The sequence below is a fragment of the Silurus meridionalis genome, chromosome 14, assembly GCF_014805685.1.
Source record: "Silurus meridionalis isolate SWU-2019-XX chromosome 14, ASM1480568v1, whole genome shotgun sequence".
Lineage (NCBI taxonomy): Eukaryota > Metazoa > Chordata > Actinopteri > Siluriformes > Siluridae > Silurus > Silurus meridionalis.
The window spans coordinates 17893419-17955487 of NC_060897.1; the positions used below are offsets into that span (position 1 = coordinate 17893419).

At 40.8% G+C, this 62069-nt stretch overlaps 1 protein-coding gene across 3 annotated transcripts; it reads left to right on the forward strand.

The window, feature by feature from the left end:
* Positions 1 to 3516: 3516 nt before the first annotated feature.
* On the forward strand, positions 3517 to 59915 carry tnrc6c1 (trinucleotide repeat containing adaptor 6C1). Of its 3 annotated transcripts, none has more exons than XM_046866888.1 (22): positions 3517 to 3911; positions 14513 to 14615; positions 16013 to 16034; positions 27328 to 27627; positions 38915 to 41254; positions 42989 to 43174; positions 44718 to 44881; positions 45333 to 45419; positions 45585 to 45642; positions 45740 to 45888; positions 45970 to 46101; positions 46211 to 46351; positions 46851 to 46970; positions 47103 to 47186; positions 47483 to 47732; positions 48217 to 48381; positions 48490 to 48663; positions 48803 to 48952; positions 50637 to 50852; positions 51694 to 51764; positions 51861 to 52000; positions 52458 to 59915. In XM_046866888.1, exons 2-22 carry the CDS (start codon positions 14553 to 14555, stop codon positions 52825 to 52827), a joined length of 5382 nt encoding a protein of 1793 aa, XP_046722844.1. In that variant the 5' UTR covers positions 3517 to 3911; positions 14513 to 14552; the 3' UTR covers positions 52828 to 59915. The 3 variants fall into 3 exon arrangements, with proteins under 3 accessions (XP_046722844.1, XP_046722845.1, XP_046722846.1); XM_046866889.1 differs by having other exon boundaries at positions 45342 to 45419; XM_046866890.1 differs by lacking the exons at positions 3517 to 3911; positions 14513 to 14615; positions 16013 to 16034; positions 27328 to 27627 and adding an exon at positions 33321 to 36104.
* The last annotated feature ends 2154 nt before the right edge of the window (positions 59916 to 62069 follow it).

Consider the following 62069-nt stretch of genomic DNA (forward strand, 5'->3'; position numbering starts at 1 on the left):
GGCAGTGATGCAGCTGCTCAAGATGCTCTCAATAGTCCATCTGTAGAACGTGGTCAGGATGGAGGGAGGGAGATGGGCTTTCCTCAGCCTTCTCAGGAAGTAGAGACGCTGCTGGGCTTTTTTGGTGATGGAGCTGGTGTTGAGTGACCAGGTGAGTTTATCCACAAAGTGAACACTAAGGAATTTGGTGCTCTTGACGATCTCCACGGAGGATCCATCGATGATCAGCAGAGAATGGCCACTCTCTGCTCTCCTAAAGTCAACAACCATCTCTTTAGTTTTGTCGACATTAAGAGACAGGTTGTTGGCTCCACACCAGGCTGTTAACCATTGCATCTCCTCTCTGTATGCTGACTCATCGTTCTTGCTGATGACACCACCACGGTCGTGTCATCAGCGAGCTTGATGATGTGATTGGAGCTGTGCATTGCTACACAGTCGTAAGTCAGCAGAGTGAACAGCAGTGGGCGGAGCACGCAGCTCTGAGGGGCCCCAGTGCTCAGTGTGGTGGTGCTGGAGATGCTGTTTACGATCCGGACTGACTGCGGTCTCCCAGTCAGGAAGTCCAGGATCCAGTTGCAGAGGGAGATGTTTAGGCCCAGTAGGCTCAGCTTCTCAATCAGGTGCTGAGGGATGATCATGTTGAATGCTGAGCTGAAATCTATGAACAGCATTCGTACATAAGAGTCCTTGTTGTCTAGGTGGGTGAGGGCCAGATGAAGGGTCGTGAAGATGGCATGGTCCGTGGAGCGGTTTGGATGATACGCGAACTGCATGGGGTCCAGTGAGGGTGGAAGCTGGGTCTTGACGTGCCTCATGACGAGCCTCTCGAAGCACTTCATCATGATGGGTGTGAGCGCGACGGGAAGATAGTCATTGAGGCAGGAGACAGTAGAATTCTTCGGCACAGGAACGATGGTCGTCGTCTTGAGGAGCGTAGTAACAATAGCGCTGCTCAGGAAGATGTTGAAGATGTCGGTGAAGATATCCACTATTTGTTGTGCACATTCCCTGAGCACTCTGCCAGGAACGTTGTCTGGTCCAGCAGAGTTCTATGGGTTAACTCTGCATAGAGTTTTCCTTACTTCAGCTGTGGTTAGACAGAGCACCTGGTCACTGGGAGGAGGGTGGTCTTCCTTGCCGCCATGTTGTTCTGCACCGTAGGAAGTAGCAGTCATTCAGCGCATCTGGGAAGGAGGCATCACGGTCACAAGCAGGTGATGTCATCTTGTAGTTTGTGATCACTTGGATGCCCTGCCACATGCGCCGGATGTCTCCGCTGTCCTGGAAGTGGCCTTGAATTCTCTTGGCGTGTGTGCGCGCTTCGCCTCTCTAATGGCATGTGGCAGTTTGGCCCTTGCTGTATTTAAGGCCGTCTTGTCCCGTGCTCTGAAGGTGGAGTCTCTTGATTTTAGCAGCGCACGCACCTTGGCGGATCAGCATAACAAAGATGTGGTCTGAGTACCCGAGGTGGGGGCGAGGCTTCGCCCGGTATGCGCCCCAGATGTTTGTGTAAACAACATCCAGCTTGTTTTCTCCTCTCGATGCAAAGTCCACATGATCAGCGGTCCACCAAATAATGCCCTCTTTCCCACACCCCAAAATAGTTTCTGTACCATTTAAGCTGTAGCAGGCAAAGACTGCTGATATCGAATAGCTTTCATTGTGTAATTAGGATTGGTTTATGTTATGCTTGATGTAACAACGTTATGATGCAACCTTACTGCTCTAAGTTCTCTAGTTTGGTCCTGAGCTTGGTTTAATGATAGAACATGGTTCATGTGTATGTTCAGAGAGTTTGAGTTCTGGCTTTTTTCCGGATGCTGCAAATCTGGGTAAATGGGTAAAGAATAATCGATTGCTGGGTGTGTGTTAAACCATTTTAACACATGCCGTGGCCTTCGCATTCACCAGTGTAAACACACACCTTCGAGTATTCTGGTAGACCAATGTATGATATGACCTGATTTGAACTGCTCCTAAGCGAGGATGAGTATTGAAGGCTGAAGATTTGCCCAGTGCTCGCCAATCAACTGTCTCTCCCGAGGTGTCTCCCAGCTCAGGAATTGCACCCAGACATGTCAAGTCAAGTCAAGTTTACATTCACACGTTCACTCGGGTTTGTTGACGGTGGTGTGGTGGGTCGTCTCTTATCCCAGAGATCCCTCATGTCTGTGTTACCTTCTGGTTCTCCCTTTTAGTTATGCTGCCATAGCGAGTCTTGCCGGAGTCCAAACTGCACAGTGACATTAACTTTCATACACCAATAGGGACACTTAAAAATCCATATCCTTCTCTCTCTCTCTCTCTCTCTCTCTCTCTCTCTCTCTCGGTCGAGTTAAACATGCTCCTGAGGTTCCAGTGACCACTGTTCCTGCCCCTCTCCCCTCTGTGGATCTTCACACTTCTGTGCAGCTTGGGACGGTATCTCATCAACACCTTGGGTGGTTCCATGTAATTCCGGAGTAGAACGGGTGCTTTTGAGGACGGGTTGGACTGTAGTTGGTTTTGGCGGTCTGCTGCACTGACTCGGGAGTGCAGTTTGCTTCTGATCGTCATCACTGTACCCCGCAACTTTGTATATCTGCTTCAAATAGACATTTGGTGCAACCCAGATGAGGATGGGTTCCCTTTTGAGTCTGGTTCCTCTCAAGGTTTCTTCCTTATGCCATCTCGGGGAGTTTTTCCTTGCCACAGTTGCTCATCAGGGACAAACTTACTTACAAAGAACATATTTACGTTTAATCACTACATTATCTGTGTAAAGCTGCTTTGAGACAATGTTCATTGTTAAAAGCGCTATACAAATAAAAATGAATTGAATTGAATTGAATTATTTCTATAGCGCTTTTCACAACAGACATTGTCTCAAAGCAGCTTCACAGAATTTAACGGTTAATGTGAACGATGAGCAAACCATTACCAATTGAATAATGAGTGAGTGAAATGACGGAAAATAGTGCCAGTGGGCCTATTTATAGTTGGAAAGTGCGCCCCCTGCTGGTAAAAGAGTTTGGGTCATAACATGAATATGGGGCAAATAGAAGCTCCAGCTGTTTTGTAGTTTTGTTTTTTTGCGAGAAAAAAAGCAGGAAGTCCAAAACCTATGAGAGAGAGAAAGAGAGAGATAGAAGTGCACCGACATGGGCTCACCAGGAGCTCGTAAATCCTGTTACTATAGCAACGAGTAGGCGGATCTCCTTTTTTTTTTTTTTTTTTTTTTTTTGCACAGCGTTGGAACGGGGGGCGCGCGCCACTTCCTGTTTGCACCGCGCTCCCGTTGTCAGTTTCGACAAAATGGCTGCTGCTGGAAGGAGTGCGAACGAAATCCCAACGAATGCCTCGTATCATTGGCGTGCATTGTAAATGGACATCTCCGTGCTCGCGTGGACACGCTTTTGCATACGCGTGTGCATGCGTGTTTTTCGTTTCGTTAGTTTTTTAGCGTGATAAATGCACGCTGAATGCACACTCCTTCCCCCTCCTCCTTCTCGTCGTTTTGCACACACGTTTTTTTTTTTTTTTTTTTTTAAATCGGCGTGTCGATATGAACACGTCATTGGAGAAAAGGCGCAGCGCGCGCGGAGTGGCCGTGTGAGCTGCTGCACGCGCCCGACGCGAACGCTCGCGACGCCGCGCTGAGACGTCCTTTTCGTTCGCGTGCTCGAAAGCAACCGCGTCTTCTGTGTTTTTTTTTTAATTGTTTTGTTTCTTGCAAAAAAAAATAAACAAAACAAAACAACTCCTGAACCTCTGGGAAGCTCTGATCCCGATCTGACTGCAGTGGTCCGTTTGGAGCGTAACTGCAAGCTGCGCCAGAGTGGCTAAAGTGTCAGTGCGGGGACCGAGCAAGAGGGGACAAAAATCCTCTTTCAGCAGCAAAGCGCCATTACTGGAGTGTGAGAGATAAGGTAAAGTTTTGGGGGAGGGTTTGAAAAACATACCATTGAATATGCAGATCACTGGAGATGCATGATCTCGTATTTAATGTGCGTTTAGTGAACGCTTTTGTGTGTGCGTGCGCGCGCGTGCTGGATTATTTGTTGTCGTTACAGTAGTTTTGGGGGTGATGATGGACAATGTTTCACGGTGTATTTAGGGGCATCCTTAGTGCCTCTTTTGCTTTTTGTTCACTTGAAGTCTCGGACCGGGTTTGGGAAGGAAGCATGCTTGGTTGTTTTTGCAGTCTCATTCCTCGTCCTGTTCAAATGCACGCGCTCAGGATTATTTACTTCTCTCTCTCTCTCTCACACACACACACACACACACACACACGTCCACGTTGCAGATTCCACTCTTCTACTTCTTGGACCGTTGCTATCTTCAAGAAAACATTTACACACTTATAATAATAAATAAAAATAATAAACCTGCACGCTGAATTGAGTGTTTAAATCCCTTTGAATATCAGTCGTAGTCACGTCATTATTTCTCCTCCTACGTCACAACGATCCGCTCGTTATTTGTGTCGCCTTGTTGTTTTTCTTTTTTCTTCTGAAGGTACTGTTAGATTTGCTAAAATCTTATTTAATTTTTTCTTATTTTAGTCTTCAGCATATGTCAGGATTATATTGACATAAGATCATTTATTTCAAAGAATTAAAATGTTTTAATTGCATGAAAATACAGCATGTATTTGTTTTATTATTGTTTTTTTGACAAAATATGACCTATTTGTGGTTAGTTGCAGAATTTTACACAAGTTTTTGGTCATTTTATCCTGATTATGAATAAAATATGCCTTAATATATTAATAAATAAATATGCATTACAGATAGAGTTCCTCTAAAAACATTATGAAATTTTCATTCTGGATGAAGAAATAAGCCAATTTTTTTTTGGAGGAGGAGGAAAAAAATATCAAATTTGAGTCCTGTTTACACTGTAAAGTGCATTTATGGTTTTAATCAGGTCTATAAATTAAATATCAGCATGTTCAGTGGTGTTACAACTCTTATGCTCATGCAAAGAAATGCTGTAAAGCAAATAACCCAATTCGACGAAAGTAATACTAAAGTAGTATATTAAGGAATAGCGAAATGGAAAATAAATACAAATGAAAGAAACAAGTTGGTAGTTGATGTGACATTAGGCTCAGGTTCTCTGTGAAGTTTGGTAAGAAAATGAGCTTGTACGTTCCACTGAGCGTTGCAGAGTTCTTCTGGAGATGGTGACCTTCACACTCTTGTAATATTTGCATGCAAAACTCGGCAGCCATCATCCTGATGTTTTCGTCTGGGTTTTTTACGTAATGTTTGGAAATTGAAGTCAATATTACAGAAATGAGCTTTGACCAAATTCACAGCGTTGTATTCTAGATACGGGAGCTACCACTTATTTTGCTTTTCAATGCGATACCAAGCACATTCAAGACCAGTATTATCAATATGTGCAGCAATGGCAGTATTTTTGAAAGCCGTCGTTATTATTAAATAGACTACAGTGTATTAAACACGAGATAAATCGTTACACAATTCGTACTCCATGAGGTTACTGTAGAGGGTTTAACGCAGGAACCATGAGGATGGATCTGAACTGTAATTAATATAAACCACGGATTAGACTGCAAACACCTTAAACAGTTTTACACTTAATCCCCATCAGTGAACAGTTTATAACCTCAACAATGATGGAACTATAATAAATAGACATTTGGTGTTGAGGACGAGGATGTGTTTTGTTTTGAGTCTGGCTCCTTTCAAGGTTTCTTCCTCAGGAAGTTTTACCCTCACCACTGTCTCCACTGGCTCACTCATTAGGGATACATTTATCAGGGAAAATTTGACGATGTTAAAATGTTTATTTTTAATCTATATATTTCTGGAAAGCTGCTTTAGGACAGTGTTTGTAGTTTTTTGTGAAGAAACAAGAGAATTTTGAGGTTTTTCCCTATTGAACCTGTTTCTTCTTTGATTGATAAACTCTCCTGCTTTTGAACAAGATTCTCTAGAATATTTGATGCGGCGTTCCCAAGATATCTAACCAAGTGACAGAAAACTGACTTGTTTGTACGAGAGGAATCGCAGGAGATAATTCGTAATAGTATTTGGATTATACAAGCTGATGAGTGGAGAAAAAACAATGGAGTGAACATAGTTCTATTGAGTTTTGGCTTTTTTACAGATACAGTTTGAGAGAAGACATGTTAGGAAGACATTTGTACCTGTAACCGCTTACCTAAGATAGTCCTATGGGGCAGTGTTTCTCTAAGTTGTGTCATTCACAACCGGTTTATTCAATTAATTGTATTTAGCATTGATTTGTTATGTAAACTGAAAATCAAGGTTCCTTAACAGCTCCTTGTATGGTCCTGTGAAGAACCCTTAACATCCATTACTGCAAACCACAAAAAAGATGCGCAGAGAGATCATGAATAATCAACAGAAAAACAACAATAAGAGTGTTCTTTATAGTTCATTCATTATATAATACAGACTCATCGAGCTTGGAGATTTTCTTTGTGTTGGGCTCCAATAACAGTTCCTCTACTGCATCGCTGTGAGAACCACTTTTCCACGGTCCCTCCTGGCACCTTTATTTTTAAGAGTGCAGTAATAACAACGGCTTTCATGTAAATATCTCAATAGCAAAATGTCAGCTTATATATAATGGCAGTCAGGACTATTTTATCCAATTGACAAGAAATTCAGTAATAAACGCTCTTATAAATATATAAAATATTAGTGTTCGAATCCATATGTACTGAAGGTGTAGTAACGTGGAGTGGTTTTCAGCTACAATGGGTTTAAGAGTTGTTGTTATGGTGGTTAGATAAATGTTTGGATACGTTTTGGAATTAAATGACTTACAGACACAGTAGTGGTTGTTCACAAACACACACCACTAGATAGAGTGCGGTATAGTAATGCTGACAGGATCAGATGGTTTGAGATGTAAGATTTTATCTGTACTGATGGTTTCCCTTTTGAGGTTATTTACTCCTGACTTGTGTGGGATTTACAGATGCCTTGTGGGAAACGTGTACGAATCTGTACAAGCCGCTGACGTGCTTGTTCCCTGCGCGAACCCCCTCAAACCCCTGGCCTCACGGTCAGCCAGCATGGTGCAGTAGTTGCTAAATTTGGAGAGCAAATTCGGCCCCCTTGCAGTACCCGGGCCCCCTGTCAGCATGCAGGCGTATTAAAGAAGCCATGTATTCTCTGGCAGTGAAAGAGGCTATTGGGAGAATCGGACAAAAAGAGGCCACATAATGCTCAGATTACCATACAACACGCTTTCAGTGCATGCTCTTACACAGCCTTAATGGCATTGTTGTGGCCATGTGCAACTGTGCTTGGCTTCATGCATCTGAATGTTGCTGTTTTAAAAAGAAGAAGAAGAGGAAAAAAAAGTGTTGCTGCCAATGCAAGGACAGCTGGGAAGGACAGTCACTTGCAGACTCATCTTTAGACATCTTTGGGGTGGTATAATTTAGACATGGAAATCTGAGGGTATGCACAATACGCAGCCAAATACATAGTTTATACAGTTTTTTAAGTATGTTGATTTCAACACTATGTATGAACTACGTAGTGGTCAGTTCTTTTTAGTTGTTATTTAATTAGTGAGGGATATTTTTTTTGTTTTTGTTTTTTTGTTTCTGGAAAATTTGTTTTTGACTTCACACTGTATTAACAAGGACATCAACACAATAAAAAAATATATATATTTAGTGTTATGTAATGATTGTATTATAAATAATGTAGTAGTATAATATTATTATGCATTTACATATATCGTCAAATAAAGACATTCTATACAATTGTCTCCAACTGTCTGGTAAAAGTAGGGTGTCCCAATACTTTTATCCATACATTTGTAGTTTACTTTTACGTTTACTGACATTTTCATTGTTCAATATTTTTTACACACACACAAAAAAAACACACATATATATGTATATGTATATGTACATAAATTAAATATGAAGTTATATATATGTGACCTTTTGTTTATATAAAAAGAAAAAAACAAGTTGTTCACACAGTTGCTTCAGCGTGTGTAGCCAAACATGTTCTCAGAAAGACCAACACACAAACCAGATGCAACACACTGGGCAGCTCCAACGCTGCACGTTTCCTGTTTATGAATAGGCATAATTGCTAGGCATACTGTTTAGTATAATATACATATTCAAAAATTGCAGATTATTTTGTTTAAATTTCATTATTGTCCCAGTAATAAGTTAGCTTGCATTAGCTTCTGTGAATGCGTTGTGACAGTCTTGACATTTAAATACGCGAATTTGATTACCGAGCCGCTGATGACGCCACTCGATGACTTGAATGGTTTTCTGCCAAGGAGCGAGCTTTTGTTCTCTGTATTGTAGCTCTGTGTAACACCTCGATAATGGATAATAACATTCTTTTCTTTTTTCTACGTTCAGGCTGTTGCTCTGTCGTGTCATTTTCTGTGTGGATTAGAAGTAATGTTCAAAATCTCCAATACCGATATATATCAATATATTCGCTAGAACATAAAGCTGAACATGCACCTCAGTTTGTGATCACATTTCTGTTGGCTTGAAAAGGATTCCTGTTTCTTTTAGCTCGACATACTGGTCAAGCAACACACAGATTTTTTTTTTCCGGTGTACCATTCAAGACATGCCATCAAATCCTGTTGTTGACTATGCGAATTGTTTAGCATATGGAAATCACGTCGAAATTTTCATGGATGGTGCTAAACCATTGTGTTGGAAACAGAAGGGAAGAATAAAAAATCTGCCCGAAGTCTTGACAAAACTCCAAAACAAAAGTCTTACTAGTAGAATCGAACCAGATGCACCACTGAGTAGTGAGATGTGTAAAATCAACCCTTACATTTTAGAGACAGTGTCCGGAATCTATTAACCTTCTGAGAAAAAAAACACTTTTTCATTTTTATATTCAGTAAAGTTAACATTTCACCTTCTTGACCGTGGAACAAAACGTGTTTTATTCAGAACATCGTTTTCACTTTATCCTTTGTGTCCTTCAGGTTTTACCTGCATTGTAAATCATGTCAGGAAGTAAAGTCTTTACAGCTCTACAGTGCAGTAGTACAATAAAAAAAAAATCTGAATGTCTGGAATGTTCAAAGACCCTCCTTGTTGCCAATGAGTGGGTTCAAGAAATCTAATGCTGTTTGGAAAGCTTATTTATTTTACTGTAGTTAAGGTAAATGTGAGGTTGAGGCAAATGAACCCCCCCCCACCCTTAAATGACTATTTTGCATTATAAGTGAAAGACAAAAGTGAAAGTGTTAATTTTTTTGAAAAATATTTGGTGGTTGACTCACCCTCATACATGGAGAAAAAAAAATCAAGACGGATGGAAAAACCACATGAAAACAGCCCGATGTTGAGTGTATTCTGTAGCAAACGTGCCTGGTACAGCACCACAACACACCAGTACAAACATGCTGGTGTGAAACATCTCAGTTAAAGGTTAATTGAGGATAAAAAAAATATACATAACATATTGACGATCAATCTGCTGTTTAACGCTCTCTAGAAAAGCTAGCTGTCATGAATAATTGACATGTATTTCAATTCCCACTTCGTGCCACTTACTGTAAGTGTTGTACTTCCCCATGTTTAACACCAGTCTCTTGTTTGAAAAAGTGAAAATTTTGATATAACCTTTCGAACTAGCAACAAGGACTGTGCTGTGAGTTTCAACACAAAGGAGCCGATTCCCTGAGGTAACAGAACGCATTTATAATTGCAGATCTTCACAACGTGTAACTGTTATTACCTTATTAGTGATAAATTTTTCAGCATTATGAAGAGCGCACACTGCTGGTTGGAAAGACACTTAGCTACTCAAACCTACCGATCAAATACACACTTACTGTTTGGTATGGATAAATATTAAATGTAAAGCATTGGTGTTGAGCTTTTCATGTCAGTGCATGCGATCATACTGAAGGTAGAACTGATTTTTCACACAAAAACAAAAAGTATCCAATGCGAAGCCGTCATGTAACTCTTCTGCAAACCCAATACACCCTGTACGGTATAGAAGATAGTCAGTCTGATGTAATATTTTTACTTATGATGTGAGGAAGTCACTGCAAGTCACCGATAAGGTATTTAAGGTCATAGCCTAAACGAGACCCTAAAAATGTTACCAGGAGAGTATGAGAGAATTTTTTCAAATCAAAATTTCCTCACATACACATTCATATAGAGTACAATGTAGTGACATGCGTTTGACCATTGTCCAACATGTAAATAGAAAGAGTATTAAAAAAATATATATATAAAAATAAAAGTATAACTATGTATAAAAAAAAATTTTTGTATAATATATTTTTTTTGTTTCATACATTGTTCATCATGATGATGCAGTCACATTAGCAAACACTTTTTTCACCTGGTTAGTTAGATTTTAGTGCAGTAGAAACATCTGACATGTGACCTGACTTTTCAACACTTACCCATTGGTCTTGCTTATGATTTGTCTACCACTGTTTTTGCAACACTTGGGTACACAGTATGGCCAAATGTTTATAGATGCCTGACTATCAAATCTGTATGTGACTTTACCTCAAACACTAGCTGCAAATTTAGAACTGTATAGTTTCCTTTTAGCATATTGAAGATCATTGGGATAAACCGGATTACAGACTGCACCCCAGATCTCCTCACTCTACATCAGTACGTGATCTCTGTAACGTAACCGAATGAGCACAACTCCCTCCAAAATATATTGGAAAACTCTCAGAAGAGTGAAAGACATTATAACATCAAAAAAGGGACAGCATCTGGAATGGGATGTTCAACAAGTACATATGGGTGTGATCATGTCCACAAACTTTGGCCATATTTGCCAAGCTCAAAGACCTGCCTTTTTTGGTTTGTATTGTGCACTGTTTGAAATTGAACGTCATCGGCCAGAGCATATATGAATTTCCTGAGTGGTTTCTCATTTGCTTTTGATTTTAGCGCCTTGTTGTCTAACCCACAGTCACGTCTAAGCTGAAGCCTAATTGTAGCTAAATGGCCTCCTAGGAGTTTCATGCTACATGTTTTTATTAGTTCAGCCATTAAACTCCCTGTGAGCAATGAGTGGAACTCCTGAGCCCTGTGCAAAGGATGTTTTTGTGCTGTTTGAAGGCAGTAAATTGGTAAAAGCTCGTGAAAGCACTTTTATTAGCGGCTACATGAAAATTAAAGTCAGCAGGGCCGCAAACAGCTGTCATTCAGTCAACATAAAACATACAGTAAAACAGTCCTGTTGATTGTTCTACAGTGGTTCTTCTAGACACAAAAAAAGCTTTAAAATCAGCTGTATTTAAAAAAAAAAAGTCAGTTCAGGCTGTCCTTACTTGACCACACAGCTGTTTTACTTTCACTCTTGGCACTGTCCTGTCCTCTGCCTTTGTTCATTTTCACATGTGAGAGAGAGGATTTGGGTTCCCTGAGGTTGGATGGTGCGTCAGCTTTGCTCTTCAGAAATGACGTGGAAATCTACACGATGTGCCTCTCAGACCATTTATTTCTCAGATCGCCGCCGTTGCTAGTCACTGCGCTCCCCGGGGTTAGCTGCACTCTTGTTTGTGTTGTAGCGCTGGCATTTTTGGCTTTGTGCCCAGAGAGAATCCACCTCCCCCACCCACTACCACCACCATCCCTTTCCATCTCCTCCATCTTGTGCGTTGCACCGTGATCTTCATCTTCGCTCTTCTTACCACCCTTGTTTTCAGTGCTGTTTTATAATCCAGCTACATGGAAAAGAGGAAAATAGTGTAAGGTAAAAAGTAGCTTTGCTTTTAATCGGTCCTTAGTGCTGATTGTGGCTTCTGGAAGTACCATTACACTTGCAGACTAATTCTGGACAACCAGGGCACCGGTGCTATGAGCTTCCACGCGAATCAAATCAGGATATTACCTTCTGTAGTTATTTAATTGTGAAAGCCTATTTAATGTGAATATAAAGTGACCTCCTGCTGTAACGCAATCAAGAGCTGCATGTTCTTTCTTGAGCATTAAACACAGGGGGGAAAATGAGATGAAACTTGCACTGCTCAATCAAAAGGTCAAGCAGTCATTTACTGATTTTATTTAAGAACAGGGTTTTCAGCCACTTGTGTATCTATGAATTCATTGTGTTGTCCAGTAATGAGAGATTACTTGGTTAATGAGATCATTTGCTACTTGCTAGCCCAGAGAAAGCTACACACAAAAGTGCAAGACACCTGACCTGTCTAGCCAATATACTCGGTGTTTACCTGAGTGACTGATTATATAGACGGGCTAAACGAGAAGAGCCAGAGAGAAAGCTATTCTCTGAAATGTGCCGAAGCTTTTATGTTACTGAGTGCTGAGGCAGCTGCATCGTTATAAAAGAGTGGACGCACAGCTGTGATGGTCAGGCCCTTGTTTCACCTCCAACTCCACCGTGGAGTTACGGTATTCCAATCTGTACCGTAAATAAGTGACCACTCCCTTTCTGTCAGTGAAGGCCACTGAGCAGCTGGTTGCTTGTTCAGTATTGACTGCTTACCACCAGATGAATCAGAAATTTAGAGCAGCATTTTTACAATAATTTTTTTCTGAAGAAATTGAAACACTACTCCATTACTGTTACATTTGCACTAATAGTTTCTCAGGTTCTACCTTATATACACATTCTGTTGCCAACAGTTTTGTCTGGTGTATGTTCCTTTTGAACGTCCCATTCCACATTTAGTGCCCATTTGTTTTTATAATGAATTCTATTCTTCTGGGAAGATGTTCCACTAGATTTTGTAGTGTGCTTATGGAGATTTGTGCTCATTCAGCTGCAGAAATATGTTAGTAATGTCTAGTAATGATGTAAGTGAGATGGGGAGGCCAGCATATCTTCATGGAGCTGACTTTGTGCACAGGGCTAAGAGAGGTGGTAGCTCAGTGTTTACGGCTCTGGGTTGCTGATCAGAAAGCCCCTGTATTGCCAAGCTTGCCAACCCTTGAGCAAGGCCCTTTACCCTTCAGGGGTGCTGTATAATGGCTGACCCTGTGCTCTGACCCCAGCTTCCTAACACCGCTGGGATATGTGAAGAAAGAATTTCACTGTGCTGTAAAAAAAAAGTAACAAGTAAAAAGCACCTTTTTTTCTTTTATTGTTATGCTGGAACAGGTTTGGGTCTCCTAGTTAAGGAAAGGAAAAATGTCATGCTTTGACATCTATTCAATGGTGTACTTAGAAACTTGGTGATAAAATTTGATAGAAGAACCACATGTGACTTGAAAAGTCAGGTGTCCTATTGATTTAGTCTGTATAGTTATTTTGGAAATTTTCATTTTAAACAGTCTGAATGGATTTAGTTTTAAAAATATAATTAAACACAACAATTTATGTCTATTTTTTTATTTAATATTTATTTTTTGCACTGGAGCACGTGTAAATGTTTTATTGAGTTTTGACTTCACATACTACCAGTTTCCTGAATTATTTAATATCAACTCCTTAGCTATGACATGTACATGATGATTTAGGCTGACCCAAATCATCAGCTCATCACAGAACATGACCGTACACTGAATCTGTTGTTTTAGAAGAGGGAAAATGTGTTCCCCTATAGAGCAATAAAAAATAAGGTCAGTTTATCTTATCTAGATCTCTAATGAGCTATAATGAATGGATATTCGGTGCCTCCAAGATGAGGATGGGTTTTCATTTTAAGTCTGGTTCTTCAGGAAGGTTTTCCTTGCCACTGCCTCACTCATAAGAGATAAACTTATAGGCACTAAACTTATACATTCCCACTTAACAATCTCGTTATCTCTGTAAAGCCGCTTTGGGACAATGTCTATTTTTAAAAGCGCTATACAAATAATTAAATTAATGAGGTGTATAAGAACATTGACTTCAGTGCCTTTTAATAACAATAGAACATACAGACTGGCTGCAGTAAGTGCTTCAAAGCAAAATGGTTCAGATATCGTTGCCTCATTCAGCGATGTGCATCAAAACATTGATGGAAGCTGTATGTGAATTGTTTCAGTGCTAAAAACAAGAACATGATTCATTTTAATTTACATTTTGCTCTTTGACTGATCTGCGGAGCCAGAAATGTGTCCTGGTGTACTTCTGAACAGTCAAGTTTGTTTTCAAGGTCCCTTTTATTATGGAAAAATCCCCCCCTCCCCATGTTTTTAAGTTCTGTCCCTGGTTCAGGGTGAAACAAATTCTACAAGATTTAATATTTCTAATCTGTTTTATGGTGAGATTATGATAAACCTGTGTAGAACGAAGCTGAGATTAGAGATTTGTGTAATTCACTCACCTATCTACTCCTTTACCTGACATGGTAAAAGTATTGGGACACCTGACTTTTCCAGCCATATTAGGTTCTACTCCAAACTGGTAGCATGTAGTTGGAGGCACACAATTGTATAGAATGTGGGTTTTCATGTTGTTTTTTCTGTTGAATTTGCTCCAAGTGAGTCCTCTGCGCTCGGTTGGTGCTAAAAGCGGGTTAACGATGTATGTGAGCGACTACAGTCAACATTTGCATCCTCTGCCTGTTTTTTTTTCCGCAGTTGGGAGACAAGGCGAGAACCACAAGAAGAGATTCATTTGATGGAAGAAAAGAAAAAGAAAAGGCAAGACGAAAAGAAGAAAAAGGAAGCTGCTCAGAAAAAGGTGAGGTCTATATCGTGTTCTTTTCTTTATTCATTCTTGCTTTTTTTTTTTCTTTTTCTTCAACGTGGGATCCGAGTGAAACATGTTTATTAAGCACCTCCTACATCCTCTCGCCTCGTATGCTGGAGGGGGATTTCCAGCCGCCATCTTTTCAGTTGGTCCATGTTACATACCCAAAAGAGGTGAACCATGTAGGCTTAATTCTCAGTTGGGTGTGAATGAGGTGAGGGTTCCAATGAGTAGAGATTAAACCCAATCAGGTTTTTGGGTTCGTCATAGTCTTAACATCCTCCAAGCTTAGGTGAGGAAAAAAAATTATAATAATAAAATTGGTACACGGTCACCTACATGGTGCTAAATGTGCAAATTATAAAAAGAAATTCTAGTCAGTGTTTTCATTATTTAAAAACAAAAAGCTAACAAATTGATCTACATGTTGTTACGTCTTTTTTTCTTTCTTTCTTTTTTTTTTAATTACTGTAGTGTAGAACATGCCGTCTCAGCAGTGCTGCTCCTGTTGAACATTCCTGAAAGTTTTGCTGTGTTTGAAATGAGGCATGATACATTACAGAGTGTTTAGGCACAAACAGCCTGCGATGTTCTGCTCACGCTGAAGTTATTCAGCACCATGGAAACGTGCATTATGTCCAAGTTCGCCTTGCTGAAGGCCACTTGAGCTTTGCGCCTCCGTGTACAGTCATTAGTAAGGTAGTTCCATATATCCTTCAGTGTATTAGTTAATGATGAACATACCATGAACACTTGTACTGATTGTTTATTATGATGGATGTAAGTCAGAAATCCAGCATGTGCATTGACAAGTGATGCTTAATATGTGACTAATTGGGTTTAATATGCATTCAATAAGGAATAACACACGTCAATTCAATTCAGCTTAATTCATTTTTATTTATAGAGCGCTTTTAAGAAGACAAGGAGAAATTAGCTGAAATGGCATGAGGAAGAAGCCTTGAGATTCTATGCAGATGTGTTAATGAAGAACTGGAGGTTATCATTGCTCTTAGCTTATTTGGACCATCTACTATACAGCACTGGTGTATAAGATGTTACTATAGAAATCTTTTAGCTCAAGTGCATTCATTCTCATTATTGCTCATGTTGTAGTCAAAACAAGTCTCTAATCCATGCTGGTATACAAAATGAATGTGCACCTTCTGTGCAATCTTATGGTCATGGGGTGGTAGCCCAGTGGTTAAGGTGTTGGACTTCTGATCAAAAGTTCATGAGTTCAAATCCCAGCACCACGAATGCTGCCACTGGAGAGTCTGCCAAATGCTGTAAATGTATTTGTTTTTGTCACACGCTGTAAATAAATTGGATTTGGATTTGATGGCCATTCTCCTAACCCATATCTGATCTTTTTTTTTTTTTTATAGGCTGCTGAACAGGAAACCAAAGGTCAGCTCTATATACCATTTTTTCATGTATTTATTGTAAACTGTTTTTTTTTTTTTTTAATCTGTTTTTATTCTTCTTAAAAGAAGTCGAAGGATTCAACTTCAGTATTGCCTAAAGTTCTAATTTATGAAACCATTCCCTTCTGCATCCCAGTTCTGATTTGTATGCGATATTACAGCAGTGTTACCCAGGCATCAGCTCCATCGTCTTCCTCCCTGAATACCACAAGTTTAGTCCTTAACTTCTCTCATTTAGGAGGAGAATGTAGAAATTACATAGCCATAGAAACTATAGTCAAGCGAACGTGAGAACATGTCCTTATGGGGAACTTTGTGGTTAAGGCATTGGACTTTGGATCCGAATATTGCAAGTTCAAATCCCAGCCACACCCAGCTGCCACTCCTGGGCCCCTGAGCAAGGCCCTTAACCCCATAGCTGCTTTAGGTGTATGAATGAGATAATGTAAGTCACACTTAATAAGGGCTTCTGCTAAATGGCATCAATGTGAAATGTAAACGTGAGAGGGCATGTTGTAATTCAACTTATCAGATAGGTACAGCTGATTCAGACATTCTCTAATCTCAAAGAGTAGATATCGTTTCTGTGCTGATGTAAATAGTACACAAAGGCATAACGTCACCTGCTGTGTTCTTCTTCGTTCTGTTTCATTTCAGTGTTTTATTTTATTTGATCTATATTAACAATCAAGTCTTGTGCCTCTATAAATGTTTTTTGCCATCCATGAACATTGCCTTATATGCTGGATTTAAAATCAGTGCAACTACTACTGGCTGAAACAAGTTTCCAGGCTGTGCTTTTATACAGAAGTAATGCACATCATCTGACCAATCAAAGTCCAGCATTCAACCAGTAGAGTCGTTCCAGAGTCTGTCCATACAACTAATAAATGTCAGTAAACTTACCACCTATTACAAAGCACTGACACTGGAGACTCCTTCTATAACAGTAAAGTGAAAGTCTTACAGAGAGCTTCACTATATATTACAATTCTGCCCCATCAAATTAATTTTTTTTAACTAACATACAGTAATTCACATTAGTGAGTACACCCCTCACATATCAGCAGCCCTTTTTTTAAATATGTTTTTAATGGACAATACTATAGAAATGAAACTTGGATATATTTTAGAGTAGTCAATGTGCAGCTTGTATAGCAGTACAGATTTACTGTCCTCTAAAAAATAATTCAACCTACAGCCATTATTGTCTAAATAGCTGGCAACAAAAGTGAGTACACCCTAAGTAATAACAGCTGTACATCGTGCAACCATGCAAAGCCACATGTCCTATTCATCATCATGTTTTTATCTGCTTGACAGGACCATACATATCACTTACGGTGCACTCACTTTTGCTACTGTTATCACCTAGGGTGCACTAGTTTCCTTTATAAAATTCCCTATTGAAGTCTGTGAGACCGCATGAAGGCAGACTATTATAAATCATTGCTCTTCTATCTCTGTATAATGTTTTAGTTTAGGATTATTGTAATAGAATTTGTTCATTGTGTGTGTACTTGCACAGTTGGACTGAACATGTGCCAGTGTTTCGGCTCTATTAGCAGAAGAGATGAGGCATTTTTAAACATACTGAGTGGCCATGAACTGTAAGTTCTTTTTAGGACTTTCAGCTTTGGTCACGGCAAAATGTCTTTTACTATAGTGAAGGCTGAAACTGGGTTCCACCAGGACACTATGCACTTTATAACACAAATAGAAATATGTGGCATTAAAACCTCACTGAGCCCGCCCCAGGATCTGTTCCTAGGCAGATGGAATAGGGTTTATGACACGTGAGAAGTAGCCGCTCATAAATCTCATTAGAGCATCTGCTAAAGCTGGAAGTCTCCAACACTAGACTGTCCACAAGGGGAAGCTTGTGCCTGTGTGCATTTTTGTCGCTAATGGTGTTGCGTGTGGGCCTGTGGTCATGGCTGAACCCTCAGTTGCCTTTGGTCTGTACTAATTAAGGCTTCGTGAAGCAATAGCTCTCTTATTTCTGTCCGCATCTGTCTTCGTTGGCATTACGTGTCCTTTCGGAGAATTCTCAGAGACTCGGTGTGGGGATACATCTGGGGAATTGGCACAGTTCCACTAATGAGGTCTAATCTGATTCAACTTTGTTTTGCATCTCTCCGTTTTCTGTGGCCGGATCAGCCGGACGTCACACAGGAGCTTTACGTCTAACTTGGTTTTGCTTGGATAGTGTGTGGGGAAACGACCTGCTACCAGTACACACTAAACAATTTAAAGAATTTAGTAATATTCTTCTCCACTTATGTGTGTAGTACAGGAACTGGTTGCATAGAAGGCCATGGGCAGCCAAGATGCTGTTTTTGAAGGAAAAATATAAAATACAATGTTCAAAAGTGAGACCGGGCATTTTTTAGCTTTGAGTCATTCACAAATCTCAGACAGTAGATTTTGTTGCTTTGCTAATGTAAATATTATATAATGGTAAAACATGTCATGCTATGTGGGTTATGTTCTAATTCCTGCAAGCAATCAGCTCTTGTACCTTCATAACTCTTTTTGCTGTCTATGAAGACAGCCTTATATGCTGACCTGGCATTAAAATCATTACTTTTACTACTACTAGCTAAAACAACTCTCCAAGCCACGCTGTTATACGAAGTAATATCCATCATCTGACCAATCAGAGTCCAGCATTTAGCCTATCTTTCCTATCAAATGAGGTCTAATTTGATTTACCTTTGTAGAATATTATACAATACAAGTACAGATACAGTACAAATACAGTATAAAATACAATGTTCAAAACAGCAAAGAGGCATTTTAAACTTTAATGGAAGACCTAAAGCATAAAAGAATGAGAAAAAACCTAGTAAAGAGTCAAAGTGTTTAATATTTTAGGAAATTTTTGTTATAATTTTCAAACTTATTTTGTAGGATTTATATACCTGTTTTTATATTGCAACCAGCGAATGAACTGATTTGATTTTGGAAACTTCCAGTTTCCAAGGTCACAGCAAGGTCGAATATATGAAAGATTGAGCCCATGCTAAGGGCTTTTCTCTGGCACTTAAATTGGTGACAAGAAGTATTTCCATTTCCATTGACATAATGGCCCTGAGTTGTTTTCTTTCTCTTATTGTTGCACAGTCATAGAGAAAATAAAGTGCGGTAGGAAGTCAGAAGCCAGTGAAGGTCGTGTTGGAAAAACGAGGAAAAACCCTGACATGGCTGACAGAGACGGTCTGTAGGTGTTCGTTGTCCTGTGAATGCTGGCAGAGAAGATTTGTAAGGACGGAATGGTGTGAAAGAGTGAGAACACACTTTGCTTTCCTGTCTCCTCTCTCTCTCTTTTTATTTTTTTGCTCTTTGGGTTTTGGCAGGTATGCTGCACAAGGGACCTCCCGTTTCTCCTCCCAAAAAAAAAAAAAAAAGACCTCCGTTATCTCCTCCACGCTTGCACTCTCTCACCCTTTCGCTCTCTCTCCACCTCTTTTTTTAAACTCTTAAACCTTCTTCGTTTTGAGAACGGCAGATTAATATGTGCAGTCTTTTTGAAAGTTTTTGCGTTTTGCACATTGTGTGTGTAGGTGTGACGAGTGCATTGGAACTCTATTGAATGCTGAAGTGGCTGCAATGACCACATAACTACCAGCCTCTTTCAGTCAGTGCTCCATTTTTACCATTTCTATTTTAGAGATGACCGAGGCAACGCATGCCAACTGCGTCCCTTTTGGCAGCCCTTCGTTTATTTCTAAGCCAAACTGAAAGAGACTCGCAGCACGCCACGTGTTTTTTTGTATATCTTCGCTACTACACATTACAGTAACTACAGCAGGCCTCTCGAAATCTTCCACTCCAAAATATCTTCATGGAGCTGGCTTTGTGCAAAGAGGGATTATCATGCTGGAACTGGTTTGGGTCTCCTAGTTCAAGTGAAGGGAATATTTCATGCTACTGCATCCATAGACATCCTGTACAATTTTGTGCTAAAAGTTCAGGGAAGAACTGCATACAGTGCTGTGAAAAAGTATTTAGCCCCTTACGGATTTTTTTTTCTACATGTGGTCACACTCAATACATTGAGTGATTGATTCATATCATCAAGCTAATTTTAATATAACACAAAGGTAACCAGAGTAAATTTAAAATGCAGGTTTATTTGATGATTTCATTTATTAAGTGAAAAATGCTGTCCAGACATGTCTTGCCTTATGTGAAATGTAATTGCCCCCTTAACCTTATTGTGACAACTTGACTCAAGCGATTTAAGGTCATGCCACTCCAAAACTTTTTTTTTTGTGAGCCATTTAGAGGTGGACTTGCTGGTGTGTTTCCGATCATTGTCCTGCTGCATAACCCAAGTGAGCTTGAGCTTGAGGGCATGAACTGATGGCTGGACATTCTCCTTTAGGATTTTTTTGGCAGAGCGTAGAATTATGGCAACGTCTTGAATTACTTTTATTTGTGTGAAATTACTTTTTCACATTGGGCCAGGCAGATTTGGACAACAATTTTCCCTTAATAAATAAAATAATCATAAAAATACAATTACTCTGGTTATTTTTGTGAAATATTTGCTCATGTAATATGAGAAATATGCAATAAAAAAAAGAAATCCGGCACTGTATGGTTTGAATATAGCATTAGTGTATGCATAATCCGCTTATTGCTATGATACTTTAAGACTCTGGTTGCTACAAGACTGGTGTACATTGTGTCGTATTGTCTTTAGGCTGTGATCTACATATCAACGTGTTTTATAGCACGTTTAAAAGCGCCGTAAAAAGATGACACTCCATACGCTAATTACTATATGGTAATTTTTTCTGCCCGAGCAAATTGCATTTCCTGCTTAGTTAATTACTTTTAAGTGTTTGTTGAATGTTGATAATTGCAGCACAATCATGCAGGATTGATTTGTCTGCCTTAGTAGGGATCGGTTCTTTCTGTCAGCACTTTCTGTCACTTCAGAATAATTGACGCCACTGAATTCCAAGAATTAGTCCATTTAAGGGGCTGATAATACGTGCCATGGATATTTAAGATGATGGTGTTCACATGTATTGGCATTAATTATTTGCGTCTTTATATAATGGAGTAAGATTTCACGCTTTAGTATAAAACCTACAGCGACATGTCTGGCAGTTTTTGAGTAAATTAGTAGCTCAGTGGTTCGGGCTCTGGTTTACTGATCGTCAGGTCTGGGTTCAAGCCCCAGTATCGCCAAGTTGCCACTCTTGGGGCCCCTAAACAAGGTCCTTAACTCTTAAGTGCTGCAGAGGCTCTGTATCATGGCTGAACCTGCGCTCTGACTACGGCTCCTAACATTGCTGGGGTATGTGAATAAAGAATTTCACAGTACTGTAATGTACATGTGTGTGGTATAAAGCACCATTTTTTACATTGGAGCAGTGGTTGAGATGACAGCTGGGAGGGAGTCGAATGCTGGTCCAGGGGTTTGGCTTTGTAGGAAGGTGATGTAAATCTGACATAGCAGCTGCAGGAAGCCAGTGGAGGGAATGTAGCAATAAGCTGGTGTGGTAGAGCTTAGGAAGGCTGAAAACAAGCCGTGCAGCTGCATTCAGGATCAGTTAAAGAGGTCGAATGTCGCTCAGAAGCACACCTGCCTGAGCGAGCCTTGATGTGAAGTTATACTGTACAAGTCTAGAAGGCTTTAAGTCATTGAATTATAAATGATGGCATTTTAGGATGCTGGTTGTGTATATGCCAAATGCTAACGGATGACGCAATGTTCCTGTCCCTTTCTTTTCTTCGGATTCACCGGTTTCCTCCGGTGGAAGTTCTTTTAAATTGGAGAACACTACAGCTGAGGATCGTTTCAGATAAATGTAAGCCTATATAAGCAACTCAAGAACTAGGATGGATTTGGACTGTAATTAATATTTATTACAATGGCTTAGGACTGCAGTTTACATGAACAGATCTGCTTTTAAGCACCTATCACTGTGCAGCACCCCGATGAATGGACATTTGTCCAGAATGTTTAGGATGAGAATGGGCGCCTTTTTGAGTTCAGCTTCTCTCAGGTTTCTTTCTCAGCTCCCTATTGTTAAGCTTCTAAGGAATAAACTTGTCACCACAACATAAATTCATTCAATCCACTTAATAAATTATTTAGAAATCACAACAGCCAAAGGCCGCTATTTTATGCTGATTTTTTGGGGAGGATATGTTTCCCCCCCTTCAGTTGATCAAATCTAATGCTTAATGACGTGATACAGAAAATTGTTTTGATTAAACATTTATTGAACAGCACAAGCCTCTCCAATTAGTGCACTTCTTAGCAGGTTCTTAGCAGATATTGTCCCCAAGCTAACAATACAGTTCCAAAACCTCTTATTCTCTCTTCAGATGTTATTCTCATTCTCTCTTCAAGAGCAGCATCATATTTAACCAATGAAATATATAAGGCTAAACTAAAAACAAATGATAAGAACTTAAAGCCCGGGACACACCAAGCTGACGGTGGGCCATCAGTGAATGTGAAGTGTCTTTTGAGTGCCAGTCTGGGTTATTTTTTTTTTTTTCCCCTCTCATCGCTGGCTTGAGTTGGACATCAGCTGTTTTTCTGACATTCTGCATTTTAAACAGCGGCGGAGCTCGTCGGCGGGAAAAGAGAACTCCGATTAGCCTTTTTTAAACCAATTTAGCTTAGAGAATCAGCACAGGAGAAAGAAAAAAACTGAAGAGGCTTGTTGTCATTCTTGCTCTTGTCTTTGCATCTTAACATACATGATTAAAGAGGAACTACATAATTTCGGCAGCAATTATCGCGGCAAGTGTAAACACTGCTTGCTTTATATATTTACAGTTTTAGCTCTTCCGGTTTTCTTGTTTGGATGTGGAATACAGATGACTGCCACCTGTTGGTATGGGAAAGTTATGTTCTTTCAAGTAAGTACAGAACGTACACACAGTGTGGTGTGTCAGAAGCGCCTGCCTTATAATCGGCCTAATTTGCAGCACAATTGGCCGATGCTGATCAATTTAAAAAAAAAATGGCAAAAATCCTCAGGATTAATCGACTGGCGATCAACCTCGAAACTCTTTATCTTAAAGCTGCAAGAAAAAAATGTAAAGCTGCACTGGGGCAATGTCTATTGTAAAATGGACCATGAAAATGGCCATAATAGCGCTATACAAATACAATTTATTTTCATTTTAACCAGTCATTCACTTGCCTAGTCTTGCTTTTGAAGTCAAAATGTAAAATGATTGTAGCTGTCATGTACCCAAAATACCCCAAAGGTTCTTGGGCTTTAAAATAAAACTGGACACTAATTCCAAAAATGTCCCCAAATGTCTCCTTGATGTAAATTAACAATTCTACTTGTATTTTCAAATTGTTTTTGGGCCACACAGGTCTCTCTGCGAGTTACTGTAGAACTGAAACTGGTTTAGAACATCCCCTCAGTCCAATTTATTACTGCAGTATTTTTGAAAGTGTTATCTGATTAGGAGAAGAGTACAGGAGAATGATGCAGTCGCACGGCACGGCATCGCGTTAATTGCACACGACTGCAGTGAAAATATCTTGGAGCCATCCCACGAGGCTCGTCCCTTTTCACTCCGGCTTCTTGTTGCAAGCTGTACCCAGCGTAATGCAGCTCAGAGCTTTTTCATCTCCTCTTTCATCTATTAACTCTCTCTCTCTCTCTCTCTCTCTCTCTGTGACTCATTTGCATGTCTCAAAAGAAAACATCGGCTTTAAATACAGCTGCGTATTTAAGCTTGGCTAATTAAGATCCTTGGACTCGGCTCGGCCCTCCGAGGTTAAAAGACAAACAATATAAGGGCTGTGTGGAAGGAAAGGAATCGTCCGTACTCGTGCGCTTTATGATGGCGATAACAACGAGTCATAAAACAGGTTTGGAAAGTCTTTCAGTTTTGGAATACATTTTAAAGCACTCTGGGACTTTCTTGTCATTGTTTATCTGAACATAGGGTTTATACATGTTTAGAGGAAAAATACTCTTACTTGTCCTATATATAGGATATATTATTAAAATGTAATGTAACCTTAAGTGCCTTTGGCATTTTTATCACATTTTTACAAGACCCCTGCAAGGCCACCATCGAGAGAGTGACGAAGCAACATTTTATAATTATAATTATATAATTTAAATAAATTCTACAATTAATAAATTAAAAAGAAATCTAATGTAGCTCTCTCCGCACAGCGCGCAGTGTCAAAACAAACAGCACGTGGCGTCAGTGATTCGCCTCTAGACAGCGGACCGGAAAAACTATCTATATGGTGCCGATTAATTATCAATCTCTGCTTCAGAATCATATTTGATTTGTGCCATTCATGCCATTCTAATGAACTCCCTACCCCTCCTCTTTATCTTTTTTATCACAAAAAGAAAACAAACTTTCATTATATCAACCAGAACACTCAAGACCAGTGATATTGTTGTATTTGCAGTACTGTAGAAATCATGCATTATTTTACTGATGCGTTTCTGTTTCAATCCACTGTTTTAGCCTGCGTTTCGGTGTTATAGAAAGAAAAACGAGCAGAATGTGTTTGCCTTCGAATTCAATGGCATATGATCAGCTCTGAAGATCTATGCCAGGTCTGTTCACTGAAGAAAGGGGGGGGTAAGGTTGTGTGCATCGCTATAGCAACGCGAATATCATGGGACCGAGGGATGCACAAGGCTTCAGAAGGTTGTCAGGTTAAGTGGCACCCCAAGGAACGTGCTCTCTCACATACACACACTGTGCTGTAGACACGGCATGCATGGAGCAGATGTTTCACACCGGTGCACTGGTGCTCAGATGTGTCTGCATCCCTAATATCTTTCTCATTCCATGTCGGAAAAAAACGGCTAGAATTCATTTGCTGTGTGTTTCTTTATACGGACCATTTTTTCTCAAGAGATAATCATTCGTTCTTTGTAATTTGCCCCCACCTAACCAGATCGGACCTTGTTGCTATCTGTGGCTTTGGTCTGATCTGACTGTTAATTTTAAGATGAAGGGATTTGCACTAGAACTGTGAGATGTGATTCTTGCTGTGAGGAGCAGCGTAGCCCCAGGCCACCATTCAACATGAAGCTCGGATGAAGTGCTACTTAATTTGTTGGGTATTCGGTGCTCATTTTGAGCAAGGAACTGTGCCTTTAGGGAAAATATTTTTACCCTGACTATTTTTTTTTCGTATTTATTTTGTCTCTGTCCATGTCTCCAACTTGAGGAATAGATACTATAGAGCAGGGGGTATTAAAAACGTAGCTTTTTTTTTTTTGGGGTGTGTGTGTGTGTGTGTGTGTGTGTGTGTAGAACAGCAGTTGACTGTTCTTTGCCATGGAGACTTGTTAGTGTGTGCATTTGCTTTCAGGGGTGTGTGCAGTGTCGACCCTACGTAGCGTGTTGAGCACAGCATTCTTACTGATCTCATGTCCTCACTCCTCCTCCCTCTCTCTCTCCTCTCACGTTTTCCCTTCCCAGCCAAGTCTTTTGATGCCAGCAGTTGCAGATATGAACCGGTTTATCACAGAAACAGTGCTTAAAAATAAGCTGCAGCAGTGGAGAGTAATTAAAGCATTTCTACTGACTTGCTTCTAATAATAGCCGAGTTGGTGGGGTGATTTGTTGTGTGTATGTGTGTGTTTTTGTACAGCCAGTGAGGTTAGCACACTCTCTCCCTCCCCTTCGAGCATTTTTGGCTCCCTCCTTCTTTCCTCCCCTTCCCAACGCTTCGTTGTCATTGGCTGAGCACATCAGAGCTTCTAGAAGCCTCCTGAGTAGGAAGATTGGGTTTGGACCCGTGTAGAAAATCCTAAAAGCCAGCGATCCTGTAGACGTACAGAGGATCATTGAGGACCTGTTTAATTCCTGCGTCCAAATCTAGAACCAGCAGGAAAAATAAGGAACAGCTCAGCCACACAGAATTGAGGAAAGCGGAAGAGGGGAGGCGTTGAGTGCAAAAGAGAGATAAATGATGCGTGCAGGAGGATGCTCCCCCCCACTGCTTTCCCCCTGCTCGTGGCAGGCAGACCAAACTGGAATTAATCAGTGGCTGGCATCACTGCCTCCGGACAAAAATAGCATGTTGTATGTTGTGTTTGTGGCGTATATATTCGATATAGCTGCGATGGGCTCACAATGCATTTTTTATTTTTTTATTTCTTTTATATTTTTCCAAAAAGGCACGCACAATAAACCTAGTAAAACATCTGTCGTTTGACAGACAGTCCACAGGTTAATCGTGCTTGTATCACCGCTTGTATCATCATTTCTACTGCTTTTACATTTACACCATTTTGGAAGACAGCCTTATCCAGGGAGATTGACTTTTGCTCAGGGGCACAGGAATGGCAGCATGGTGTGGCTGGGATTTGAACTCGCGACCTTCTGATCCCAAGGATCCAAAGTCACTAAGCTACCACCTTCCCGTCTGAGATTCATCTAAAATGCACAAACACTTCACGCTTCATCATATTAAAACAGTTATTGTTATCACCTTTTAAAGTTTATTTCTGGGTCATTTCTATATTGAGCACAGCTGTTGATTTTATTACATGGTACACAGTAATAGATCTAATATAAAAGCTGGACCGCACAACAACATTTAACAAAAGCATACCAGAGGCGGCTTCTGTGGTGTGTTGATAAGTTCACAGAAGTCCAAATGAAGGGCCTCGTGCTTGACCCGTGTGCCAGAAAGCTTTTTTCTTATTAACTTTAATATTTATGCTATTAAGTAAGGATTCTTCAAGGCAGTTCATTTTGTCTCATGTTTAATACACACCCACTCTCCACTGCCATCAAACAGCCAGTAGTTAGTGCTACACAGAAAATAATGCAGAATCCAGGTCATGAGCTTCAATTAATTTTTGCAATAAAAAATCTATAAAATGTGATCTAGAGAAGTGATTTAATTCCACCTATTTGGTCTTTTTAATTCTTACCCACTAACTTATCACCTGATATCTACCAGCTGGGGTGTAAGTGTTTCCTCCAAGGAATGTGAAGTACTGCTGGTCATGTGGCATGTTCCCACCCTGACAGCACTGCCTTTTCTGTTCGTAATGGACCGTCAACTAATCTGACCTGGAATGTACAGATTAGTCACAATGAAACGCAACGTTGAAATGTATGCCTTCACCTGCGTAGGCAATGCTTGTGTAGTTTGTAGAGCTATAGCGAATAGTTTTATTGGTGTTTGCTAAGGTTTCTGTGGGAGTCCTACAGGAGTGTTTGACTAGCTACTTTGTGCTTTACTATTACCTGAATACCACTAACCTCTCTCTCACCTTTGTCCATAGTGCCAGACTTTGCCAAACCCAGTCCTGCCCCTCTTCCCCCTGCCAACCCCAGCGCTACCAACCCCTCTGTGCCCTCAGCCAGCAGCAGTGGTGCCAATGGCAAGCGTGCACCCTCCAGCACCCAGCAGCAGTCGGCAGTACAGCGCTACCCACCTCGAGAGGTGCCGCCACGTTTCCGCCAGCACGAGCACAAGCAGCTGCTGAAGAGAGGACAACCTTTGCCTGCTGGGAGCATCGCCGTTGTGCTGCCAGCATCAACCAGCCCTACTGTGCAGTCTTTCCCCAGCCAAACAACCCCAGGTCAGCAGCCAGTCTTGTCAACATCAAACGAAAAAAACAATGGAATATAAGCTAGCATTAGCTAGCTAGTAGTGACTTTGTAGCTAAAAGGTTTATCCTTGTCTGGTGACAAAGAATGTATCTAATCTTTGGTTAAGATCTAATGTGGTGTGGTGTGGCTTTCACTTCATCTAATTATTTAGATCTAGCTAGTGCTTGAGTTTTCCCTCAATTAAATGTTAAAATGCCGCTGCATGCTGTGCTAGCATTACAGCTATAGTTTTTGTGCTGAACTAGCATCTGTTCTAGCTACTCAGTATGGCTAGTAAAAATATTCCCCACCGAGAGCCAGACAGTGTAGCAGATGGTGTTGGGAATTGGAAAGAAAAAATAGCTTTGACGTTCTTTGCACCTTTTAAAAATATATGAACCAAGTGTGGTATATTGAAACAATCTGAGTTTTTTTTCATTTGGGAAATGCAATGGGGAGGTTTTTTCTTTGGTTGTTGGACGAGTGAATTAGACACCCCAGTATTGTTGACTCCCGCCACAGGTATTGTCGGCCTAAAGTGTACCAGTGGAAACTATAGGCTACTATAGGGGGAGAAGGACATCTATGGATGTGGTGAGGGAAGATATGTAGAGGACAGGGGGGGGAGGAACAGAAGGATGATTCGCTGTGGCAACCCCTAATGGGAGAAGCGGAAGGATGATGCACTGATGCCTAATCTGGATAAATTACCAACTTAGATTTTGTAGCCACTCGTACACCTTCTTCTATCAGTTCATCAATTCGCAGGCATTTCTCTGGCAAACATGCGGCCCAGTTTGCAGGAGTTTACTCAGCCATATTTAATATCCACAGCTAACGTTACCTCATACGATCAAAATATGCTTTCCATATTGTGCATCTTGGCACTTTCGGCTTGTTTACTTGTTCGGGGTCTGCCCACGCAGACATGTGCCTGCTTACAAATGCTGCTTTGAGTTTAAGGGGCGAAACAGCGAGAGCAAAAAGATGCGACTTGTGTTTCGTTTCTTCCTGTGTGGGAGCTCAGTGTAGGGATACATTCTGTCAGTTTGCAGGTGACTGTTCGGCTGCAGGGAGCATGAAAATGGCAGTGAATCACTGCTCGCAGTATGTGTGCACAACGGCGAGGTGGGCTGCAATATTTTATTAAATTTTTCCCCCTCAAAATATATTTAACAACATTTTGTACCGATACAACATCTTATACATACAAAAACAACTCAACAATTGCTGCTTTTTAGCCCACTCCCAATCCCCTCTCTTCCCGCCCTAACATCCCAAACACACAACATAAACAAACATATGTAACGGTAATGCTCTACAAATACCATACTTCCTCTTTTTTACTTCTGCTTAACCTGCAAATCTTATATTTTCTCAATAATTCACTTTAACTCTTAAGCACAAGATTAAATGTATGTGTATTTCCAACGACTCATCAAACGAAGCTCGTTCTTTAGTCATAAATTTGGTATACAACGACTAGGACATTTTCTAAGGCAGTTTAAAGACATTAGCGCCCATCTGCTATAGAAGGTAGTAGAAAAGGTAGAACAGATAGCCGTGTTCTGTATTTGATTAATACACCTCCAGACTTGCATAATTCTAATAACATAGGTGTCATTTAGCATGGGTTTGTGCCGCTTCCTGCTTCATGGTTCCAGAGACACAAATGTCAGGCACATCAAATTATTTAGAACCGTCACACTGAGAACACAAATACCGATCCCCTTCTCCACAGATGTAAACCACTTGCTGCTCCCTTCTTTAGTCTTTATACGAAGCCTCGCTGGAGCCTGGTTAAATCCCTGATTGAACACTTTGGCCATGACTTCACGATACTGCCTGCCGTTCCAATACTTAAGGGCTGTAATCTTTATAAATGGTGATTGGTTTCCCTTTATACTGCAGTTCACCTCATTTTTTATACGCCTCACGAATGACTTCTTATCTTTTAGCTGTTAACGATGAAAGCAGACCACAACTGCTCTTGGCCTCTCCCCTGGTTTAGGTTTAGCGGTGAGGTATCTGTGTGCCCGGTCTAGCTCTGGGGGGAGGATAGAATCTGATCAGCAAAAACCTCAAAAAGCAACTTGGAGAAGAATGTTATCAGCCGTGGGCCTCCAACGATTCTGCCACTCCGATTATCCGATTATAGCTTTGTGTTGCTCTCCATTAACGATGCAAGGGAAGTGATTCTGCATGGGACTCTGGTGTGGCAAGTGTCTGTCACCTTGTTTCATGGAGTTAGAGCCAGACCCCTGCATCTTGATCGTTCCTCGGAGTGGGTATGTCAAGTTAAGTCAAGCTTATTTCTATAGCGCTTTTCACAACAGACATTGTCTTAAAGCAACTTTACAGAAATCAACAGTTAAAGTGAATGGTGTGTATTTATCCCTGATGAGCAGCCAGGGACTGTGGTAAGGAAAAACTCCCTTAGATGTCATGAGGAAGAAACCTTGAGAGGAACCAGACTCAAAGGGGAACCCATCCTCATTTGGGTAACATCAAGAGTGTGATTATAGTCTTTAAACAATACAGAACACTGGAGAGTGTGAACTAACATGAGCACTGGAGTGTATGATAAGTAATGTTCTTTCTACAGTCTTATACAGTCATTGTGGTTATAAAACTAGGAGCTACGGAGCAACTCATAAAATAGCTCAACATTTGCGATCATCACAGATCCAACACCAGCTTCTCCATGCTAGAGCCTTTAAACACTCCAGGAGGTCCAATGTCCAAACACACATGAAGTGGGATCCAATTGGCACTGGTACGTCTCTAGATGGTACGGGAAGTTTGCGAGTTCGGCATCTACTTCTTTAAAGGTCCATAATCTTCATGAGGTGGGACCTGACTGGGGCTGGAGCAAACCTCAGGAAGCCTCGGGATGGGGAGAGAAAGAAAAGCAGTGGAGAGAAGTTAGCGTAGCTGCTGTTCATGATATTAACAGCACAAGTTGATAATGTGCATTTGATCAGATGTTCTGGAGCACAAGTTTATGATATGTGACGTTATGTGTAGGCCTTGTTAAAAAGATAAATTTTTAATCTGCAGTTTTGAGATCTCAAGGAGCGTGATGGATTGTAGCGTGTTAGATGTGACAGGGATATCCAGTGAGCTGGGAAATAACAAGCAGAAGCTTTAATACTAAAGTTGTCCTTTACAATCCTTGCCAGCAGCCCACTTTCCTTTCATTCCTGTGCTCATTTTCTTCCTCAGTATTTTGTCTTATTCCTCTCACAACCACCATTACCTACCACACACACCGGTAAAGTTTCTTCGGAAAGAAAAGCGGTGATTTAAACAGAAAACAGTCCAGGACTTCATTTATTCTGTCTCCTTCTTTCATTTTGTTGCCCGGTTTCAAACCTGCACATGTAACATACTGTGGTTTCTCTGCATGTTACTTAGCAAATCGAAACCAGTGCAGCCACAGCTCATAAACCCAAACCTGTCAGCAATGCCATCAGGAAAATCTTTCACTTTCTCTCCCATCGTCTTGTACTTTTCCCACAGTCCTTATCATATGGACATGCCGAAAGGGGCCATCTGAGGTAGTAAATACACTGAACTGACATTCCCTGTCCAAATATTACTAATTCTATGACTATTTTTATTATATTATATTATATCTACTACACTAAAGGCAAACATATTGGGACACCAGGCTTTTCTAGCCATATGTGGTTCTTCCCCAACTTGGAGTTGTACATACAAAATTGTATTGGAGGTGGTAGCAGTCCAATATTCCTAACCTCAGAAAAAATCCATGGCATTTTCATTGAATTATCTTTAGTTATAGTGCTTTTCTAGTATCATTTGTGGATTTTCCTCGTCTTTTAAAAAAAACAAACAAAAAAAACCTCCTTCACCCAGGAGAAAGAGAAAAGTGTGACGTGTACAGATTGTGTTTTTAGTAACTCATATAAATGCAGTGTTCTGTGTGCCCCTGTTGCATGTGCCCCTGTGTGCCCCATAGCCTGGTGCAGTAGTTGGGGGAGTATTGGCTTATTATGGGGTTAGTTTGCATCACTCAGGCACAGGTTTTCCTGCATGTACAGGATGAACACTTGAGGGCACCTATACCTGTAACACCACACACACACACGCACCACTACTAGCACTGCTCAGACCTTATTTCCGCGTTATCTTTTGTTTGTTGATGTTTCATATAATAGGTATACATTTAATATTATTTTTTTAGATTAAAAAGAAACTTAAGCATCCAGTAAATGTGTGTGTGTGTGTGTCGTCCCCTACTGTCAGTTCTCGGATCTGGCTAGAGTGCGGGCTGATCTGCGTCACATCCTGTGCCGGAGGAATGGAGCGAGTGTGCTGCTAAACTCTGGTTGCATAAGTCTCCCACTTACCAACCCCCTTCTCCTTGCCTCCTTCCTACAAGCCTCTGTGTAACCATCGCACACGGCCGTCAGCACAGCTCCCTCAACGCACTTGCACAGTGCTTCTATTGTTCTGTGTGTATGCGGATGTGTGTGTTTGTGTGTGTGTGTGTGTGTGTGTGTGTGTGTGTGTGTGTGTGTGTGTGTGTGTGTGTGAATTCGCTAACATGCTCTGAGTGGAGCAGGTGTTGACACTGTCCTCAAGGGTTTTTTGCCTTCATACGCAGCATCACAAAAGTCTTTCCTGGACATTTCAGATATAAATGGCGAACGTACTACAGCCATGATCTCATTCGACCACCTTGGTTTTAGTGTTCAGGCAGTTGTATTGTGTGTGCTTGTATACAGACAAAAGTTTGTGGACACCTAACCATAAGAGTGGTATGTGCCTTTGAACGTCCTATTCCACGTTTAGTCCCATTTGCCGTTATAACAAATAAAGGTTGACAAATATGGGTTTTTCTCTGACTGATGCAGATATTAGAAATCAGGGCAACCAGTGGCCTTTATATAATGCAGATTTTTTTTGCCCGATATTTTCAGTTTGGTTTAGTGCTGTAGTTTTTCCATGCCGTTATTTATTGTCTGATTTTGTATGTCTAGTCTGAGAAGCAGCGGAGCTGGTCAACGAGAAAGAAAACCACTTTTGGCTATTCAGTTTAGCAAATGAGCACACGCGAACTGATGACAGAAAGTGCTGCTTGCCATATATACAGTGGAACCTCGGGTTACGAGTTTAATTGGTTCCATCACTTTACTCTTAACCTGAAAAGCTCGTATCCCGATACAAATTTTCCCAGGCTTCTTTGTTGGCGGCATGGTGATAGGAATACGTACAGTATTTAAAGTTCAGTAATTCCACACTGTTAGAGCGACGAGCGGATGTGTATGTGCTGCACGAGAGCGCAGCGAGAGCACGTGGCGATACGTAAAAAAACTAACCTGCCTGCGATTTTTCCGTGCGCAACGCTCGTATCCTAAAAAATTTCTCGTAACTAGAGGCAACATTTTTTATGAATTGCGACTCTTAACCTGAATTTTACGTATCCAGGGGCGCTCGTAACCCGAGGTTCCACTGTATTTACAATTCTAGCTCTTGCGGATGTCAAATGAAGACTACTGCCACCTGGCGGTATGGGAGAGTTATGTTCTGTGTGTGTCAGATGCGCCTGCCTAATAAACTTTCTTTCGGCTTCTCCTATTAGGGGTCGCCACAGCGGAGCATCCGTATTCGTGATCCGCATGTTCGATTTGACACGTTTTTACGCTGGATGCCCTTCCTAACGCAACCCTCCCCATTTATCCGGGCTTGGGACCGGCACTAAGAGTGCACTTGCTTGTGCAAAACTAATGGCTGGGGTTGGTTTCCTGACCGGGAATCAAACCTGGGCTGCAGCGGTTTGCAGCGAGGATGTGCAACTAGATTTTGAGGGGATTTCTGCTCATTCAGCCACAAGTATGTTAGTAAAGTCAGGTAGGTACATCAGGTACTGATGATTTCTGGGGTGCAGTCAGCATTCCAATTCATCCCAAAGGCGTTCAATAGAATTGTGACGCAGGAACAGGTTTGGGTCTCCTTGTTCAAGTGATGAGAAAGTTTCATACTATCACCGCTAAAGACAATCCTATACAATTGTGTCCATCCAACTTTTTGGGGAAGAACCACGCATAGCTGGAAAAGTTAGGTGTCTGAATACATTTGTCCATATAGTGTATGTTGATAGCAAACATCATGTTCCCTAGTACTACTTTGTTCTATGAGTGCTAGATCTCAACTGCAGTATTCATTGCTCTGCTGATAAAAACATAGAAGGTCCTGGTTTCTAATTGGAGTCTATTGGGAAGACCTCATTATCCCCTACTGAGTCCCGGTTCTTAGCCTTGTAGCTAAGCTGCTGTTTGCCTCTTCTTACAGCAGACTTATTAAAAATGAACCAAATAATACTGACTGGATAAAAATGACTGTTGGATTATTTTAAGTGCTTCTTTTTTTTTTTTTTTTAACAAAAAAGGTTCTCATTAATTTTGAATGGCCAATTTCCAGTTTCTCTTTAGATCTTATTAGACAGACAGTTTTTTCCACTGTAAGAATGAAGTACATTGATTATATTTGGCAGTAATAAGCAAAATTTATCATTTTACATATAAAAAATACACACACGCGATAAAATGATTTTCGGCTGATGCATACATGTCCTTGTGGATTGTTTCGCTTTCCTGAAATTTGATCAGTAATCAGCACAGTAATGATCATAATTTACATTGTTCACAGTTTAGGGTTTAAGGATGCTGTTCATGTGCTGCACTTTGCAAGCTGATCACAGGAAGAGCTTACTTGTGACTGTTCCAAATAGCTGCTTGTTATGAAAGTTTTATAATGGTTGCTTTGGAAACGACCGCAAGAATTATGCACACCATGCAGCTCCTCATCAGCGTGTGGATAACAAGATGATCTTGGTTTTGTTTGTTAAAGGGATGTTTTTGTATGTGTTTAACCTGGTATTTGTACCCAATAGAAACAGGACCTGGTTAAAAGGTGGTTATGGTTCCCGGTAAACGAGTTAATGGGGAATAGAAGCAAGTAAGAGTGACAGCTGGTTTTCTTTTATTTCAAATGTTAATATGGTTGGAAAAGTGGCCAAAGGTTTACAAAAGAGTATATACTATGTGGTCACTCTCAGTCTGTAATGTGGAGAACTACACAGTAGCATTCCATAGATTATAAAGCTCTGACCTCAACTCGCTTTGAGATGAATGTGAATTCTGACTGCACCCCAGACCTCCTTACCTAATATTTACTAATTTACTAACACCCTGGCTAAATGAAATCTCTCAAATCTCCACAAGCTCACTTCAACATGTAGTGGATCATCTTCCCACAAGAGTGGATGGTATTATTATAGCAAATTGGGACTAAAGGTGGTAATAGATGTTCGAAAAACACATACCAATGTTATGTCACACTTTTAACCTGAAGTGCGTGTGGATATTGTATATATCTGCAATTCTCTGTTATGTATATGTAAATATCTGTTTGGCCAGAGAAAGCAGGCGTCTGTGAGAAGGTTTGATCTTTAAATTGTTTTTATACAGTAGGCTGTGTGTATCAGGCATTTTGTAAATAGTGCCATCATGTATGAGAGAAACTTTTTTTTTTTTTATATATATATAAACCACTTGCTCATTTTGCTCCACCTCTATAGCCACACACACACACACACACACACACACACAGGCACACACATTTCCCTCCCCCACTTCTTCACAGTGTATGCACACTGCAAAGACATTTAACTCTTGGCCACCTGCCTGCCTTCATGTCAGCCTGTTTCCCATTTGGCGGTGGAGTGTTTCTCTTTCCTTTTCATGGTGGGGGTGGGTGCAGGAAGCCTTCATCTGATATTCATTATTACAGTATTACTCTTTTTTTTTTCCTTCTTCTTTTTTACACAAAACGGGTTGTTTTAAACACCCTAGTGTGGTAGCAGTAAGAGAGAGAGAGAGAGACTTTGTGTGTGTGTTCAATTTCACACGTCCATATGTGCAGCTTATGCACAGACGCCGTCCTGCTTTTTGTCTTGGTGTTGCTATTGAGCGAGATTTAGACCTGCGAATGTGCTGTGCTAAGCCGAAATGGTCTTCTAGATTTTGTGTGACCATTCACAAGCATAAACTGAGCCCTGAGCACTGAACAATGACAGGAAAAGAAATCTCCGTTTCGCTCTGCTACGTCTTCCACTCCTGTGCGAGTGGAAAAAAGCACTGCCCCCCTGTTTTACCCTTCACCCGGGGTGCACTCCCTGCACGCAAGCACAAGCACAAGTGCGAGTCTGCTCTCGGCTTCAGCAGCGTCGAGATATAAAAATAAGGCTGGATCCTCTCAGAGCAGTGTGGGATGAACAGGGCGGTCGCTTGCATGCTGTGCCCCAGTTTCTTGGCAGCGGTTCAAGAGTGAGCCTTCGAAAGACGTATTGTAGGAGACATATTGGATCAGGAATGCCTGACATTCTGCACACAACCTAAAGTCCATGGGACGATGGTCGGGAGGCTCCTCTCTTCAGGTACTTTTCCACTTCTTCGTCATTTCCCCACCCCCTCTAGACTGTAGAACGTCGTGCTCTTCCTCTCTGCGGAGCACCGCTTCTGTTTATTTTGGTCTCGCAGTATTCTAATGACTACGAATAAAAGCGCAAAGCCACAGAAGGAGGTTTTATGCGCGGCACAAGTGGTCTTTGTTGAACGTGCTCCCGAGCGATACCGATACGTTGACGACAGCTCAAGGCTGTTTTGGCTACGTTTCAGCCTTGATAAAATGGCGTCCTTTGCTACGCAGTGACTCCTTAAAAGGACGGTGCTTATTTCAGAAGCATGCTGCTTTTCCTTTCTCTTGCTCCCTTTCTCTCTCTTCTCTTTCCTACCTCTTGGTTTTTTTTTTCTCTCTGATGTCTGGTTGAAAGTGTGATCTGCAAGCTGCCTGCCGGGAGCGCAGAAAAGCTGTTGATTTCCCTACAGCCGAAGCACACTGAGCCGCGTGCACACGCGCAGCGGCATACATAAACAACAGCGTTAGAACTAGGAAAATGGGCAGTGCTTGCCAAGTAATTAACCACCCCTGATCTCAGGCCCCACATCGGGCATTTAAATGCTTTCAAATGCTCCCGGGTCTTTTGAAAGGGAAGGGTGTGCATTCCAGTCGGTCAGTTCGGAAGGTCAAGATTTGTAGAAAGGCAGTATTATGATTGTTGTTAATAAGTACCTGGTTAATATTGTGCAGAATTTTATTGGGGGGAGGTGCAGAATTACTGATTTGTCTGGCAAATAGAGTAAGTCGGCACTAATGTAAAAAAAAAAAAAAAGTGCTAATTAGGTATGCTTACACTGTACTCTCCACTTTATTAGGAATACCTGTACACATGCATATCCATGCTGTTATCTAGTCAGCCATTCAAGGGAGAGCGGTAGCTCAGTGGTTAAGGTGCTGAGTTACTGATCGGAAGGTCGGGGTGGTATCGCCAAGTTGCCACTATTGGACCCTTGACCAAGGCCCTTAACCCTCTGTGCTCCAGCGGCACTGTTTAATTGTTGACCCTGCACTCTGACCCCAGCTTCCGAGCAAGCTGGGATATGCGAAGAAAGAATTTCACTATGCTTTAATGTATATGTGACAAATAAAGGCTATTCTTTAAATGGCAGCAGCACAATGCAAAAAAAAAGCTTCAATTATCCCTTCGAATAAAGAGAGAGTTTTATTTTTGTGACTTTACTCATGGCATGGATGTTGCTGCCAGATGGGCTGGTTTGACTATTTTAGAAGCAGCTGATCTCCTGGGATTTCCACACTCAACCGTTTCAAGTGTTTTCACTGAATGATATGAAAAACAAAGAAAGAAATGCATTGATCTGACACTATCTCCATCTACAACTGTGGCAAGCAAAACCGTGGTCTATGGACTTAGATAAACTCTACCCAATTTCTAAGAACTGCTGTTGTTTGATGATACTATTTTGCATGTGTATATTGTAAAGATCGACTGATCGATCTGCTGGCCCGATTTTTGGAATTTTATTTATTAAGTAGCATCAGACGATTATTAGACAGACGCATCTGAAAGGTGGCAGTAGTGTGTATTTGGCATCCAGACAGGGAAACCCGGGTGAGCTAGAACTGTAAATGTATAAAGCCATCAGTGTTTAAATCTGCTGTGATCATTAATAATAGCTTCATGTAGCATTTTTCAATCATACCTGCTAAATTCCAAAGACAAGATTAAGAATGACGAGCGTGTTTGGTTTTTTTCTCGTGTGCTCATTCGTGTGCTCAAGCTAAGTAACTAGTTGTAGTTCTGTTACTCGCCGATGAGCTCCACCGTCTGACAAGAGCCGAGGGTGCAGAACAAACTAACGCCGACTGAAGCTAAAAAACCACCGACACTCCCGGATGGCCAACCGTCAGCTTGGTGTGTTCCGGAGCTTAAGATCTTATCAATCGTTCGTAATCTAGGATTATATATTTTATTGGTTAAATATGATACTACTTTTGGAGAATGTGAATAACATTTTGGAACTGTACAATATTGTTAGCAAGTCTTCAACCATCTGTTGTTCAGGCTACAGGTAGGCACGGGTACTAAAACCTGGTAACAAGTGCAGTGATTGGAGAGGCTTGTGTTGTTCAATAAGTGTTTAATTTGAAGTGTTTAATTGTATCACATCTTATTACTTAACTGTAAGAATTTATGAGATGAAGGGAATAAAAAAAGAAAATTGGCAAAATCGCCCATCGGTTGCCCTTATTTCTAAATATCAGCATCAGCCAGAGAAAAACCCATATCGGTCTACCTCTAGTATATTGTAATCATTTTATATAATTCTGTCTGGTTTCACCCAGAAGAGAATTGGTTTCTGTTCAAGTATGGGGTTTTTCCAAGTTTTCTCCCTCATTTAATCTGTTATTTCCTCTGGCTTACTTACTCAATATTTACATTTCAATTTCTGCAATTTTGTCTTTTTGTGAAAATGTATATTTAAAGTTTTGTACTAATAAATTATAATGTATGTCTAGACAGTGTAATTGCATTGAAATAAAAAATGACCAGAAGTTAGTAAACCTATGTGTTTTTTTTTTGGAAGTTAAATAATGAGTATGTAACAGAACATTGCAAACATTACCCAATCTTGTGTTGAAATAAGCCATAATTTAAAGTTATTATAGCTACAAAAAATGGAATATATAACCTGTTTATTGGATAGTAATCAACTAATTATGTTGTAGATGTAGTTTTTTACTCATTGTCTGTTTATTGGATAGTAATCAACTAGTTATGTTGTAGATGTAGTTTTTTACTCATTGTCTGTCTTTATTTTTTTGTAGACCTGCCCTTGCAGAGTGGCCATTCAGCACATTATGAGAGTCCCCACTGGGGACATACACCCAGTGCTTCTATAGGCACAACCACTAATAGTGGCTGGGATCAACTGATTATAGACAAAAGCGATACAGAGGAGTGGCCTTCTATTTCTCGCAGCGAAAGCCACATCCCTACAGGATGTCCATCAGATACTGAAATTGTCAACAGCAGCAACACAGACAGCATGAGCATGGCCACAGGGGGCAGCCAACAAGGACACTTTCCCACAAATCATCCCAGTAAAGCCAGTAACAGCCACTCAGGATGCATTCTCTCCAGCCAGAGTGGGGCCAGTAGAGGCTGGGGCTCTGGCCCATCTCTTGCTGTTGCTGGAGAAGGAAAGAGTGACAACAGCAGTGCATCAATGGGGGCCAGGACCTGGGGCTCCTCTAACTTTAACTTGAATTTGAATCCCAATGCCAACCCCTCTGCCTGGCCAGTTCTGGGACATGAGGGGGTGGGCGTGGGTGGCAGCTCTGGAGTATCCAACCAAGCTTCTTCTAATATTTGCAGCCCACCAGGTGCTCCATCCTCTGGACCCAGCAGTAGTGGCAGTTTAATTGGGGGCAATGGAAATCCTGCTGGAAACTCTGGTAATGGTAATAGCACCACCGCCTGGGGTGGTATGGTGTCTAATGATACCTCTGAGCCACACTCCTCTCCTTCCACGAATGTGTCTTTTAGCTCTGAACCTCAGAACCTTAACACTGAAGGACCAAATCACACTAAGCAAGAGCCCATTATCCCTGCCAACAGTCGGCCTAACTGGGGTGTCACCCCTGTTGGCATGGGCTCTTTTGTCCAGTCTCCAACAGGAAACTCACAAGTCAATGGGGAGGAGGGGTCCGTTTGGGGTAATGGAGATGCCAAGACTGCCAATAGCTCCAAGGATTCAGGAAGTGGATGGGGTCAAGGAGTAGGCTCAGGCACCCCTGGATGGGGACAAGCCTCATCTAATGGGGACTGGGGTAAACATTCCAGTGAACCTAAAGGGTGGGAGTCTGCAGGATCTCCCACTCAAGAGCAGCCACCCAGTTCTTGGGGCAGTGGGCCTAAAGCTCCAGCTAGCGAGGGAAGCAGTGACAGCATGGATGGTCATTCTCACAGGAGGGAACACTCAAGAGACATGGCCCCACCTCTCCTGCCTGCCCAGGACATGGACCCAAGAGTTTTGTGCAACACAGGATGGGGACAGACCCCTGTGCGTCAGCACACAGCTTGGGAGACTGAAGAAGCTGCACGCTTAAATCACAAGAATGATGTTGGTACTGAAGCCTGGGGCTCATCTTCTAAAGCACCTCATATGGCACATCCACCATCTCATGGTAGTGCCAATCCAAGTTCTGGACCAGACTCTGGGGGCAAGAGTGATGCACATCGCCCCACTGCAGGAAATACTTCCGGCTGGGGATCGTCCCCAAGTCAGCCATGCTCTGGATGGGGAGATAACACCAAGAAACCCCCTATTGGTCCAGGGGGTTGGGGCAACCCACCACAAGGAGGCCATAGTGGTAGCTTACAAAAAAGTGGCCAGTCCTGGGTCTCTGAAGATAAGTCTCCTACATGGGAGGACTCCCATGCAAAGGCAAAACCTCAGGGTTGGGGAGAGGGCCCCAAGCCATCCCATGGTTGGGGCTCTGACCCAGGAGGGGACAGTGGAACTGGTGATGAGTGGGGTGACTCTGGAGAGGGAAAAAAGAATGGACCGTCCACCTCTTCTTGGGAGGGAGATGGAACCGGATGGAAAGAAAGCTCTCGTGGTTGGGGAAAACCACCCACAGGTGGTGGCTGGGGAGATTCACAGCGTTCCAATGCCTCAACACAGGGTTGGAGCAACAAGTCTCAGGAGGGTGGCAATGGCAGTAGTGCGGGTGGTGGCATGGGTTCATGGGGAGGTTCAGGCTCTATAAAACAGACTGGTTCTGGTTGGGGAGGAAGCAATGGGGGAGGTGTAAAACATAATCATGCTGCAGAGCCCACAGGATGGGAAGAGCCTTCCCCTCCCTCCATCCGACGCAAGATGGAAATTGATGATGGTACCTCAGCTTGGGGTGATCCAAGCAGTTATAAGAAGACAGTAAACCTCTGGGACAGGAACAATCCTGGAATGCAGAATAAAACAGGCTCTGGAAATGCCAACAATCCCCCCAACAACCATCACCACCATACCCACCATAGTCAGCCTCCATTGCAGGGCCATGGTCATGGAGGTCCAGTTGCAGCCAACAACCATATCACTCCTGACAATTCAAGCCAGCATCAAGCTGTGGTTCCCCATAGCAGAGCACCCCTGATGACCACAGGTAATTTCTTTGTCTGTTGTTCTGCTAATTAAGCTTCAGGCGAGTCATTAAAGGGATGATTTTGACATTTTGGAAAGTGGGGGACATTATGAGGTTATGGAAAGGCATTTTGAAGGGGCTTTTGTGTAAAAAAAAAAAAAAAAAAAAAAAAAAATTTGGCATAAAGATTTTTAAAATGACATGCTATTAAGAATGTGGCACAAAAAAAATTAAAGTTAGATGTTGATTTGCTACAAAAAAAGATTCTTACGTTCTTTACTGTTAGTGTTTGCCGTGTTTAGCTGAACTTTGTTTAAAGAGCTCTAAAAAAATATGTGCTATGGCAGTTGCTCGTCGCTGACCTCTAGTGATAGAATAGTGTGGCACTTTGCTGTGTCCTTGAAATGCTTTTTTAGCATTATTTCAAAACTGAAGGCTGTTTTTTTTGTTTGAGCTTTTAAACAAAATTGGCAATTAAAAGCAGCCAAAGAATTAATGGGGTTAAGATTGTTACATTACTTTAACATTGTTAACAAAATCATAACCCCCTTTGCCTAGGTAGAATTTACTGCATATCTTGCCTCCATAATAACTACAACTACAAATTGAGATGTTTGCCTGTTTTAACTGAGCTGCCACTTTTGAAATATCTACTGAAGCATTTGTAATGTCATAAATCAGTTAGAAAATGATGTTGCACATAAAAAGCCCTGTATTATTTTGAGTAGCTGATCCAGTTCCCCTTTTTCTCCCCACTCAGTCCTGATGCATACTATGCTGATTGCATCAAAATATTGGCACATTCTTTTCATAATTTCTTCTTGACTGTTTCCGGACACATAGCATAACGAAATACCTGATAATAGTAATTTCAGTATATAAATACCGAAGTCAAAAATGACTTGCTGAGAATTTGAAGACCATTTATGAACATAGTGTCAGTAACAGCACATGCGATGCATCTTTAATGCAATGTCTTTACCTTTAATCAAATTGTAATATGACCCATGGAGCAAAAAATATTTTTATGATGGAGGTTTATGCGGCTTGTGCTTGTTATCACTGCTACAGTCATGGATTGACCAGCCATGTAGGTCATGCATGCATGTAATTGATTTTGGAAATGTGTTCATTGTTTGCGGAAATGGCGTCTGTTTAGATCATTACCGGTATGTAGTTATCTTTCAGATTATGAGAAACTTGCATTCAATAAATCTCGATTAGTTTTATAGGTTAAAGATTGACATTCACATTTTTTTTTATTTGCTTGCACATGAATATACTTTTTTGTGGATTTCTTTTATAATTTCTTTTATAATTCTTTTGGAATAATTTCTTGCCTTTGAGTTACCTCATGAAGAAAAAAGCCTTGATAATAAGGCTTTTTATGTTAACAGAAGTGGCTTATAATATGTCAGTCAAATTCAAAGCAGTGAGATAATAGGTACGGTGTGTATAGAGCAGCTTGGGGCAGTTGCATAGAAATTATGCAGGTTTTTGGAAAATCTTTGATGCCCTCTACTGCTGGATTTCTGCTCTGCATGCACTTTGCCAAGTCAGCACTAGATATGGAAGCTTTCGGCAGGCTGGTGCCAAAAATGAAACATACTTTTGTCTGGCATCTACTCATTTAAAAAGCAGTTTGTGAAAAGTCCATGACTGACATAGTTGGATCCAAGCAGTGCATGTCAGATGGTTTGTCTCTTCATATTTTAAGTGTAGCGTTCTTGAGGTTACCAGTGCCTCTCTGTACAGGATGGGGAGAAATGCCTAATGTCCACTCCAAACCTGAGCCCTCATGGGGAGAACCGGTGGCCCCTCCAGCAAGTGTGGACAATGGCACGTCAGCATGGGGCAAACCCACTGGGGGCTGGGGTGAGAGTAGCCCCGAAGGCTATGGCCGGACTGGAGGCCCACCAGGATCTGCCCCCTGCAAGCCAGGTTGGTTTTAACAGCATATGTCCCAAATTCTCTTTAGCTAATTCATGATGTATGTGACATTGACCATCATCAGACCCCATCTCAAAAAACACTTACATATTGTGTGATGTCATAAGTCCCTGTGTATTAACTGTTACTACAGAAACAATAATGAACTAGTGCATCAATATTAAGCTATTGTTCATGTTTCAACTGGTTTACTGTTCCAGTCATGCTATTATTTGAAAATAATGCACATGTTCTGGCCAATCAAAATCGAGTTCACAATTATTCAATGATGCGTCATTGAATAATAATTTATTGTTAGAGGTATTGTTGTAGAAGTATTAGAATTGTATTTATTGTTATTAAAAAGACATTCTGGCCAGATATACTGATTAATTCAACCAAACTTAGGTGTAACAAGCAGTCATTTAGATTTTTTTATTACAGTGGAACCCGGTTATCTCGCCCTCGGTTAAATTGGACAACCCTATTAAGTCGACATTTTTGAAGTGGAACCGCCAAATTCTCGCTTTGTCTTAGCATTTTTTTATCGGTTATGTCGACTTTTTTTATGTCGCCGAACCCTAATATCTCGAGCACAAGGGGGGGAAAAAATTGCCATTTAACGTCGGTTATCTCGGTGCAGCCGCAGAAGAACTCGCGGAAGTGGCGGAAAAATCAAGTCTTACAGCTGCTACAGGTGTTGTATTGTATACTGGTGAATCTCTGCTGTTAGTTAGTGCACATATGCCTTTTGTTGTTAAATGTTATGCGATGAACGGGAGGCAAAAGTAGAAGCGCGGCGCTGAACAGCACACGGGAGAACGTGGGATGAGCAAAAGCATAGAATGAACACCGGCAGGATCGGGGGGAATCCGCGATGCGCTTTGGGAAGAAAAGAGCAGCCGTTGAGAGAGTGCCGGTGGGAATGCGCATGCGCGATAACAACGACTGCCGTGAACCAACATATATCAACAATAACGGACGGTGAGAGTGTGGAAGTTTAAATAGGAGCTGGTGATGATGATAAACGAGCACCATATGTGCGCAATTGAAGCCTGGAGCTTCAGAGAAAGCGGCCGAGAAAGCACCTGACACGCCGAAGGGGGCCGAAGGGGGCGTGGCAGGTTGATTCCTGACAGTTAAACATGTACTGTATGTATTTTTATAGCATGCCTTCATCAAACAAATCGCGGCAACTCTGTTGTGTAAAAAACATTTCAAAAACACGTGCATGCACATTCTCATTTATTAACGCACATCATGTACATAAAGAAATTTCAAGCACGTTAATATATTGCCGCCATTTGATTTTCGTTTATCTCGATCATCGGTTACCTCGATGCTTTTTGGCGACCCCCTAGGACATCGACATAACCGGGTTCCACTCTATTATTATTTTGTCGTCGTTGGTGTAAAGTGCGAACAATATGGTTTCTGAACCACACTGACCTCTACTGTTGAGCAAATGCATGATCTTATCTATTTTGTTTCAATTGTAATTGACTGCCTGGTTCCTTAAATATTTGCACAAAAATTGCATATTTATTTTTTGCAGCCTCTAAATCTATGCAAGATGGCTGGGGAGGTGGAGAGGACATGGGCCTGTCGACAGGGCAGTGGGAGCAGGATGAGGGTGACATGTGGAACAGCACAGCCTCTCAGGAGAGCAGCTCATCCTGCAGCTCATGGGGCAACCAGCCGAAAAAAGTTTCACAAAAGGTCAGTAAAGAGAGTTTAATTGAATGTACAAAAGTATTGGAACACCCGGCTTGTGCAGCTGTATGTGGTTCTGCTCCAAACTGTACACAAAATGGGAGGAACACAATTGTACATGTCTGGCATGAAATTTTCCCTTCACTTCAACTCAGACTTAAACATGTTCCAGCATGAAATGCCCCAGAGCACAAAGTCAACTTTGTGAGGATATGCCTTACATGGGTTAAAGTGGAAGAGCTAAAAGTAAAGAGGGAACGCACAGACACTTGTCATTCTTGCTGCCTAATAATCAGCCTAATTTGCAGCACAATCAGCAGAAGCACGTACCAATCTTATGCTCAGGTGTCCACAATCTTTTGTTTTTATATATATGTGTGTGTGTGTGTGTGTGTGTGTGTGTGTGTGTGTGTGTGTGTTCTGAAAATAATAACGACAGAAAACGTTGCTTTTTCTGGTCTTACAGGCGAAGGTTCCTAACAAACAAGACGATGCCTGGATCATGACCCGTCTGATTAAGCAGCTGACAGATATGGGTTTCCCTGTGAGTGTTGCCTCATTAAATAATTGTTTTATTTTATTTATTTTTTTAAGATTTGCTGTGATGCTGTAATTATTGTACGAAGGCAGTATCGGCTTTAATGCAACGCTTGTATACAAAATTCCGTGACGTGTATCCTGATTTCTTTTCCTTGTGATATCTATCCAGAGAGACCCTGCAGAGGAGGCTTTAAAGAGCAACAATATGAACCTGGACCAGGCCATGAGTATGTGTTGCATCTTGATAGATTCATTTCAGTAAAGTTAAGCATGTTTAGCTTTTTAGTTTTTCTTTTTTTAACATGGTGCATGTTTTGGCTGTAGGCGCCCTGTTAGAAAAGAAGACTGAATTAGATAAGCGAGGGTTGGGAATCTCTGACTACAGTAATGGCCTCGTCAACAAGCCAATGAGCTGCAGGCCATCAATCATCTCCAAAGACTCCTCCTCAGACCGTCCTACCTTCCTGGACAAGGTAGCTTATCTATTTTTTTGTCTTTCTTCTATTATCTGTTCAACATGATGTACTGAACTGTGTGATTATTCTCCACTGTAGGACGCAGGACTAGCGGACGATGCCCAAACTTCACCATTTATGCCTTCTCCCAGCCTGAAGCTCCCGTTGGCTAGTGCTGCCCTCCCTGGCCAGAGTCTTGGGGTCACAATGCAAAACTTGAACAACAGACAGGTCCGTCAGGGAGAAGAGAGAGAATGTTGGTTGTTTGACATTCCGTGTTTTCCCTCAGGCATTCTACGGAAAGTTGTTCCTCATTGTTATTTGGTGTGTGTGTATATAGATGCAGAGTGGCATGTTTGGCAGTAGTGGAACAGCACAAACCCGGGCTCTGCAGCAGCCTCCTCCTCAGCCAGCAGTGCCACCTCTCAGCTCCTCCCAGCCTAGTCTACGTGCTCAAGTGCCTCAGTTTCTCTCCCCTCAGGTGGGACCTTGTGCAGTGTAGCTCAGAATTCATTGTAGGATGAAAATGAAATTCACTTACATTTCAGATGAAAGGTTCATCCATTTTGTGTAAGTACTAGACAGCATTAGAAGTAACAGCCATATTTGTTTTATCAACCAATCTGATTCCAAATTACTGACATTTAAAGAATAGAATATTTTCCACGCATACATTACAGCATAGTGAAATTCTTTCCCCTGGAGCACAAAGGGTTAAGGGTTTGCTCAAGGGCACAAGAGTGGCAGCTTAGTGATTCCGAGGCTTAAACCGCCGACCTTCCGATCAGATAAACTCTTAATATGTACAGGAAATAAGTGCCATTTTTAGTGAGCATGATTAAAATAACATGCTAGTAATTAATGTGGAATTAATTAATTTATTTATTTTAACAACTCATGTAATTCAACATGTGGTCTGTCAGCATCTGGGGATATGCTAGATGTTTCAATTCAATGTTTGGCCCTCATTGTCTTTGCAGGTTCAAGCACAGCTCTTACAGTTCGCAGCAAAAAACATTGGTCTCAACCCTGCACTTTTAACCTCACCAATAAACCCTCAGCATATGACCCTGTTGAACCAACTCTACCATCTGCAACTGGTGAGTGTCGGCACGAGGCAGTACTACAGGAAACCTTTGATCAGTATGGACAACAAACCTTCCTCCATCTGCAATCTTTTTCCAATGAAATGTGAAGTGTTAATTGCTCTTTGGTGTCTTGTGTGTGCGCAGGCATACCAGCGTTTACAAATTCAACAGCAGATGTTGCAGGCACAGCGTAATGTTTCTGGCCCGATCAGACAACAGGAGCAGCAAGTAAGCTTCTATACAGTATAGACATAAAACACAGGACATTCTCCAACCAATCTAGTACGTATAATAACGGTGTTTTGTGGATTAGAAACTTGCATGCTTTTATGCTTCATGGACCCCTGGGTACCACCGAGTGCACTTTGAGAACCATTGATGCAGTTAATCTGTGGTTGAATCATGATGTAATGTTTGATTGATTGTTCAATGGGAATATCAGGTTGTGAATGTTATTGTAGGAAATGCAAATATTGGTTACAACATCCTAATTAGACATCTCTTTCTCTCTCTGTGTTTGATAGGTTGCACGTACAATCAATAACATGCAGCAGCAGATCCAGCAGCACCAGCGGCAGCTGGCCCAGGTTTTGCTGGTGAAGCAGCAGCAGCAGCAGCAGCCTCCTCCCTCTCATCCCAGCCTGCATCCAAGCACAGGCAAATCAGCACTGGACGCATTTTCTTCACACCAACAGGCATCAGGCCTCTCTGTCTCTGACCTGCCGACCAAAGAGCCGCAGTCGTCTCCCAACTCCTTCTCCTCTTATACTCTCTGTGAGTTTTGGGTCTGTCGTTCGAACGTTCTCTCTCTCCCACTTGTTTACGGTTAAATGATTGTCATGACATTTTTATTTTATCAGTATGTCACTTTAAGGCACAATCTAAAGTCAATGAATCTTGCCTAATTAATGCTGTTAATAGGTATAGGAGGGAACTCGCACATTTATGTTGTAAATTTAGCGCTATCCTTCCATTTCTCAGACTGCTGCAGACTTTTGACCTTAAAATCTTAATGCTTACAATCTAACTAGCAGGCTAGTTGCTTTTAGACTGTAAATATACATTCATTTGGTTGACTAATTTTGTTCACTTAAAATAGCGACTGTTAATTTGACATCTGAGGCAGTTAAATATGGAATCATGATGATGGTCATTGACCTTTTATGAAACGATTATAGACCATTTAATGCACAAAAACATGCTTTTATTACAATTGTTTTCATTATTTAGCTCTTCATAATTTTTTTTGCTTGTCTAGCTGGATTGAATCCCAACATGAATGTAAACTGCATGGAAGTGGGAGGTCTGTCCATGAAGGACTCTCCTCAGCCTCAGTCGCGCCTGTCACAGTGGACGCACCCCAACTCCATGGAGAATCTCACTGGCAGCTCCTCATCTATGGAACCTGGCCTCAGCAAGCATGGTACAACTGTCCTGATTTTGCTTTTTATACAGATATACATAGATTTTGCAGAGCACATATATAAGGTTTCTTACACTCTTCTGTTTGTCTCGGGTGCCATCTCTGCAGTTCCAAACCTTGGTGCTCCAGGTAAACCCACTCTGGACGACTCCTACAACCCGTATAACCTGATGCAGGCCTCTGACTCTTCTGCCAGTACACTGGTGACTCCAGACAGCTGGGGCCAGAGCAAGAACGCCAACGACAAGATGTCCAACGGGACCAACATCAACTGGCCACCAGGTCTGTAATTGCTGAATTTGTTTTCTTGTAGCCCTTGTGTAGATTACAAATGATGTAAAACTCAGTATTTCAACTTGTCATGTGTCATCATATGAAGCATTTACATCAGTGTTGTAACGGCCCATTTGAACTACATCAGAATTCTGCCCAGGAGTGCCCTGGAAAGGACTACAGAATATTGATCCTGAGACTGACCCTAATGTGACCCCAGGAAGTGTTCCCAGTGGCCCCACTATCAACACCAACATTCAGGATGTAAATCGCTACCTGCTCAGAGACAGGAGTGGAGGTGAGGAGATACTGTAAAGAAGAATTTGTAGCAAAGGTCACAAACAGGCTGTGATGGGCTTATTTCTTTTTCACATTCAGCATAATTTTTATTTATTACATTGTTTATTTCTTCCTCCTCCACTTTGTTCTTGCATATTTTTATTATGGGCCAAACAGGCTCCTCCCCAACAAATTCTCAGCCTGAGCCTCTAGCAACTGGCCAGTGAATGGCTATAATAGCTGTTTTAGTCTGTCCTCCTCTGAGGTAGACAGCACAGGTACAATCCCCCTTTTGCCTCACCACCCAAGCCTACAATATCAGTAGGGTCCTGAGTGACTGCCTTCTGTGTGGCTTGCAGTATCCCATGTATTCCATTGCCTCATCCCTTGTTCACACTGGCGAGATGATACATTTTGGTTGTATCTCGCTAGTGTGCCACCACATATCTATATATTTTTTTTCTTACTAGTTCATAAAAAAAATTAATAATGCAAATTAAATTGCTTTGCATGTTGTAAGGATTTTATCAGCTATTAACAGATTAGCAGCGCTAGATACCAATCTCCAAACACTCACCAGAGACAACAATGTTCTCTGCTTATTTTTCCACATTTGACTTTTGTTTAGGGCTAAAACGATTCCTCGAGTAATTAGATTACAGAAATTCATTGAGGCAAATTATTTGCCTCAATGCTTCGTTTAGTCCGTTTAACTACACATGGAGCACTGTGTTTCCCCATGGACTATTATTACTGATGCACCACCTACTAAACTCTGGAGCGCTCTGGACAGAATACAGAATGAAAAATGTAGGAACAGGGAGAAAACAGTGAGCGGTGAGCAGATTCAGGACAAAAAATTGCCAGAGACTCTCCAAGTTTGGGATCGTTTCAAGCTGCTTTTATGGAGACAAGAAAACCACATCGCGATACTGTGCAAGATTTAATAAATAAATACTTGAGTAAGAATAATTGAGATACATTTAACAAATATTTTCCCATAACCTTCTCTACACGGCAAATGCGGAGGGACCTTTTGAAAGCAACTGCATTTGTATTTTGATGTAATATGGCAATTAAATTGGTTTAGTTTCCACAGATATTCTTGTGTGCAATTTCAGCAATAAAAATTTCAATTTTTCTAAAAAGGAAACAAATTACTTGTTGATTTTAAGAGACCCGTCTTATTATCTCTCTTATTTAGTATTGCTCTTTAATAAAGAAAATTGTCTTATTCGATTACTCGATTAATTAATGGAATAATCGTTAGATTACTCGATTACTAAAATAATTGGTAGCAGCTCTACTTTTTTGAGTCAGACAGATTTTTTTGAATAAATTGAAGATGGCAAAATTGTAAAAGGAAGAGTGAGAAAGAAAGAAACTGAATGGTCACCGGTTGCTTTGTTCGTTGCCAGTGTGAACCGCACTAATTACAATTTTCCCTTCTTTTGAGAACAAAAATTTTGTGGCTGCTTCAGCTTTGGGGTGGAACGGTGTAAAGCATGGTCTGCAGCTATAGGCTGGGTTCAATTAGTGAGGAACTAGTAAGATTTTTGTCTTTAAAGGCCTCCCCTTGTTTATCACTGTTATAAGAATTCATCCCTATTTCACTGCTTTCTTGAATTAAGAAAATTCATCACATGGGTTAGCATTAAGTTCTCTTGTAAATGAAGTGTTTTCCTACACCTCTGCTCATACAGGCAAGCTATCAGACATGAAATCCACTTGGTCGCCTGGGCCCATCTCACACACGCAGGCCTCACTGTCCCATGAGCTGTGGAAGGTGCCTCAGGGACCGAGGAACACTACAGCCCCTACCCGTCCTCCACCTGGCCTGACCAATACAAAGCCCTCCTCCACCTGGGGGGGCAACAGCTTAGGCTTGGTGCCTGGCTGGAGCAGCTCATACTCCTCAGGTATTTGTTATACAAGAACATTTTGGATGTTAATGTGCATGTACACAACTGAAAAAGCTGAGCAAACAAGGCAGTGACTGAAATAAAACCATTATGACTCGGGTCCTGTGTATGGGTTGCTCATGGGTCACGCTGTGTAAGATTACCAATTGTTTCGATTGTGTAGTTTGGCTTGGGTTTTTTTTTTGTTTGTTTGTTTTTGTGCACTCACTGCTGTTGTTGGATCTGTTTGGTGATTAGTGAACCATATACAGGAATGAAGGTCGTTTGTTTAACATGTGTAATACATTACTGATTGCAGTTTTCAAATGTTTGACAGCTATGTACAAAGTTTGGTTCATATAGCATTTTCAGTTTTATTATCATTTCATCATGAAGTCTATTTTGATAAAGTAAGCAGCTGTTAATTGATGGAGATTTCAGCACATAAGGATTTGGGGTTATTGTAGTCCTGTGCCATTGTAGTAACATTTATCCAGAACATTTATCTGTGTTGTTTTTTAATATATGAGAACTCAGGACGCAGACATGGACAAGGTTTTAATGCTTTTACCCCAAAATAAAATATAATAAAATTTTTATCTCAAGTTAGACTACACTAAGAGGCTTGTTATATTGATAAACTATAGTATTTTGGGGGGGGGCAGAAAAAATAGCTGTTGTTTATTGACCAATAAATATGGGCCATTTTGACATTTTGTGACTACAAAATCCATTAATAAATCCATTAATAATGTCCTGTAATGTCTTGTACTGAAAGTATGCTGTGCAGAAGAAGCAGAAGCACGATTCTGTTGTACATACAGAAACTAGACAAAAGGGTTGTGTTTTATTTCAATAGGTACAACATGGAGTACAGACAGCTCCAACAGAACCAGCAGCTGGCTAGTTCTAAGGAACCTCACACCCCAGGTACAGCAGGCAGACCAAATAAACATACACTTTTTATAAATACAATGCCTTGTTGTTTTGTCTGACTTTGTGTGCGTGACCGGGTTTGTCCTCTAGATTGACGGCTCTACTCTGCGGACGCTGTGCATGCAGCATGGCCCCTTAATCACATTCCACCTCAACCTGACACAGGGCAACGCCGTGGTGCGCTACAGCTCCAAGGACGAGGCTGGCAAAGCCCAGAAGTCCCTGCACATGTATGCGATGCTGTGCTTTTTTTTTTTTTTTTTTTTTTTTCTTTCTTTATCCCCAGATGGGGTTTGGTGTAGATGTCACTGTGTTCATATATTACATTACATTACATTAGATCCATGGATGAATTACAGTTAAGGCTTTTATGAACAATTCAACCATCTAATATATCTTAAGAGTTATTCTTTAACTGTCATCTTTAATTAATTACAATGCAGCAAATTAGCATGAACAACATATACATTGACAGCAAATGACTTTGGGAAAGCTTCATGCTAAAGCGAAATCATTCAGGGTCTTGGAGTAGTCTTTAGCCAAAAACAAAAAAAAAAACGAGGGTACAGCGACAGAAAATTAAGTATGAAATTTAACTGTGAGCCTGAAGGAACAATCCTTTGAGTTTGTGTGTGTGTGTGTGTGTGTGTGTATCAGAGTTGACATGATTTCGTCCTGTTTGTGTAGGTGTGTTCTCGGCAACACCACCATACTTGCAGAATTTGCTGGAGAGGAGGAGGTGAACCGCTTCTTTGCACAGGGTCAATCCCTCACACCCACCACCAGCTGGCAGGCCAACCCAGGCACCAATCAGACTCGGCTTGGGGGTGGAGCGTCTGTCACGTCGCACCCCATTGGCCACTGGAACACCGCCAGCCTGGGAGGAGGCGGCGCTGTCAGCGCACCTAAAGGGGGCAACGAGCTGCTATGGGGTGGTGTGCAGCAGTACTCCAGCCTTTGGGGGCCACCCAGTACGGAAGAGGGCCGAGTGGTAGGCAGCCCAACCCCTATCAACACGCTGCTTCCCGGAGACCTGCTGAGTGGAGAGTCCATGTGATGGAGTCGACTCAGGAGGAGAATTATGAATATGAAAAAAAAAAATGAACATGAAACACAAAAAAAGAATTAAAAACATAAATAAAAACTTGAAGAAATATAATTACGCAGGAGCAAAAACCAAGCAGAATCATGTGGTGATAATCAGCATAATTGGAACTGTGAACCAAGAGACAGGAGGCTGAAGATACACTTGTAGAGGCTGCTGACCTTCTTCCTCTTCTCCTCCTTTTTATTTTGCATCATTTCAGTGGATTTTTGTGTTTTATTTTTTTGTTTTTTTTGTTAGTTTTTTTCCTGTGAGGCTTTGGTTACAGTATTTTCTAAGACTTTTGGAAAAGCGCAAGTGATTCAACTAAAAGGAAATTGAACCTTTAATTACGAACTTTCTCTTAATAACTGAAAACTGTGTATTTTACTACAACTGATCAGACAAGCTGCCATTTTTAAATGTCCCCCTGGCACAAGCCCCTCATCGCCCCGGATACACCGTACGAGCCTTCCTCCCTACTCCCCCAAAGAAATGCATCATTCCTTTCAGCCCTTCCCTTTAGACTGTATACATTGCTTGTGTGTGTGTGTGTGTGTGTGTGTGTGTGTGTGTGTGTGTGTGTGTGTGTGTGTGTGTGTGTTTGTGTGTGTGTGTGTGTGTGTGTTCACCTGTTAACCTGGCGGGTTCGTTTAACAGCACTAAACTAGCCTTAACTGCTTACCAGCCCATCTCCCACACACTCACTCTGGGCTTACAGAAGAGATGGATCCAAGAATTGCACATTTTTTTCCTCACTTTTGAGCCAGCAGAGAAGAAAATAAATTCCATTCTTGACTTAGCACACAGGTCACAGCACACATCTGCTTTTTTCCTCCAGACCTCAGCCATCACCCTTGTCTGTCTGCATCACTATTAAAGGGACAGACGTGCGGCTGGTGCTTACTCATCTGCAGGACAGGCTGAGCAAATAGTTGCCAGCGTAATGTGTGTGCGCGCGTGTGTATGTGTGCTGCATTTAACCACTGTCTTCAAAACTTTAACAAAACACTCGGAAACACACCACGTACACGTCCTTCTCTTCTGCGCCATGAATGACCTCAAGTTATTTGTGACCCAGTGGGGAAGAAAAAAAAAAAAAACCCGAAATTGTTTGTCGGACGTGCAATATGCCACAGACTCTTCCGTCCATCGTTATACAGATCTTATGCTGGTGAAGTTTTCTTTTCTAAATCGGAGGTGAGGGGTTACAACAAAGACATCGCCGGCATCATCGTCGTCCCTCATCCACCAAGTGCGGGGACAAAGAGAAAGACTTTCTCATGGTGTGTGAGCCTGTAGTGAAGACGATCACTAGCACTTCCTTAAAAAAAAAACAAAAAAGACACAAAGTGACCATAGCAGGATGCGGGCTTCAAACCAAATAAGTGTTTCTTGTAAAACCCAGTAGACAAGGTGCATTTTATGTTGTATTTGGTACAAATGAACAGAACAAAATGGGCTGATTTGGGGAATTAAAAAAAATAAGGGTGGTTTATCATAGCACTTACCAAGAGCATCGAGCTCCAACTTCAATGCCAACAAATCACACATGGAAAGCTGGAACTGAAAAACGCAAAGTAAAAGCAATCTACATAGCTTTTCCATGCTTTTTTTTTTTTTTTTTTTTGGGAAAACTCTAAACGGATTTTTTTCCTTATGTCCCTCCCTTGGATGGACCTCAAATGGTAGCAAATGAAGGGTAGTTTAACAAGAGAAAAAAAAGAAACAAACCATGCAAAACTGAAAACTGATTCTGAAGCATTCTTGTGTTTATATATATATATATATATATATATATATATATATATATATATATATATATATATATATATATATATACATATATAGATATATATATCAAAGAGAATATTACTGTTACAGTACTCCAAAATTGTCCGCCTTTTTGTCTAGAGATGCTAGACATGTCCATATGTGGTAATAGATCCTGCGGGGCCCTTACGCCTGGCGGCCCCACCTTCCTTGGATAATAAGTGTGGCCACTGAGTGCCTATCTGTTGTGGCGCCCGCTGTGCCCACGCTGACTCTGACGCCACTGTGCCAGACCGGTGCGCCCGATGCCAGAGCGTGCTTGGAGCTGCTGTTTTGGCCTGGCGCGGGGCAGCAGCTCTCTCAGAAATGGCCCGACAGTACTCTTGCGCCAGCATTTGACCTCGTCTCAACTCTCTTAAAACTCTTTTCTTTTCATGCAAAGATCACTTTAGCTGGAAGTGGACACGATCCTTTCACGTCATTTTTCTTTTTTTTTTTTTTTTTGTTTCCTGGAATTGCAAGTGTTGCTATATTTCTTATTTTTTTGTCAACATTGCTGTTATTGTTGTCTTGATGATAATGCTTTGGAGTGTGTGTGTCTGTGAGCGAGTGTGTGAAGTGTGCATGAGTTCATGCAGTGGTCTTTTACAGTAGCTGCTCTTTATCAGCCCCTTTCCACTGCACATATGCAGGAACATTGGGAGAAAGAGGCATGTCTACGCCTTTTCTGAATCGCAAACGTTCACTATGCCATGTCAGCAGATCATGCTGATCTCGAATGACGGTTTAGGGATTGTTCCTTTTTTTTTTTTTTCCTGGTTGCTTTTACAGATTGACTGAATCTAGGGGGCACGTGTAAGTGTAGTTGCGAGTATTAGACATGCTCAGCCTGCCTGCTACCTGTCCATCACTTTCCCCATTCTCATGTTCCCTTTCCTTCTGTCTGCCTCCTGTTTATTCTGGCGCTCTGTCCTGTACTCATACCGGTGCTGAAGGCGAACAACCACAGCGCACGCTCCTTCTTTAACACTTCTCGTTATCGCAGTAATAAAACGCAAACGACAAGAGAAGAACCTCTTTTTCTATGCAAAGTCCGAATGAAAGGTACATGACCACTGTCACTCAATTACAGCCCATCATTTCCTGTTTTTTCCCCACTAGTTACGAGTTTGTTGATTTCTGAGCAGGCAGCTTCCTGTTACTGTGGCCTTCAGTGTTTTTGCATCTCTGAACGCCAGTCGTCGTCTTGGTCCCGAAAAAAAAAAAAGCGATCCCACGTGTCAGAATTTTCTTTTCGAAGTGACAACTTTGTGCATGCAATCTCAGGGCAGACTCAGAGAAGTCCAAAACGTAGTTGTTGTTTTTTTTTCCCTCCCAAAGGAGGGAATTCATATATTATTCAGCGGGTTTTGTTTTCTTGCACTCTTATATTGCTCAAGACGTATTTTATATTTGGAAAGAATTAGTTCAGCAGTATCGGGAAATCTTTTTATTCGTGTTGTTTTGTTTTGTTAGTTTTTTCCTTTCCATGTGCGGTTTCTTCAGCATGCATGCTCTTGATCGTTTCTGCAATATTGCCAAAAGAATGTTAAGACAACTATTATTCCGAAATGATTTCTAGAAAACTTTATAGATTTCCATGTTTCTAGATTTGGTTTTCTAGAAGATGGAAAGGTAGAAAGCAGGCTGGCATCGAAACTGACGGGTAGCACCTTGTCCCAGGCATTACAATTATAAAGGAAGGACTGCTGCGAAATAAAATGGGGATTGTGAAATTCTTACCTACGCTGTAGATGGGTTTTTATTTTAAGCCAAAAAAATGAGAGATCTGTCCTTGTATTGCTTTTAGGAAACCGATAGTACATTCATGGCTGAAGTGCTTCTTTCTGCAAGGCTTTTATGGTGCGAAGCAGCTGACTGTGGGTAAAGTGAATTAATTAATGATATTCACTTCGGCCTTGAGCACCAGAGCAGATTTTTTATTCTTATTCTTTTTAATAAAAAAAAAAAAGAGGTCCACATATGTGCCAGCACTAGAACTGCTTAGAAGTTTAAGCACCCCCGATATTTCAGAAAAAAAATTATACATTTGGGCCAAATGTAAAATGTACACCATAGGACTCAGACACATCTCTCTACAAAGCAGCTGCACTTAGTTCGCATTGAGATCTGTTTCCCCTTTGTGCAATACTAGCATCCTGAATTATCTGGGGAAACTGCAGCTACAGTACAGTATGTTCTACTTATGTGTTACGTAACGCAGATCGGTGAAAAGTGATCAATAGAAATGTCCAAATGTTATGCTTTTCAGCCAGGCTGCACTGCTGTACAGGTGTTTCTAACTGAAATAGAATGTTGTGCTGTGATCAGAAACACCTACATTGCTTAAAAAAAAAGGATAAACCTTTAGCAAAATGGCTGGGATCTTGTTTAGAGAGTAGAGATTATAAGTTAGTGTCTCTGGACCTGATAGCATCAGGACAAGAGCACATGTCAATTGCATGGGGAAAGGCCCTAGTGAGTGACACTAGTAACAATCACTATTGTCTGTCCCTCTCCCCTTTTTTAAACTCCAGACTGCCTTGCTTTAAAGTGTACTCAAAGCCACCAGACATTTGAAACCATCACATTCACAAGTGGGGTAAAGACATTAATTCCCCACAGAACATTAGATCAGTGCTGCAGCAGTCCCATAAGGCTTGTTCCGTCTTTCTGTACCTCACTAAACGTCCATGACTGTGGATCTGGTTTAGGACGAATGCACCCCCCCTCTGTAATGGCTGTAAAAAGGGATGGTTAGGGACGGAAAGAGATCAGTTCAAAGAGAATTCAATCTTTTCCACGGTCTTGGGTAGAATATGCACATACTGGTTTTATGTACACGCACATTTGTAAGCTTATGTGTGTATATAGCCGGTTATCTCTTTCCACTTTACCTTAATGTTCTCTCCCAGGCCAATGCCAACTCCTATATCGATTTTTTTGCTCTGTGTACCCCATATTGAAAGTCTAAACATATCAAAATTCTACACAAAAAACAAACAAATAAACAAATGAAAGATATACTAATACTTGAATCTAAAAGAAGCGCCAATAATGTAATGTGAAACTTTTTGTAATGATTTTTGTCACTCATACACTTCCAAGCTTTTTAATAACATCAGTTTAAAATGAACTTAAAAACAAAAAAAAATGTGTGGAGGAAAAAAAAAAAAGTAAAATGACATCTATTGTATGCGTTTGCACAAGGCTGTGTGTGTGGGTGTGTGTGTGTATATGTACTGATGGATGAGTGAATGTTATTAATCTGTTTGGACAAGTGGGCAAAGGTTTAAAAAAGTGTGTTCGTTCGCACTTGTAGTGTGTTCGTTCCCACCATATGGTTTAATTCAGTATCTTTACAGGTTATTTGCCCTTTTTTTTTTGTTTTTGTTTTTTCCGCTAGTCTGTAGTCCGATTCAGATACGTATTGTTATTAGCTTCTAGCGTTGCACTGAGTGTCTGCCTCCCCTCTTTCAGCCAATCATACACCATGAAATAAAGTACAGAGGGATAAGGTGACAATTCACGTGTTAATGTTTACTCAAGGACATAGAGGAAAAAAAAAAGTGTGTTTTATCTGTAATATGATTATCTACTTTATAGTGGCTTTTATTGCTTTCCTGAAAATAATTGAGTATTGCACCATTTTTTTTCCAGATTATAAAAATGAAGAAAAAAAAAAAAAAAAAAAGAAACAAAACAAAAAAAAAATGTGGCCATAGGTTGGTGTAGATGGACTTGTAACTTCCAGTGTCTGTTCCATGCTAAATTGAGAACGATGAAACATGAGTTTGTTACAAGGCTTAAATCAGTGGTGCCTACTTTTACTTTTTTTTTTTTTTTTTTTTTTTTACCTTTTTGTTTCTCCAAGGCCACCAACAGTTTACAAGCATTTCATGTTGTTCAAAGAAAAGGAAATTACTGTGGGAATGTCCAAAAAAAAACGAAGAAAAAAAACAAAACGGACATACTTCCATCGTGAATAACAAAAACACTTTACTGAATGAAGATTATTGTGCTACTTGCAGAACTCTGGGATTGATCAGTGTTGTCATGTTGTGATTCACTTTTTTTTTTGTGTTGTCATTTATTGAGTTCATGGACTATTGAAGTCTGTATGTGGGTTTATTTTTTTTCCTTTTGTGCAAATAATTGCTCACTATCTTGCACATACATAAAAAGTGGATCATGTCTCAGGAAGGCAAGGTTTCCAGAGTACCAACTCCACACCATTTTAATGTTGTTGTTTTTTTTGTTTGTTTTTTATAAAGGGAAAAAAAGTTGATTAAGAAAATTAAGCACTGAAAAGGTTATGGATTTCAGAAGAAAAAAAAAAAAAACTTGTTTCTAAATCCGTAGCAGTTACATATTTACCAAATAATGGACTCTAAATGAACTTTAAACAATGGAGTGCTTTATATAAAAAAAATCTATATATTAAAATTGCTTTACATTTTAGACAAAGTGATCAATGATTTTGATTGTTCAGAAGACAGTAAAAGAGCATACAAGTACTGTATGTGGTAATGTTTATTGTATTTTCTTAACATGAGGTCCCTTTCCTGTTGAAATCAGGAACATTTGTGCATTACTATTTCTTTTTCTGCCATTCTCTACTGTGGCAGGTATTATGTACGGAAAAAGTGAAAAGAAAAAAAAAAAAAAAAAAACACGATGTATAAAAAGCGTTTCTTCTGCATCAATTTGAAGGATTGAAAGTGAGCTGGTTTTTAAGGATCATGATCTATGCACAAGTGGGGTGTAGAGGTGTAAAGGCCTCTGTGACCCATCTAATGGGATTTGGGGGAATTACTTTTGGGCTTTCCTTCCATTCTACTCATTATGTTGCCACTTTTTATTCCTATCAGCATCTCCTATTAATCGTGTACTACAGTACCAGTACTTTACCATGCTGTTTATTCCTAAACCAATGAGCATCTCACTCTAAAGCACTGTGGGGTTTTTTGTAGCCTGTGATAAGGGTGTGTCTTGTGTGTTATCTTTGTTCCTGTGTTAACTAGGGTTGGGGGTTTGGGGGTGGATCAGGGGTTCAGGGGTGGGCAGAGGGTTGCTTTTGCCTTTGAAAAATATTAAGGAAAATGCCTGTACTGAGATTTAAAAATGACAGTGGCTTTTAATGTTTCTCTCTCTCCTCATAGAATGTGATTGTTGATGACATGCACCGAAATGTTTCATGAACAATGGAGCTTCTTTCAACCTATTAATAAATTGCATTTTTGGCTGTATGATTTTTTTTTAATGTATAAATAAGGATTTGTTCATGTCTAAGTAGTACAAAAATATTCTGTGAGCATGAATTCTTTTAACCGAGTGAGACTCTAGAAAAACGCTCATATTGGGTCTTCAGTGGGTAAACCAGCATGCATGCAGATCATTTGTAGGTAGTTTCAGGAACACAAAGTTTCACTGTGACAAAAGTTGCTGGGCTCTTGAGCATGACCCTTAACTACTCAAATTTATGAAATAATTCATGGTCAGTGTAAATAAGAATAATACCCAAATGCCGTAGATGTAAATAAAAAAAATAATCTGCTACCTGTTCCAAGCTCTCTGCAAACACACCCTCCAATGCAAAGATAAATTATCAAAAACATTTAGATCTTAACAAACCCTAAACAAAATGCCATAAATGCTAGCTCAACTTCTGATCCAGTGTGCAAAACTGTCTCGCAAAAGTCATTGATGTAAAAAAAAAAAGATATGAGAATTAAACATAAATTGTCCAATTAATCAAAAATCTGTGAAACAACCTACAGCAGCAATGGGATGCTGATAAATGGTTAGCAAAATTATCCTTGTATCAGGTAGTCTGTTCAATTTTCCTTACTCAATGTTACTATGTAGAAGACTCCCACACTAAAAGCTGACCCTAATCTTATTACTCTAGTTCCACTTTAACCTGCTAAGTGGCTATTTTTTCGATGATAGTCCATGTGTTTGAAGCTGTGCACCACTTGCCAAAAATATAAGAACAACTACCTTCAGGATTAATGCAAATAACCTGAGTACCAGAAGCACACCCCCAGGGATTGACCTCGTGGGTCTAATTCCTACCAGCAAAATGTATGCGTGATGGTGATGGTGGATTATTTCAAGTGGTTGGAGATGTTCCTGATGCAAGACAGCAAAACCCCTTTAGATTTATGGAGGAAAAAAAATTGAGGAAGGAGATATTCACACCTAATGGTACCCATAGTTCCTGGTCTATGACCATCGTCCCTAGTTTACCTTTGCACTGCTGTCTATGTAACTGAGAAGCTCACCACAAGTTGGCATCCATAGACTAACCTGATCTACCAACATCATAATCATGGCTTAGCATAAAACAACTGGAAGAACCCTCTAAATGGACCACTGCTTTTTTGTTCATATTTCCTCTTACAGACAAAGAATTCCATCACCATGGTCTAAACATATACATCATGAATGAAATCTCAATTAATCTTGACTCTTAAGCCTAATATGGCTCTGGCTCTGCTTCCTTGTGATTGCTTAGGCAATATTTGAAGAGTCTGTCAGTGTGTGGCTCACAGGGTCTGGGTGCTTGGCACTTACATTTTTTATTTTATTTATTTTTTATTGTTTTTTATTGTTAGAGCAATATCAAATGTATATCAAATAGCAATGTAAAACCTAAATAGGTGAGGGTTTGTAGCTTGTATGAAGTATATGGTGCCAACTGTTTGAGCCTTGTCTCTGTATTTTTTTTTTGTTGTTTGTTTATTTCCATATATTTGCACAGGTGATGATTAATAAAAAGCTATTATTTACAATTAAAATGTAACCGCCTCAGCAGGACATAAAGGCAAAGTTACATCCTCAGCAAGAAAGAATGGCAAAGCAATGTGCCCAGCTAGGATCCTCTTTGTACTGTGTCCATTCAATACCTCTCTGGTCATGGCCACAATGGACTATTCCCTTCCAGACCACCACAGAATACATTTACTCACCATTTGAATTGTCTGACCCTTTGCTCCTTTGATTTGGCATTTCCACAGTAGTCACGGTTTTTGCATTTCAGCTTGGATTTTGGCTACTGTGGGCACTGTTTATAGTTTTTGTCCTTCATGTTTAAAGTCCCCCTCTTAGCCCAGCATTGAGATAGCCCCTTTGTTGTCGGTATTTGAGGAAAATTAATCTATATTAATATAGTTCGATTAATGTTCTTAAAGTTTTTACTCTAAGAACAGCCTTTTCACAAGGATCTGCAAACCTTTTATTGTGAATGTGATCCACGTATTTGCTTCCGCTGCAGCTGACAAATCCGAAGCAAATATGTGGATCACATTCACAATATATTTGCACAGGTAAATGATTTAAAAAAGCTGGTATTTAAATTAAAATGTATAAGTTGTATAATGTACAAGTTGTTTAGTTCC

Excerpts from the sequence above, each read along its gene's own strand:
- tnrc6c1 (XM_046866888.1), top strand. The coding sequence starts at position 14,553 with ATGGAAGAAAAGAAAAAGAAAAGGCAAGACGAAAAGAAGAAAAAGGAA. Across the intron at positions 47,733-48,216 it reads CTTCTCCTCTTATACTCTCT|CTGGATTGAATCCCAACATG; the intron begins GTGAGTTTTGGG and ends TTGCTTGTCTAG. Across the intron at positions 50,853-51,693 it reads GAGCAGCTCATACTCCTCAG|GTACAACATGGAGTACAGAC; the intron begins GTATTTGTTATA and ends TTATTTCAATAG.